At 35.7% G+C, this 70,006-nt stretch overlaps 8 protein-coding genes, 3 non-coding genes and 1 pseudogene across 18 annotated transcripts in view; 2 read left to right on the top strand and 10 right to left on the bottom strand.

Annotated features, from left to right (window-relative positions):
* Positions 1–3,600, bottom strand: part of LOC119984288 (alpha,alpha-trehalose-phosphate synthase [UDP-forming] 6-like) — a 5,164-nt gene extending 1,564 nt beyond the window's left edge. The window contains exons 1-3 of one of the 2 annotated variants that reach the window (XM_038828164.1): positions 2,800–3,600; positions 710–2,718; positions 345–618 (exon numbers count right to left, since the gene is read on the bottom strand). In XM_038828164.1, coding sequence (XP_038684092.1) covers positions 345–618; positions 710–2,718 — 2,283 coding nt within the window. In that variant the 5' untranslated portion in view covers positions 2,800–3,600. Of the gene's footprint in view, positions 1–344; positions 619–709 lie in introns of both variants that reach the window. The other variant, XM_038828156.1, reaches the window with a different exon arrangement.
* Positions 3,601–14,337: 10,737 nt separating this feature from the next.
* LOC119984842 (vacuolar iron transporter 1) lies at positions 14,338–15,940 on the bottom strand. Its single transcript, XM_038828975.1, has 4 exons — positions 15,580–15,940; positions 15,392–15,477; positions 15,198–15,312; positions 14,338–14,664 (listed from the first exon to the last, which is right to left on the bottom strand). Exons 1-4 carry the CDS (start codon positions 15,819–15,821, stop codon positions 14,367–14,369), a joined length of 741 nt encoding a protein of 246 aa, XP_038684903.1. The 5' UTR covers positions 15,822–15,940; the 3' UTR covers positions 14,338–14,366.
* Positions 15,941–21,334: 5,394 nt separating this feature from the next.
* LOC119984829 (glutathione S-transferase T3-like) lies at positions 21,335–24,440 on the bottom strand. 2 transcript variants are annotated; one of them, XM_038828956.1, is made up of 2 exons: positions 23,096–24,440; positions 21,335–22,077 (listed from the first exon to the last, which is right to left on the bottom strand). In XM_038828956.1, exons 1-2 carry the CDS (start codon positions 23,447–23,449, stop codon positions 21,463–21,465), a joined length of 969 nt encoding a protein of 322 aa, XP_038684884.1. In that variant the 5' UTR covers positions 23,450–24,440; the 3' UTR covers positions 21,335–21,462. The 2 variants fall into 2 exon arrangements, with proteins under 2 accessions (XP_038684884.1, XP_038684894.1); XM_038828966.1 differs by lacking the exon at positions 23,096–24,440 and adding an exon at positions 22,225–22,656.
* LOC119995748 lies at positions 23,977–24,055 on the bottom strand. Its single transcript, XR_005467707.1, has one exon. It is a non-coding gene; the product is annotated as a small nucleolar RNA Z159/U59 (small nucleolar RNA).
* On the bottom strand, positions 24,166–24,244 carry LOC119995747. The gene has a single exon (XR_005467706.1). It is a non-coding gene; the product is annotated as a small nucleolar RNA Z159/U59 (small nucleolar RNA).
* Positions 24,441–24,809: 369 nt separating the features above from the next.
* On the bottom strand, positions 24,810–24,896 carry LOC119995746. The gene has a single exon (XR_005467705.1). It is a non-coding gene; the product is annotated as a small nucleolar RNA Z159/U59 (small nucleolar RNA).
* Positions 24,897–26,163: 1,267 nt separating this feature from the next.
* On the bottom strand, positions 26,164–34,946 carry LOC119995371 (vacuolar fusion protein CCZ1 homolog B-like). 3 transcript variants are annotated; one of them, XM_038841848.1, is made up of 11 exons: positions 34,706–34,946; positions 34,276–34,472; positions 33,711–33,804; positions 33,073–33,256; positions 32,933–32,971; positions 32,712–32,821; positions 31,202–31,297; positions 30,565–31,023; positions 29,083–29,238; positions 26,840–27,075; positions 26,164–26,444 (listed from the first exon to the last, which is right to left on the bottom strand). In XM_038841848.1, exons 2-11 carry the CDS (start codon positions 34,455–34,457, stop codon positions 26,414–26,416), a joined length of 1,587 nt encoding a protein of 528 aa, XP_038697776.1. In that variant the 5' UTR covers positions 34,458–34,472; positions 34,706–34,946; the 3' UTR covers positions 26,164–26,413. The 3 variants fall into 3 exon arrangements, with proteins under 3 accessions (XP_038697776.1, XP_038697777.1, XP_038697778.1); XM_038841849.1 differs by lacking the exon at positions 32,933–32,971 and having other exon boundaries at positions 34,706–34,945; XM_038841850.1 differs by lacking the exon at positions 34,706–34,946 and having other exon boundaries at positions 33,711–33,790; positions 34,276–34,467.
* Positions 34,947–35,188: 242 nt separating this feature from the next.
* Positions 35,189–39,769, top strand: LOC119990192 (cyclin-SDS). 3 transcript variants are annotated; one of them, XM_038836064.1, is made up of 7 exons: positions 35,189–36,192; positions 36,339–36,506; positions 37,376–37,542; positions 38,419–38,571; positions 38,757–38,937; positions 39,267–39,311; positions 39,463–39,769. In XM_038836064.1, the coding sequence occupies exons 1-7, from the start codon at positions 35,278–35,280 to the stop codon at positions 39,493–39,495; spliced, it is 1,662 nt and encodes a 553-aa protein (XP_038691992.1). In that variant the 5' UTR covers positions 35,189–35,277; the 3' UTR covers positions 39,496–39,769. The 3 variants fall into 3 exon arrangements, with proteins under 3 accessions (XP_038691992.1, XP_038692008.1, XP_038691999.1); XM_038836071.1 differs by having other exon boundaries at positions 35,190–36,192; positions 38,443–38,571; XM_038836080.1 differs by lacking the exon at positions 39,267–39,311.
* Positions 39,770–45,062: 5,293 nt separating this feature from the next.
* Positions 45,063–50,401, bottom strand: LOC119995182 (binding partner of ACD11 1-like). 2 transcript variants are annotated; one of them, XM_038841599.1, is made up of 6 exons: positions 50,261–50,401; positions 48,423–48,506; positions 47,637–47,740; positions 47,479–47,554; positions 46,287–46,370; positions 45,063–45,842 (listed from the first exon to the last, which is right to left on the bottom strand). In XM_038841599.1, the coding sequence occupies exons 1-6, from the start codon at positions 50,264–50,266 to the stop codon at positions 45,234–45,236; spliced, it is 963 nt and encodes a 320-aa protein (XP_038697527.1). In that variant the 5' UTR covers positions 50,267–50,401; the 3' UTR covers positions 45,063–45,233. The 2 variants fall into 2 exon arrangements, with proteins under 2 accessions (XP_038697527.1, XP_038697528.1); XM_038841600.1 differs by having other exon boundaries at positions 45,063–45,836.
* A 3,232-nt stretch (positions 50,402–53,633) lies between these two features.
* On the bottom strand, positions 53,634–54,198 carry LOC119995569. Its single transcript, XM_038842083.1, has 2 exons — positions 54,140–54,198; positions 53,634–54,096 (listed from the first exon to the last, which is right to left on the bottom strand). The coding sequence occupies exons 1-2, from the start codon at positions 54,196–54,198 to the stop codon at positions 53,634–53,636; spliced, it is 522 nt and encodes a 173-aa protein (XP_038698011.1).
* Positions 54,199–55,369: 1,171 nt separating this feature from the next.
* Positions 55,370–58,400, top strand: LOC119987001 (annotated as a pseudogene).
* A 4,963-nt stretch (positions 58,401–63,363) lies between these two features.
* LOC119995254 lies at positions 63,364–65,474 on the bottom strand. The gene is made up of 5 exons (XM_038841707.1): positions 65,367–65,474; positions 65,141–65,253; positions 64,585–64,854; positions 63,928–64,086; positions 63,364–63,847 (listed from the first exon to the last, which is right to left on the bottom strand). The coding sequence occupies exons 2-5, from the start codon at positions 65,141–65,143 to the stop codon at positions 63,626–63,628; spliced, it is 654 nt and encodes a 217-aa protein (XP_038697635.1). The 5' UTR covers positions 65,144–65,253; positions 65,367–65,474; the 3' UTR covers positions 63,364–63,625.
* Between the last annotated feature and the right edge of the window lie 4,532 nt (positions 65,475–70,006).

Below are 70,006 nucleotides of genomic sequence, written 5' to 3'. Positions count from 1 at the left end.
GCCTAAAGGGCTCATTGCCAAAACGGAATAAATCAATGAACAAAAAAAACCCAATCATGAATCACGAATCAAGCTGTTGAAACTACAGATAGTCAGAGATTGGGCTATATAATACTACTTTAACAATATAAATATCTAGTGTATGGCTAGCAGTCTGAGTTCCTCTTAAATACAGCATTCCTGACTGGTGCTTCCATCAAACCCTCTTAGACAATATTTCATAGACTGAATCTTCATTGTCAATGTATAAAATTCCATTTCAGGGCCAAATACAAAATGGAAATTAGTTCCTAAACTACAACTAGAAACAAGAGCAAGTTTAGAATAAAATATAAGATACAAACCTGAGGTTTGACCTCCACAAGATTTGGCCCACTCTTCACAGTTACAGGTTCGTTGGAAAGCACACTTTCAAGATGATCAAGAAGTTCCTTAGCTTGACACGAACCGAAATCTGGATCCGCATCCTCGTAACACCACACAAGTGCAGTTTCCTTATCTTCAATGGTGGACCCATCAGTTGTTTCTGTGTAAAGCTGCATCACAGGCTCAGCAATCTGCTTCCAACTGCAGTCTGCCACTGGCACACACGTTTCCCATTCTGCGTCTCTCCTCAGCCTGAAACCATAAAATAAGCAAATTCATCTTAAAACCGTATTCACTAAGTAATCCAACAACTTGAAAATCCATTCAAATATTTAGGAATCACCTTAGAAAATAGCCATGCTCTGCAGCAATCCCCAACTTCTCACAAGGAGAAAACCATTCAGTAAGAGTATTTCGGCTTTTGGCACTGACCAAGAAGACCATATTGTTCTTATCCCTACACAAACTGTTAAGGATGTCAATTGATTTCGAGGATGGGCTCTTATCAATTGAAGCTTGAGGCATCAAAGTCCCATCATAGTCAAGCAGAATTGCCCTAGTTGTGGTCCTCTTGTATGCTGACACTATGTGCTCCATCGACAGCTTCCTGAAATTTGAATCAAGGGCAACAACTCTGAAGCTTAACCCAAACCCAATACCCCAGCATCTCCTCCGTGAATGATCACGACACGTCCTTTCCAAATCCTGAAGGAAACTACGAGCCCAGTACCCTACATCATGTGTACTAACATATCTGTAATGCTTCTCATGTCGGAGCACTTTTTCTGACGCAGCCATATCTAGTGCACAGTCCATTGCATCTGCCACAGCATCAATATTCCAGGGATTTACTCGAATTGCTCCACTCAAAGATGGGGAACAGCCAATGAACTCAGAGATAACCAACATGCTCTTCTTTGGTGTAGATGGTTCCAAACCCAAAACCTTATCCAATCTCTCATTTCCTTGGCGACTTATTACATATTCATAAGGAATGAGATTCATCCCATCCCTAACAGCTGTGACTAGGCAACACTCTGCGACAACATAATAGGCAATTCTCTCATAGAACTTGAGCGGTGCATCGATCAAGACAACAGGAGTGTATCCAGGTCTGCCAAATGTTTCGTTAATTCGCTTAACAGTAGTGTAAGTTTCAGTCTGGACTTCTTTAACATCCTTTCCCCTGCCCCTGGCTGGGTTTGCTATCTGCACCAGTACCACCTTCCCCTGCCACTCCGGATGCTGTACAAGTAGCTGTTCCATAGCTAGGAGCTTCAAACTAATACCCTTAAATATGTCCATATCATCTACACCAAGTAACATTATCCTACCCTGATCACAAAATTGTTTAATTAGCTCAGTGACCTTGTCTTCAGTTTCTTGCATGCTCAACACTGACTGAAGCTGAACCATATGAATACCGACCGGAAGAATTTTTATGCTGACAGTCCTGCCACAGTATTCAAGGCCAATGTAACCCCTCTTAGATTCATAGGTAAGCCCAAGCATTCGACTACAGCAGGACAAGAAATGCCTCGCATAGTCGAATGTATGGAAACCAATTAAGTCAGAATTCAACAGGGCTCTCAACAGCTCTTCTCTTATAGGTAATGTTTTGTATATCTCTGATGAAGGGAAAGGACTGTGGAGGAAAAAACCGAGTTTCACTCTATTGAACCTCTTCCTCAAGAAAGTAGGCAACACCATTAGATGATAATCATGTACCCATACAAAATCATCTTCTGGGTTGATCACCTCCATGATCCTATCAGCAAAAATCTTATTGACCGACACATAAGCTTGCCAAAGTGACCGATTGAACCTACCACCGAGATCTGGAGATAGTGGCAACATGTAATGAAACAACGGCCACAACTGCTGCTTACAAAACCCATGATAGTACCGGGTAAAAAGATCCGGCGGCAGAAAAGTTGGCACGCATTTGAATGTTTCTAAAAGTATTTGAGATACCTCATCTTGTTCATTTGGGTGTATCTCTTCTCTCAAACAACCCACATAAATAACCTCAATATCATCATCGCCCAACCCATCTTTCAGCTGGAGGAGGAGTGAATTCTCATCCCAACTGAAAGTCCAGCCTTTACCATTCTCCGGTTTCCGGTGAGCCTTTATAGGGAGCTGATTGGCTACGATTATAATTCGGTCTCTCATCGCCGAAGATGATGACGGGTCAGAACACACACTCTCCGATGCGTCATCATCGATGTCGGAAATTATGCCGGCCACTGTCATGACTCGGGGAATTCTGCGACTCATGCGACTGAAAGATGGAGAGGGAGCCTCGCCGGAGGCCAACTCCAACAGATTCGAATATGATTTCGACACCATCTGCTTTCAACAAATCCTATCTAATAAAAATCTGCCCTTACAGTAAGCATATAGAAAGAAAAGAAAAAAACCATCACTCACCAATCAAGTGGTAATCTTTCCAAATTTGAGGAGGTCCTTTTCAGATTTCACTGAAACAAAGCCGATTCTTTTACACCGGAAATTTGTGTGGTGAAGTACAGGTACAACTTGGGTTTTGGTTTCAGGGTCACACCCTTCTTGGGTTATAAGTGTGAAATGGGATGAGGAAAAGTGGATGGAATAGAAGATAAGCTGAGGAAAAGTGCACAAACAAGGAGTGGATAAAACCAAGGAAGCTTCTTCTTCTTTCTTTGCTATCCAGATAAAAAAGATAGAAGAGAGAGACCAATGGAATAGATTCAAGATTACACTCAACCAAGATAATATACTGCACCTAAATATCCCCACTATAGATTGTCATATACGCTTGATGCACCATTGAAACTACAGATATAGCAATTTTAAAATCTTAAGAAAACCAAAGACCAAACCCAGAAATAGTTCAAGGAATTACCGGCGGTGGTTGTTGAGAATGAATCCCCAATTCATTAAAAAAAGATATAACATAAGAGGATCGGCTAAAGATCTATAGACTGCGACTGAGATGGCAAAATCGAAGCTTCAATCTTCTCTCTTGTGAGCTTCTATCTCGCCCCTCCCCCTCTCTCTCAGCTTTAACTGATGTTAGAGACCATGAACAAATATCAAAAGATGAATTTGCAGGTTTGGAAATTTATTTAGTTTCGACCGGAGAAATTACTGTTCGTTAGATGAGTTTCTATATCAAAACAGGTAAGTAGATCTGGCGGCTGGGAAATAAAGACAGAAGAAGTGGAAAGAAGGCTTGCGCTCTCTCTCTCTCTCTCTCTCTCTCTTCTCTGGTTATTCTTATCCACTCACTGTCTCTTTGGTGAGTCCGCCACGAGGCTTCATGGGAGGTGGGTCCCACAAGTATAGTGGGCCTTTTGCCTAAAATTAGCTGTCTTCTTTTTGTACCTCCGGAGATCTACGTGGCACGATTCTATTAGCGTTTATGGGTTCAAGAAATTGGGCACGTGGTATGTGTCGCACACTTCAAATCACAGCACAGAAAATAAGTAATATCGTTGGGCTTTGTGTCTTTATAGCTTGGGTTTGACCCAATTTTATTTTTATCCCGCTGTTCTTTTTTTTTTTTTTTTTTTGAGGTTTATCCAGTTGTTAAAAACGAGGTAAAAAATTAATAATAAAATAAATATATATCTATGTCTGCATCATTTTATTGGGTGCAGGCAATATTATTATAGTACAGAAACAGAACGAGAAATGCAATGTCAACAAATCAATTATGAGAATGGATAGACCAGAACATTTCCTTTTCCAGATGCAATGAATCAATAGATATTTATAATTATTTCTAAATTAAGTAAATTGACAAATGAAAGTTTGAGCGTCTAATCTCTATTATGTGTGTTTAAATTGATGTTTTAGAAACTTAAGTTAAAAAAGTTAATAAGGTGAAAGAGACGAAAGTTTCCCTCGCTTAACTCTCCAACTCAATATTTTTGTTTGTAACCCTAAATTTGGAGATGAGATTTGTAACCCTAAATTTGGGTATGGGGGCTTCAATTTTCTCCCAAAACTCATGTGAAATCATGTTTTTTTTTAAAAAAAAATAACATATTAGAGTTTAGAAGTTAGAAATAAGTGTTTATGGTTTTACAATTTAAGATTTAGGGTTTACCTCTACATTCTATCTAAGTAAGGATAAGTAAAGTTAATCTCACTCACTTAACTCTACTTTAAATCTTCATTTTTCAATCAAGCAAAATCTTAATAACTTATTTAGCGCACTTATGAGTTTTATCATAGTCTCGAATCTCTTTTTTATGAAGATGGACTCTGTTCGAATTTTATTATGAAAGGCTAAAAAAAAAATAGTAGTATTCTTAAAACAAAAGCAAGTTCTTAAAATCATTTTCTCAAATACTTGGTTGAATTTCTACCCAACAAATTCGATAGTGAAATTTTGATTTTTATCGAATTTTTTGACCAAAAAGATTTGTGGAAATCCCATGTTGTTGACGTTATTATGCGTGGAGGTTTGAGGGACATGGAATATGCTTGAATTCATCCGACAAGAGATAAAAACCACTTAATAATACTCGTCTTGTTATTATCAATAATCAGAGGAACCAAGGAAGTAATGGAACGTTGGCTGGCGATAGCTGGACGTCACGGGGGCTTATCCGCCACGTCATATATGCGGGTCCCACGTTCCTCATGGGGATGGGATTGGGAGCTAATGCGGAACACGCAAGTGGGATCACTAACTAAACAACAATTGTTGCTGATTTAAAAAACTGAAACGCACCGGATTAGCTGCAGTGGTCCCCATTTAATCATCTGTGGACACGCCTTATTCCGACACGTGTTAACGAGGAAAAGAAAATAATTCATAAAACGACAAAGAACACTCCCAAGCTGACACGCCAAAGCCGGCCTTGGCACCATCGCATGTTCAACCAGCAGGGGGACAGGATAAGGTTTAAAATGGACTAGATAGCCTGCGATGGCAGTCTACTGTAAGCTACAAAAGGATCATCATGACCGTTCATAAACAAGGAATTCAACAAAAAACCTAACGGAGAGGGAAGCCCACTGCTGATTAACTAACTTTTCAATCTCGACAGTAAAAGGTTAGGACGGGGCTTATTGTAAATGAGTATTTTCCTCCATTTGTTTAAAAAAATTTCATGTCTGAATTTGTAAAACAATATCATTAGTGCTAGATAGCTCAATCTTGGTAGCTCAGGGCAGCAAAAATCTATGTGCCATGTTGACTCATTCGACGACTGACAAAATTGAAATATGATTTGTGGGACAAAAATATCCTCATTACTTTGAAACTACACGCTTCAAATCTCATAATGACATTATTGTTTTTTAACTTCAAATCTCAGGATGAATATATTCATGAACATCAATACAATGGCCTAGTTTGGTAAAGCTTTTTGAAAGTAGCAGATATACTAACAGAAATGGTGGTAGTAGAAATGCTGAACAATTTTAATAGCAGATATACTGCCTGAATGCTGGGTAGGTGTTTGGTTGAACTTTTACTGTTAACATTTGGGCTTTGTAGCATGTTGTGACAAATTACATGCAGGGGTATTTACATATTAGTTGTATATGATGTATCCAGACATACAAATTAATTTATAAAATTAATATAATGAATTTAATTAAATTCAAGATGATAATAGATTATAAATTAATTAATCAATTATCAATTTAAATAAATTGAATTTATTTATTTAATGAGAATGATTTTAATAACAATTTATTTATTTAGGGTATTCTTGGCATATCAATAATTGATTGGGGACAAAATAGGAAAAAGCTGGTTAAAATTTGTGAAATTGTAAAAAGTTGGAGCATTTTGTAACTAGTAGAAATGCTACGAAAAAGGCTCTTGGATTTGGTGTGATGAAATTGCTGTTTGGATGACTTGCAGCATTTATACTAGCAAGTAGTATAAATGCTGTCAAAAATTGTCATCCAAACTGGGCCAATGTGTTTGTTTGATGATATGTATACCCAACTTACAAATAACTTTTAACACTCGCTTGAACCATTTATTGATAGTATAGATGAAATGCTAAAAATGGTTAGCTATATAACCCTGTGTCGATCATTATGCACAGCTATTCTTAAGAACCTCACAACTCCTACTCCTCCACATTGACCTTTTTTCATCTCTTAAGTAACTCATATCTTTCAAGGTATCGCATAGATTTCTAAACACATGTTTCTCCATGTGAAGCATTTCATGGCACAGAGTAGGATGATCATCAAGAACTTCAAGTGTGTACATTTTACCTGTCAGTGTTGATGTTCTACATAGCATCCGTTCTACAAAATATTTGTCACATTCTACAAACAGCTCAATTGCAAGAAAATCTTGTATTGGTCTTCTTGATCATCATGATCATAAAATTCAACTACATCAAACAAAATACAAAAATAAAATAAACAAATATTCAAGCAGAAGTTCAAACATCAATCCATAAAGAAAAATTCACAAATTGTTCAATCACAAAGTTCAAATAACATTATAAAAATAAAAATAATAGTTGTTCAAGCATAAAGTTCAAAAGTCAATCACAAACCAGTTAGTTATGTGAACATCATATGCAAAGCATACAGTATTAATCAAAGACGTTCCAACCAAGGTGTCCTCCTGGTGTTATTTTTGTTCTCTATATTATCTTTGCTCTAAAATTCTTGAGAGTAAGTCAACAAAAGAAAGAATTCATCCGAGTATGCCTCAAAACATGATAATTCTAACTCAGCAAATGAGTCTTTTGGCTTCTGAAACCAATTATAATAATAGGAAATCATAAAAAGATGCTATGAAATATATTTTTTGGGTTGCTTGCATATCTTTACATCCTACTTTTCTTTTGCATTTCATCTTATATTCGAAGTTATAATTGATACGCTTTCTTATCAGTCAATCTCTTTAAGAATTGTATGTGTCTAAGCAAATGTTGGCAGTATATGCCCCATCTTCACATATTATAACACAAGAAATAAGTTCTCTTTCTTACTCCTTTACAACTTTTGTATGATAAGAAAGTGAAATCCTGTGAATATTTTTTTTTTTGTTGATACGTGGTGGCGGGTCCAGAAATTGGAATTATATATTGGGGGCACAAAAAATGACGCGGGGTTCGAGGATAGCTCTTCCGAAATTTTTTTTTGAGATTGTTTATGTCATACGTTCATGATTCACAAATATAGAGTGCAAAATATATTAATAATACTTTAATGGAAAAACATAAAAATAATTGGGATTCTTTATGTCAATCGTTCATGATAAACGAAAATAGACTGCAAACAAAAAAACACATAAGTAATATTTCAAAGCAATAACGTAAAAATACAAAAAAAATTTAGGGTTCTTTATATCATGGGTTTGTGATTCACAAATATAGACCACACACACAAAAATGCATTAATAATACTTCAAAGCAATAACAAAAAAAACTCTCTTCATAACCAGATTTGCAACTGTAGTGATAAGCACGAGTGGTTGATTCAAAACAATGGCTATTCCCTAGATAAAGGTATGTTCTCAAATTTCTATGAGCTGCTTGACAAATTTCATTACATATTGCCTGTCAAGAACCACCAGATCATTTCTGAACTTTTCAAGGAAATTGAGGTGTCCAAAAAGATCAGATGCCTCAAATGAGTAATTGGCTTGATCAACGATAAATGCATATGTACAAAGGTTGAATGTCCAACTTTTATTGTAGTTATTTTGATTCATTAACAAGGTTTAAAATACCTGAATGTATTTAAGAATTGGGGCCTGATAACAACAAAAGCTTGAGCAAGACCCACTAGCCACATTCTTTGTGTCATTGTATGCTAAGATGCACTCATAAGACTCAAATTCTCGCCAACTAACAAAGTCATGGAATTACATCCTAGAAGAATGAACTTATTTGCTGGGAAAGGGGTACCATATGGATTTATTGGCTCGGTTCTGCGTTTTCTAAATTTTCTGAACTATTATTGGATAGTTTCTATTACTGGTGTTAGGACACCAAGGCCAAGTGTCTGGACACCTACCTTATATTTGGAGACAGAATTGTCCAGTTTATTCTGGACATTGCAGCTATCTGGACATCTCCCTAGCTATCCGGACACCTAAAGACATATTTGTGCTTGGACTTCAGCAACTGTCCGAACAACTACCCGAGCTGTCTGAACACCTGACGAAGATTTGCAATATGGGCCAGCTAGTATAAATGAGACTTTGTAAGGGTTTTACCCTAATTCGAAAATACTTTGGAGAGCCGACTTTGAGAGAAAAGAAACACCCTTTGCGAGTGAGAGAGAGCTTGATCTTTTTGTTTGGTGTGGATTTCTCTATTGTAATTCTTCTCCAACATAGTGCAAACGACCTCTATTGCCTGTGGACTAGGCTTTCTGCCGAACCATGTAAATTTTGTGTCTTTTTACTTCTTGCTTGATTTACTTGCTTATTTGGTGATTGGGTGCTTGATTGATCAACCTATTTGGTGCTATTGTGTACTATTGTGTGGGTAATTATTTGATTATAGCACAACAATTGGATCGGAGCTTAGAGTTTGATTCTTGGAGATTTGGGGGTTTTCCAATTATGGTTTGCCTAATGTTTCATACCCTAGGTATTTGATTTCTGCTGTTGATGTTGTTTGAACCTTTTTTTTGGTAAAGATGAGTGAGGATAGTTCGGATAAGTCTAAGAAGGAGATAACGCCGTTATTGTTTTCATCCTTCAATTTGGGGTCTGTGTTTATTAGGCCAATTTCCAATGCTAGATATGATATAGATAAGTTGATGGAAAGAAGAATTTTAGTATGTGGCAATGTGAGGTCATGGATATGTTATACCATCAGAATTTGTACGCGATTGTTGGTGATAAACCGAATGATGTTCCTGAGGATATTTGGGAGAAGATAAATAGGCAAGCTTGTAGTTCAATTCGATATTGCCTTGAGAAGAAAATTAAGTACCCGGTGATGAAGGAGACTAAGGCAAGGGATTTGTGGTTGAAGCTTGAGAGCAACTACATTACTAAAAGCATTGAAAATCGTCTCTATTTGAAGAAGTTGTTTAGGTTTCAATACAAGTTGGGTAGCACTATCTCGGATCACTTGAGTGACTGAGAAAATCTTGACGGATTTGGAGAATTTAAAGGTCACGATTCAAGATGAAGATAAGGGCCTACTGTTTTTGAATTCTTTATCAGATGCTTATGATCACTTCATCACCACACTTCTCTATGGGAAGAATGAGATTAAGTATGAAGAAATTTACAATGCTTTAAATAACAACAAGGTGAAGAAGATGGATAAGTAGGTCCATAGTGGTACTGGCACCTCTTCTGATGCATTGACAGCTAGGGGGAGGCTAGAGGGCAGGAAGTCTGGGAAGCGTGGGAAGTCTAGGCAAAAGGGACATGGAAGAAGGATTGTCCTAAGATCAAAGCAAAGGACAAGACTAAACCCAAGGCTAATATAGCACAGAACAGTGATGATGATTCGGATGCTTTTATTGCTGCGACACTAGGACATAGATTAATGAGTGGATTCTTGATTCCAAATTCACCTACCATATGTATCCTCATAGGGATTGGTTCACTACACTTGAAGAAGTTGATGGTTGTACGGTCTATATGGGGAATGATGAGAAATGAAAAAGTTAGGGGATAGGGACCGTTGGTTTGAGACTTCATGATGGTGTTACAAGGATGTTGCACAGTGTGAGGTATATTCCTACTTTGAAGAAGAATTTGATTTCTTTAGGTACTTTCGAGGCCAAAGGGCGTACAATCACCTTGAAGGATGGTGTTTGTAAGGTGGTTTCGAATTCGCTGGTTTTGATGAAGGGCAGAAGAAGAAATAATTTGTATTACCTCTCAGGGAGCACAGTTGTAGCTGGAGCTGCTGCAACAGTTTCTACTGATTCAGATGAAGCCTCTCGTTTGTGGCATATGAGGTTGGGACATGCCGGTGAGAAGGCTTTCGAGGGAATCGTTAAGCAAGGCTTACTCAAGGGTGTTAAGAGTTGTAAATTAGATTTCTGTGAGCATTGTGTGTTGGGGAAGCAAACTAGGGTGATGTTTGGCACTGTAGTCCACCAATCCAAGGGCACTCTAGACATTCATTGAGGTTTGTGTTCATTGTGATGTTTGGGGACCTTTCATGGTTCCATCTATTGGTGGGAAGGGATACTCTATGACATTCATTGATGACTATTCATGGAAGGTATGGGTATATTTCATGAAGCAAAAGAGTGAGGTGTTAGAAATCTTCCTTAGCAAACAACACAATGGCCACTCTCAACATCCATCTCAAAATATATCCCAACATCCATCGTGCCTAAAATATACCACAAGATCCACTTAGCAGCCTACCAGTGCTGCTTCCTAAGATTATGCATGTACCGACTAACCATACCAACAACATGTGAGATGTTAGGCCTAGTGCACACCATACCATACATCAAACTCCCAACAAGACTAGCATAAGGAATCTCTTTCATATGGGCTTGCTCCTCCTCAGTTTGTGGAGACATCTTAGCGCTAAGTTTAAAGTGGGGGGTCAATAGGGTACTTACAGTTTTAGTGGTAGAATCTACTTCAAAAAGCTACAGCACCTTTTTTAAATATTTCTTTTGTGAAAGCTTTACAATGCCATTCTTCTGTTCCTGAGAGATTTCCATGCTAAGAATCTTCCTAGTTTCACCAAGGTCCTTCATCTCAAAATCTGAACTCAAAAGAGCCTTCAATTTATCAATCTCCACCTTGCTTTTGCATAATATCAACATGTCATCAACATACAAAAGCAAATGATCTCTACCACCCGTGGACTAAGCTTTCCGCTGAACCACGTAAATTTCGTGTCTCTTTACTTATTGCTTGATTTACTTGCTTATTTGGTGATTGGATGCTTGATTGATCAACCTATTTAATGCTATTGTGTGGGTAATTGTTTATTTTAGCACAACATACCATTCATGTTGATTGGGGTGTAAGGCAAAATCTCATAAGTATTTATAGGATGTGATTCATTATTGTAACAACCCGACCCGGAATGCGTTACTTTTGGTATCATCTTAATCAATCTTCTAATTAATTCAATCATTAAGTCATCGAAAATTTCGGCAGCACCTCCCCTATTACGGAGGATGCCAACCTGGAGTCAATGCGCAGCAAATATCACAATTACATTCCCAATCCTAGGCAGGACCTCAGGCCATCTAACAATTTATATCACAAATAAATTCTCAAATCTAAGCAGGGCCTCAGGCCACCTAACAAATCATATCATCAATAAATTCTCAAATCTAAACAGGGCCTCAAGCCACTTAACAATCACATATAAATTTCCACACACAATAACATGTATAATCAAACAACCAATGTAAAGAGCAATCCTGCATGCATAATCCATTATCAGGACACGAAGTCCAAAAACCTGGTTCGGAAGTCCCGATCACACGGAACACCCTCTCAACCGTCCATTCATGTAACGACCCATCCCGACAGGATCCGACAGTCGTTACAGGCACCATGGGCCACTACCCCCAACCCATCCCGTCCACGCATGGCACGGAGGTTGTTGGTGAATCAACATATGCGACAGAGTCATGATGAATTACAAATAATACTTTGTTTTAGCATGGATTGATAAATATTTGCATCTAGGCAACACAACGACAAACCGAGTTGAAGGGAGTCACTCAAAGTTAAAGAGACATCTTACTACTTCTGTGCATGGTTTTGTGACATCGTTGGATGCCATTCACTTGCTTTTAGAGGGTCAATTAATTGACATCAAGGCATCTTTTGAAGAAAGCTTGACAAGAGTGCTAGTTCGATTTAGGAACCTCTTGTACAAAAATCTGGTTGGGGTAGTATCAAATGCTGCATTAGTGAAGATAGAAGCTGAAGTAGTGGTTGCGAAGAAAATGGGGGTTGATCAATCTGCGTGCACTCACAAGGCTTTACACAGTCTTGGCTTGCCTTGTGCATATATGAGTGGGGCTTATCTACTACAGGGCATGAGCATACCAGTAACTGATGTGCACAACGTGTGGAAGAAACTAAATTTAAATTCCTACATGACAGATAAAAATCAAGAGGTAACGACCGTTACAGAGCTAGAAGAAATTTGCAAGACTTTCAAAAATTCAACTATTCCACAAAAGCTTGAAATGAAAAAACAATTGCAGATTCTTGCAAAACCAGGCATCTCAGATGCATTAGAGCCACCAACAAAAGTTAATGTGAGGGGAAGGAGAAAGACTGCTAAGAGACCACGGTTAGATGATGAAATTTCTACAAAGCGTGAACCTTTAGCCTTTGAACGTGCTTTAGAAAAACATGAATTCGAGGATCTTCCAGTAACACAACAGTCTCAAGTATCAGTTGGAAAAAGTATAAGGATGAAGGTCTATCGGACGAGAAAACCAACAACTGCTAATTGGATCACTCAGTTCCCTGAATTTTTGCAACCACACATTACAGGGATTGTTGATGTGCCAGGAGATGGACATTGTGGATACAGAGTGATTGCTAGCTATCTTGGTTTAGGTGATGATGGTTGGAAGAAGGTACGAAGTGATCTTTTAGAAGAGTTGAAGAATCATTGGGATGAATACAATAAGGTACTTTCTCCTTTGACATCCACTGAAGAGCTCATTGATAGTGTTGATGTTTTGAGAATTTTTCAGATTTAAGGCATTGGATGACCATGCCTAACATGGGCAATGTCATCTCATCTTGCTACAAGGTGGCAGTTGTTCACATTTCAAACATACAATGTTTGACATTTTTTCCATTAAGGGATTCACCACCATTTGAGGCAAACAAGGATGCCCTCATAGTCGGTTATATCAATGGGTCTCATTTTGTAAGGTTGGAGTTAGATGAGGATTCTCCCATACCACCAGTTTCGAAGATGTGGCTTGATCATCGTCACGTAAAGGCAAGACATTGGCTTACACAATATACTACAAGGATGGAGAAGTTGAAGAGCATAATGGCTACAAGAAAGGCTAACATGGCTATTGTGGAGATTCTTGATTGATTAAATTATTTTGGACTATATTATGAAGATTTTGGAGCTGCTTTTATGCAGATTTTGGAACTATTTTGCGCAGAATTATGAAGCTGATTTGGTGCAGATTTTGGAGCTGTTTTGGTGCAGATTTTAGAGCTGTTTTGTGTAGATTTTGGAGATGTTTTGTGCAGATTTTAGAACTGTTTTGGTGCAGTTTTTTGGAGTTGTTTGGTTCAGATTTTTCACTAATCTGTGCAGATTTTGGAACTATTTTGATGCAGTTTTTTGGAGTTGTTTTGTTCTTGCTTACTTACTTACCAAAAAAAATAGAGATCATTGTTTTTTTTTTTTGATAAGCAAAAAGAGATCATTGTTTGCTATGTTTTTTGTCATTGGGGTGTATTTAATAAATGTGTCAATTTTTGATTATTTGGATTCTATGGGGTGTAGATATACTGGAGTGTCATTAGTAAAAACTGGGGTGTAAATAAAGCTCACCTGTTAGCAGCCCATACTAGGGTTAAATAAAAAATTTGTTGGGGGCCCGGGTTCGCTTGTACTGATACGTGGTATAAAATATATCTGCATTGTCGTGAGTAGCTCGTTCACAATTTTTGAGCTTGAAGGAATGGCATGCATGGCAGTCTTATCATTTGGGTAAATATTATTGCTCCCTAGATAAAATGGTTTCATGTTTTCTAAACCTATTTGATGCGACTGCTTCATGAAATGTGTCTGCCTCCTCATATATGCTCTCTAGTGGCTCCACTTGTTTAGAAATCAAGATGGTAAGTGATGCAAGTGTGTGTGGGATGTGTTTGTGCCGAAATGGAGTTGACATGTAAAGATACAAGCCTGTCATAGTACCTTGGTTAACAATGCCCGTGCAATAAACAGATTGGTTTAGTAATTTGTCTTTGTACTAAGCAATTGTTACTGGTGGCCAATGTGCTTTCTTGAAGTTCCACATTATTATAACCGGGAAAGGAAGCATAGGGTCAATACATAGCAAAAGTAATATCATTAATGTTGGACAAGCTTAGCCATGCCAAATGCTGCAGCAGATGCAATGGCTCCGATGAGGGCAGTTTGCAGGGCACTGGTAAAAGGCTTATTGCCTGTGAAGTAACCCTTGCCATAGCCGAAGATGAGCAAAGCGATCAAGGTCACAATAACTGATGCAATCACGGCCTCCTCAGCTCTTGGAATGAACATGTAAGGAATGAGAGGAACCAGTCCACCCATGATGTAGGCAATGGCAATAGTTAGAGCACTGTATAGGGCTCTTCTTGGATCTGGCTTCTCCAGCCCCAATTCAAATCTGCATCACAAAAAAAATCACAATACTAATATATTTCTTTTCAGGCCCATTAATCGAGATATGGCCCCTTAAGAATCAGTCAACATTACGACATGTATAAAGTATCACATTACTATAGTTTGTTTAAATGTGCCCAATTGCATTGCACCTGACCCTATCACGGAGTGTCTGCACCGCCTGGGGCTTTGTCGCCATCTTTTAAGTGAACCCAGCAATTATCTCAAACATACCAGTTTATATATATATATATATATATATATATATATATCCACTAACAAATTCTCATATGCGAAATACACACTTATGTTTTCACCATTGATTTTAAACATGTGAGACTCAAACCACTTGATCCCACTTGTTATTTCACTCATCCACTCTCTTAAAAATAATGTGTATTTTAAGTGCGCATAAGAGAATTTATATATATATATATCCTTAATTACTTAACTTTGTGAGCCTAATCTTCCAAATTAATTATAATTGTTAAGCAATCAATAATCTAAATAGAAAAATTAAGGAGAGGAGTCAGTTACTTCATCATGAAATCAAGCCATGCTTGAGGCTTCTTCCTCAAAGCATTCACCACGGGCGCATACTCATGCGGTTCGATTCCATACTGTGCTAATATCTCTGCCACCTCAGCAGCCTCTGTGATTTTGAAGATCAACGGTCACCGCACAACATTTGAGATTCCAAAGACAATAATCGGACGGTTCAAAAAACATACCAGTGTCGGGAACTGCGATGATCTCTTCTTGCTCCCTCTTCAGTTCCGTAGCATAGTGATCAGCTTCACTTTTGGCTGCCAAGTACCTGCACATACACCCACCCTAATTCAATCAATTTTCCTACACTTTCGATCCAAACTAATATACGCAACAGGGGATTAATTAAGATATCGAAATTGTATTGTACCCGCCAAGTCCCATGGAGATGGCGCCGGCGGCGACCTCAGCGATTCCGGCTGTGAGGACAATGGACGAGGTAGCATTGGCTCCGGAGAGACCGGCAGCGAGGGCGAATGGAACAGTGAGGCCATCGGATACTCCAATTATGATGTCGCGCACAATCTCACCGGCGGTGAAGTGCTTCTCCTTGTGGTGGTCGAGAAGGCTCTGCTTCTCCGCCTCTAGGTTTGTTTGCGTGGTCGACGCCATAAACAGTAAGGGAAGGTTCCTCGGCGGCAACGAGTGGTGACGGGATGCGTTTCAATTAATTGATAGTGTGGTGTGTGTGTGTGTCGATATACTAGGATAATGAAGGATTTACAGTTTTATCGTGGAGGACGCACGATTCCATTACAGCCACGGTTACTTCTGGACCCGTACTTTTTTATTTATTTATTTTTTTTGAAGAGGCAGTTTTTGTCTTTAATTTACTGCCAAATATTTCTTCACAAAATATAATATTTGTTCCCTCAATTATATCCTTAGTTTCACTTTCGTCCTTAAATTTTTTTCTGCTCTTAACTTCGTCCTTCAATTATTGAGAGGTATCTATTTCGTCATTCAAGTGAGAGAGTAGTTGAAAAAATACAACGTAACATCTATTTGACATATCGAAGTAATAATAGTTGGTAAATTTTGACAAATGTGAACAATATTATCCTTAACCATTAATGTTTAACACTTTTAGTGTTTAAACTATACAACAAACATAATTTTTCTGATGTCGGAATCATTTGAGGAACGAACATGATGCATTTGAATAGTTGAGAGATGATTTTAAGAGGAAAAAAAAATTTAAGGACAGAAATGAAATCAATGGTATAATTAAGAGACTAAATGTATATTTTTTCCAATATTTCTTTCCTATATATATTTCTTTACTATTATATAGGTTTTTTAAGCTGCCAAATATGTCTTTCCTATATATATTTATCTCCTATGTATATGATTTTTTTTAAGGATATATACTATTTGCCTTTGATTTGCTGTCAAATATTTCTTTCCCATATATATATTTCTTTATTATGTATACAGTCCTTTTGAGGTGTATTATTTGCCTTTAATTTGCTGCCAAATATTTATTTTCTATATATATATATATATTATTTTAAAGATAAATATTGGTATCTCATTTATCCCAACAGTTCCAAGTAAACTCGTGGATTCCACATGTTTCACATGATGCACATGTACAACTTGTAGTTGGGCTAACTGAAATAGAAGATTTGTATCTTTATAGCGCTATGTATCCCTAACAAATTCAGTCATAATCAGTCATAACATGTAACAATGTAATAACGAAGTAAATGTAATTAAACAATGTAATAATAAAATTTAATGTAATTAGATATAAAGAGTTTTCCTTTGTATCTAATCACATAATTTACTGAAAATTAGTGTGGACTATTTAGATAACGAAATAATTGAAATTACAGAAATGGAGTGTATATAACGAGTTTTTTTTTTTTTTTTTTTTTCCCTAGGCTTAAGCTCTACACACTGCACAAACCAGAGAGTATTAATTTTCCTCCAACAAAATCAAATGAAAACGACAAGAGAATGAGGCTTTAGATCTGTTTGGCGTGTCGTTTTCTTTTCTTTTTGGTCTCGGCGTGCGCTCGACACACGTGAAAGTTGTTTAGAGCTGAACCTGTAGTGGATAAAATCATAAAAATAAAAATAAGAACAATAAAAAAATGTTATCACTGCAAAAACATTAAAAAAATCATAAATATGTGTATTCAGCCTCCTGAACCCAACCATGTATTAATGTATAATTAAAACATCCCATATTTCAATCTCATCAATTTAATTTTTGTTTCGAATAAAAAAAAAATTTAAATTCATTAAATCAAATGCTACAAACTTATGACTTAAAAAAAAAAAAAAAAAAAACTCATGGACCCAAAAGGGTTACAGATAGGGCTCGGCATCGGACCGAATCAGAAATTTGCGGTGCAGGCTCTATTTTGAGAATCGGGAGACGGGTGTCGGGTTGGCCTCGGGCCAGGGTTGACTCTCAAAATGAGGCCCATGCCCTTAAGGCTCAGGCCTTTGGGTAGGGCCTCGGGGCTTTGGATCAGGCCGGGCCCGAGTTTTTGACTATATAATATTTATATATGTATTTTTTTGAGTAAAATGTATTATATAAATACATATGTGTAATATATATGTATTATGTATATATATATGTACACATACATTGCAATAATATATATATATATATATGTATATTACATTTACATATACATATATATATATATGCAGAAAGTGCACACTGGGCTGTTTGTGTATATACATATATATATATGTATATATATATAATATATGTAAATATATACATATTATATATATAAATAAATAATTGTATTACCTAGTCGGGTTTGGATCGGGCTCGGGCCAGACCAAAATTGGCCAGAGATTTCGGGCCTGAACCGACCCCAAAAATGAAACCCAAGCCCGTCTAAGGTGTCGGATCGAACTACCCAGACCAGATCAAATTTCGGGCCGAGCTGAGTCTAGGCCATCGAGCCAAATGGTGATCCCTGGCTACAAAGGATCTACTACAACAACAGATCCTGGGCACCCCCGCGAAGGTTATCCAAACTGCACAAGACACATACATATATACAAAACTCTATCCCTTCTCTGTTATTTTTCTCTCTAGTTTTAAAACTAGAGAGGCTGAAGTGGGGGTCGTTATTCGGTTGTTGTTAACAGTCTGTTAAGTGGGAGAGTTTTCAGTTTCCTTGCAGGTCAAAATCAGTACCTAAACTCCTCCCACCAAAACCTCTTTTTAATTCAAAATACTGATTCGGTCTATTTGCGCGGCACAAGTGAACCAAAAACCCACATATAGAACGCAAACAATTTGTTTATACTACTACTTTATTTATTTTTTTTGTACCGGCCGGCCAAATTGTACCATGGGGGCCCCACCGATATGATTTTGATTCTGGTATTGTTATAAATCCACACCCCCATACACATCAACAATATTGGTTGTTTTGGATTATCCGGTTCTCATGGATACATCGAGCTTGCACGGCTTTGTTTCTCCTTAGACCCAAGCAAATGAGCTAGATATAACTCACTCAAGCCTAGGAAAAGACATTGTAAGTGGTTAAGGGTGTGCTTGACTTATAAACAAGACATTAGTGTCCACATCTTTCGATGTGAGACTTTAACACTCCCCCGCACTTGTGGGCTGGGTTATGCCAGACCCAACAAGTGAAGTAAAGGTCATGTCCAACTGGACTGAATTGTTTCGATACTATGTCGTAAATCCACATCCCCATACACACCAACAATATTGTAGGCTTTGGGTTGTCTAGTTCCCATGAATACATCAGACTCGCACGACTTTGTTTCTACTTAGGCCCAAGCAAATGAGTTAAGCCCAACTCACTCAAGCCTAGGAAAAGGCATTAGTGCCCACATATTTCGATATGGGACTTTAACACTCCCCCGCACTTGTGGGCTGGGTTATGCCAGACCCAACAAGTGAAGTAAAGGTCATGTCCAACTGTACTGAATTGTTTCGATACTATGTCGTAAATCCACATCCCCATACACACCAACAATATTGTAGGCTTTGGGTTGTCTGGTTCCCATGAATACATCAGACTCGCACGACTTTGTTTCTTCTTAGGCCCAAGCAAATGAGTTAAGCCCAACTCACTCAAGCCTAGGAAAAGGCATTAGTGCCCACATATTTCGATGTGGGACTTTAACACTCCCCCGCACTTGTGGACTGGGTTATGCCAGACCTGGACTGAATTGTTTCGATACTATGTCGTAAATCCACATCCCCATACACACCAACAATATTGTAGGCTTTGGGTTGTCTGGTTCCCATGAATACATCAGACCCGCACGACTTTGTTTCTCCTTAGGCCCAAGCAAATGAGTTAAGCCCAACTCACTCAAGCCTAGGAAAAGGCATTAGTGCCCACATATTTCGATGTGGGACTTTAACACTCCCCCGCACTTGTGGACTGGGTTATGCCAGACCCAACAAGTGGAGTAAACGTCATGTCCTTGTGGACTGGGTTATGCCAGACCCAACAAGTGGAGTAAACGTCATGTCCAACTGGACTGAATTGCTTAGATACTATGTCGTAAATCCACGACCCCATACACACCAACAATATTGTCCGTTTTGGATTGTCCAAATCTCATGGATACATTGGGCCAGCACGGCTTTATTTCTCCTTAGACCCAAGCAAATGAACTAGGCCCAACTCACTCAAGCCTAGGAAAAAGTCTTGTTAGAAGTTAAGGGTGAACTTGACCTTATAAATAAGACATTAATGCCCACATCTTTCGATGTGGGACTTTAACAGGTATTTGAATCGTACGGGTATTTAAAACACTGCTTAGCAAACTCTCACCAAGTACACAATTAACTTCAACCAAGTACAACAGTACGTACTTTTTTGCAACCTTGGATTTCAAATGTTGAGCAGACAGAGTAAAGTAGTCCTCCACCATAGTCTGCTAAGTGACAACAACCTAACGTCCACTGGCCATACAACATAATTAAGGTATTTCAAAAGAAGCATAAAAATAAGACTACTTTGTTCAAGTTAAGTGTTGCAAATTATTTAACCAGTAAATATTTCCAGGAAAAAAAACACTATTGAGTTTATTTGATAGACAATTTTGACAATATCATCTACGATAGCATGAAGAAAAATAGAGAAGATAATAGTTTTGTGGTTTTTGTGATGAGGTACATCATTCCCTATTATTTAAGGGTGTTTTGGACTTAACAATGAAAATAGAGACATTTTAGTAATGAAACGAGAAAATTGTTCAAAATAGAACAATTTGGAAAAGACAATAATATGATCTCAAAATTGTTTGGGAATATGCACCCTAAATAGCCGTTCGTTGCTCCAAGACAAATGTACAATAAATTGTTGTCCAAAATTGTTAACCAAACGGGCTCTATAATAGCTGAAAACAATATGTGATAAAATTCAACAAAACACCCTCTCAATATATATACATAAACATATACAAAAAGAGCAACAAACACTAACAATTACCATCTAGACATCTTTTTTTTAAAATGCAAAGGAGTAATCAACAGAGAACAACAAACTTAGGAAGGGTACATAGAACTGGGAAAAAAAAAAGGTTATACACCTAGACTAATTATGAATTTCATAATGATTGCTGCTATGTAATAACAACAAGAATATGGTTGTGGAGTACTAGCTCTCCATGAACTTGTATAGACACTCTTCAACTACTTTATGCAACAACTTCAATCAAATCATACAACCTCATAGGATCAAGTTCCAATCATTCACTTCATTACAACATTACCTTTTTTCCCCAACTAACTTACGGTATGGTAACAAAACCATCACTGCATATTTGAATTTAGAGACCATGACAAGTCTTACACCAAAACAAAGTCATACTAACTAAACTTTAATGGGATCCTTGTAGGGTGACATCAAAGAAGGTCAAAATATGTATATGTTTATATATCCATAAGAAGCCCCAAGGGAAAAAAAAACAACAGAAAACAATTAACTCCAAGCAAAAGTTTGAGAGCATCTCCAACCCACAATACTATTTTGGGGGACAACCTCTCCCCTATTTTAATCCAAAATCTATTTTAAGGGATCCCTATTTTAATATCACTCCAACCACATCCCCCATTTCAACATCACATCAAATATTTTATTATTTTTTAATATAACTACTTTTAACTACCTTCAAGTTTAACTTATTATTAATAAATACAAATAAATACCACCAAGTCATTGTATTAAAAGTTAATGTCAACAAAAGACATGAAAATAAGATGACTACAAACCACAAAATCATCATATCAACACTCACTCAAAGCTCGTTTAGCTAATATCTCTGCCTTGCGACTCTCATAGTATTTTGCTAAACTTGGAGGCATATCAGTAGTGTTAGTAGTCATGATTCTCTCCTCTTCCTTATTCTTCTCAATATCAATCATTTCTTGTTTTTGCATATACTTTTGCTTCTCAATATCAATCAAATCTCGTTGTTGCGTGTACTTCATCTTCTCAATATCAATCAACTCTTGTTGTTGCGTGTATGCTCTCTCAAAACGAGTTTCTCTTTTTGTGCTCTCTTCATCAAATTTTAGTAGCATGGTCACTGAAGCGAGTGGTGAATCCCCATTGTCACGATCACGAGCTTTGCCTTTCCGAATGCGTTCTTTCTCTGCTTTTCTACCGGGTGGTCGCTCTAATCCAACAAAAGTGCTTGGCACACTGTTCTCCTCATCTAGATTGACAATGTTAGGACTAAGTGTAGGAGAAGATTGTGGACTTGCGTTCTTCGTGTTCTTTGTCTTTTTTGTAGACTGATCCATTAACCATTTGGGGTGATGTCTTAATTCATGCCAACAATGTAAGAAGTGGAACGCATGACCTTCTATACTCTTGAACATTTGTTGAGCTGCCATAATCTATAAAATAAAATGACACAATCGGTGATATAAAATGCAAACAGGTTTGTCAACTAAAATGCAAGCAATCTGTTAAACAAAAAATGCAACCACTATATTAAATACAATGCAACCAATCTGCCAAATAAAATTAAAACAAGTTTGTACCTTGTCTTGATCAGTATATCCACTTTGTTGTCTTCCTTCAATTTTTGCATAATGTCCACAGAACTTATTAACCTCTCTTTGTATTTTATCCCACCGATGTTGCAGTGAACCTTTGGTTCGGAATATATTCTCACTTTCCTTGTTTTCATTGAAGTATTTTTCAATCCTTTCCCAATATGCTCCTAACTTTTGTTGGTTTCCAATCACCGGATCTAAGCAAATATTTAAGTACGCCGAAATGAGCATCATATCATCATCTATAGCAAAGTTGGATCCCCGTTGATTCTTCCTAGCAATGGAAGAGGTATTGGAAGGGGTATTGGTGACTTGAGACACATTGGGACTATACTCATTAACGTCACCATAATCTTGGGTAAACAAGGGATCATCGGTACTTGATCATCCACTTAATAGGCTGGTGAAGTATGAACTGTTTTGCGAATCCATCTACATGTGATAGAGACCAATGCAACCATCAAAATTCAATTACAAACAAAGATTACAGGTGTTCAAGAACTAGAACTATGAAAAATCGGCCAAGTGATCTAAACTGCTTTTTCAAGTGATCATTAAATGTAATCTGATACTAATAGGCATAATAAACTAATATGTAATCTGATATAGATCGAAAAAAAAGGCAAAAGCATGAGATGAGATGAGATCAACACATACCGATCGTATAAAATGCAGGGGAAGACACAAATCATCAGATACAGTCATAAAGATCACATGAATGGCATGGGAAGACTGAAGACTCAAAGGCATGAGATGAGAATATGAGATATAGTTGTGCTGGTGCTTCACCAATGCTCAATCGAATGCTAGTCAAATGTTTAGAGAAGGAGATGGAGAGAAGACCCAAAAATCATACCTGGTCAAATGTTTCAAGGTGATGGGAGAGAGGAGGAAAGCGCAGAGGCAGGCGATAGTTACGAAAGCTTTGATGGTGCCGATCTAAGTGGTGGTGCCGATCTAGGTCAGGAGAGGAGCAAGGTCGCGCGAAGATGGAGAGAAAATAGGAAGGAAAGAGAAAATAATAATTTTTAATGTTTTGAGGGAGAGTGGAGTCTCCCCAACTTTGATCAAGATGTGAGAGTTTCCTTATTTTGCGGGTGAATATGAGGGACTGGTTGGAGCAATCAAAATCAAAAATGGTCCCCCAAAATGGTATTTTCTCTAATTTGAGGGTACCGTTGGAGCTGCTCTGACTTGCATCTTTTTCCATAGGGCTGCTGTAAAACTAAAAATATCAAACATGCAGTCAGTACTCCACAAGTAAAAGTTGTACAATATGAAAACTTAATTCAATCGAATAACTAATATTCATACCTCATCATGGTGATTAGGCTTCCCAGATTTGATTCAACATATGATATCATACGTGAAGCAAGTGACTAGTGAGTAACAAGACATTAGGCTTTAGGGTATTAGGCAATTAATAAGGAAAATAAATCGTTGAAATCGTGTGTGAAATTCCGATTTCAACGATTTCACATGCGATTCAACACGATTTTGAGAGATTTCCAATTCCACCACTATTCTACTTGGTCTCTATAGTCTACCTTGGTAACAAGACAACAATTAGAATGCAAAAATAAATTCTCATCACACAATAGGAACTTAAAGAAAGAACCCTAATTTAATACCAGATACATGATGACGTCGGCAACTATTATATTAAATAAACCATATCATTAAAAATTATAAAAAAAAAATTGTTAAGGAAACAGAGAGATACGAAAGATCCTTAGAAACTCTTCAGCTCAGGTCTCCAAATTTTTTCAGCACTTTAAATCTCAGGAGAACAAAAGTTAATTTCATCATAAGAGATAAACAAGATCTTCAATTTCCATTGTCGTAAATATAGACAAACGAGAACTACACAAAAAAAATTATCTGAAAATAGAGCTCCAGAGAAGAAAGTTATCTTCTAATGGCTCAGCCTCCTCAGTTCAGGTCTCCAAAAAAAATTTCCTCAAAAACTACTTCAGAAGAACTAAAGTTTATCATCATTGGAGGCAGCCCTATAGGTCTAAAAGCCTCTAAAAACAAGTACCATAGACAAATTAAGACACCCCTTGATCCATCATTTGAGTTTAAACCAAGCAGGAGCACCCCTCTATTAAAGATAGAGCCTTGGCCCTAGTCTTCCAAGCAAAGCTATAACAGTTTTGCGACTCCAGCTAGCTAAAGAAAAGGCAATTCCACTCGGATATTCGATAAGCCGAGTACAGTAGAGAGAAAGACAGCCCTCGTGGTGGGGCTTTGGGTTTGTAGATCGTGCAATGAAATGGGGCAGACAGAAGTTATAAATAAGGAAGGTCAGGAATAACTTTTCTATAGCCGAGGTCGAGATGAAAGAAGAGGACTTTTCCAATGGAGACACCGGCAGAGAATCCATATGGTAAGACCGAATTGAATACAATCAAATCAACAGCAACCGAATAAAATCGACTGAAGTACGCTTTGTTCATAAGAACATAACTAAATATAAAAGAAAGAGGAAAACACGAGTATATCACAAATTTTGAAGGCTGCATAACAACAAGCATTCACAAAACGATATAAACTAATACGCAAACTATGTCTCTTCAGTTCAGGTCTCCAATAAATTTCCGCAAGGAGAATTTCTCAGAAGAACGAAAGTTTTAATGTAAATCATCATCAGAGACCAACATTATCAAACTAACGCATCGTTACATTGACAACATAAAAGAGAAATAAGCAGAGGAACTTCAGAAGTGGAGGATAACTGATCTCGTTTTCAAAAGGCACCCAAGCTGCAGCTTGGATATGGCGAGTTGGGGGACTGAGAAATAGCAAGCAAGCAAGCAAGCAGCTTTTATAGCGTTATTTTGGGGCTGTAAAACCCTAGACCCGCTCAGCCTCGTTATTACGGGTATTCTTCTCTGCCCTAATTTGAAAGAACAACATTATTTTCACCTTATTTTTTATTAAATATATTTATTTTAATGAATTTTTAAAGGATTAATGAGATGTATTTAATAAAAAATGAGATACAAATAATGTTCATCAAATTCAAAAGTTGAGGTTTATTGATTTAGTGATCAAAATTATGGGCTCCAATATAGAGTTCGGGCTCATCCTGAACATGTTATGATTTGGGCCCTTTTAATATCCAAAAATTTTGGCAGCCCCACCCATGAACAGTGACACATGTAGGCTAGTAACAAAGAAAAAAGCCAGCCATTGATGTAATACATTTATCAAAGATTTAGGAGTACTAGCAGACCAGTTGAAGTGGTTCTGGGAAGTGTTTCAAAATTGGGCGGGAGGTTTGATTTCTAATTTTTGTCGGGTTTGAGTTTGGGTTTAGGTCTAGAATTATAAATAAAGGAGCTGATTTTAGTAGGCATGTTATTGATGGAAAGGTACAATTAAAAATGTGATCTAACCAATATTCCTCCGCCCAACAGCTTCTTAAAATAAAGGTAATGCACATATAATACCGTGAAATGTTAGAAAAAGAAAATGAGAGAGTGACAAAATAATAGACATTCAAAGAAAAACTTATATTAATTAGCATATTAGTCAGTGTAAGTAATTGGTTCTCTGCATACTCACTGTAACATTGAGTCATTTGTTGTCTGCAAATTCACTTCAAAACTCATTATTAATAATAATGCAAACTGATACAAATACATTGTAGTTCTCCACCCCTCTATTTGTAGTTATCCGCCCATTGGGTAGGGCTTAGAGCACTCCAGCAGCTGCCCTAAACAAATGTAAATTATAGCAATAAATGTAAATTTTCAAAATGCATTATATTTTATTGTTACCAAACTCCAATTGACTCCGTGTGCGGGCTAAATCGGCTTCAGTTTGGTCCTATCACAAAGACCGTCCGATTCCTTTTAAGTTCCAATGGCTAAAAGTTGAAGTGTAAATCACCTACCAAGATCTAATGGACTAGCTGGATGCAGCAACTGAAACAGTTTACCAAATAAATAATCAAAGATCACGTTCATTGCGTTCCCTATACAAACATGCCCTCTTTGGTTCATACCACTCTTGCATTTACATGCAACTGAATCAGTGTAAAAGTTTACAAAGAACGCTTATATCCGCTGGAAAGCAACTATAACCAAATAGACCATTTTCTTGTTTTATGCATTCATAAATCCCATTTATTATGGGAGAAAGTACATGTGAGACCTCGGAAATCTACCTAGTCCAATGAAAATACTCCACCACAGTACCTGCATAATCCATAAGAAACTGATTATTTTGAATTCAAATCCAACTCAAGTTGAAATCATGAACAACAAAGGAAGACGATAATATATAGTAGTCAGCATGAGGTGCTCCTAAAATTCATGCGATACAGATAATAAAATTAGTGTATAACTAATTGCCAAACTCTTCACACGCAAGTCATAATCCCAAATTCCAAAGTCACTCCGTGAGCCTCATGCTTACACTCTTTCCTGTGTTGATTTTTTGGCCCCCAAATTAATTAAATTTGTCAAAACTCAAAACGTAAATGGAAACGGTGATTATGATGAAGACAACAGCTATAAATGAGATAATAATTAACAAGCTCGATGAAAGAATTACAAAAGGTAATCAAAGTGATCTTTATAAAATGTGCTACCTGTTGCTGAACTTTTCAACAGCATCAGAGGCATAAAGAAGTGTCTCATTTGCTTTTTCTAGAACCATATAGAGTTCCTCCCCCCTTGTAATTCGAGCAATAACCCAAGCATTGTTTTTAGTTCTAATGCACACTTCCATATCCATATCCTTCTCACCACCAGCATTATCCGTTTCTCTTCTTTCCTTTTCCAGATCTACTTTTTCTCTAAGCGTACTCATGGCAAGCAAAGATTCCTGCAGTGCAGCAACAAAGAAACAAAATGAATCGAAGGATATATCACATCTCTGAGAAACTAATCAAGCAGAGCAACTACGGGAATTCATTGAAGATCAGTATCCACAATTTTTGAGAGTTCTTAACTGCAGTAGGATCAACAACTTTAGCTCTAAATTTTATCAGTTGCAAAATTCTTGACCAATGACACAGTATTATATCTACATAGCATATGCCAAACCCAGATGGCAACAAAACATCACTTTGGCTGTAAGAGAAATTTGCTATCAGAGACACTAATAGAATACAAGGGCTAAAAGAGATGCAAAAAACCAAAAAAAATGGTCTGTTAAAAAAAGTGGTTTGAAAAATTAATCTAATAGTCTTGGAGAACTCTATGTGAACTCCTTAAACGTTTGCGAAATTAATCCATCAGTATAACCCAATACCATGTGAACTCCTCAAACAGTGCCAACCAGGAACAAGAATTGGTATAATGCAGATGTTTGATTGTTTTGTCTGGAGGTTCCTCTATTTATGTTGTTGAATGTCACCTACTAGACTATTTGTCAAGATTTCCAACAACAACTATTCAAAATCCAGTCGCCATCATATCACCAAGAAATCAAACTGCACATTGATAGAACAAACTAAAAACAAGTAATAAAATGGAAACCAATTTTACTTCTAAGAATCTGGAATCACAGCTTTGGAGTATTTATCAGTGCCAATGCAAGCCATTAGCAGAAGATTATGGCAACAAGCAACACCCAAACATATATCAGTTTTGTTATAGGCATCAGCATCTAGGAAAAATGTTAGGAATTCTACATTTTTCTCACTTTCACCTATCTAGGCAAAAAGTAAAACATTTAAATCTTTTCGATCAATTTTTGCCACTCCTTATTTCATGGTTCCTAGCTCATGTTGACCTATTAAGAAATTTGATAGAATAAGGGATCCTTTGCAGTAAATGTCAGAGTGAACACTAAGCATGCATTGTAAAATGAAAGTTGATCAAATTCATTTCCTTTTGAGATACATAGAATCTTAGGAACAAGGTAGTTAACAAACTCACAGAGCAGCAATGCCTATTTGATTATTTATTTATGTGCACAAAGATAATGGGTGCATATGATATGAAACTCTAATGAAATAACCAGAAGCATTAAAAAGGGGTAAGTTGATCAAGTAAGATAGCCTTTTATGACCAAATAATGTGAGTTTTAAAGGATCAGTAACTTCACCAGGAGAAATTTCATTTAAAATTGGACCAGGGTTGAGTTTAGGACCTTAGGTATATTCTGCAAACTGTAATACTTCAGATTTTGGAGTTAAATTTCGGCCCTGACATGTTATTCAGTTCAATTTATAAGTACATGCTAAGCATACTAGATGAACGCGGTTAGCCTAGTGAAGGAGGATTAAACATACATCGCACCACAGCCAACACAATGACCCAGAATTGTTCTAAGTACCCAAACCCTCAAATTGTGGTCCTCATTGCCAATTAGAAGTTTTTGTAAACAGTGTTTGACTTATCACTCATCTCAGTCTATAATCTAGTATCATAAGTATTACAGCATACTAGCATATTATTAGAAAATATGGACCATCAGTATCTACAGTATCTTGAGATAATTTTGTTCATAGTAATGTATGTATGACTTTTACGAATAAAGGTGATTTGCATACAATTAATAGATTTTGATATTCTAAAAGAAAATTAATGTAAAATGCATATACATCATAGTCAAATAAATCTCTATTTCTTCTATTTATTAGGAGAAAATCGTATTTAAGGGAACAACTTCAGTTTTCTAAATGCATAAGAAATTTATCAAGAGGAACACCAAGGTGGTGTAACCAAAAGAAACAAATTATAGGGCATTAAAGTTAATGTTCTCCAATAGATTGTTACGAGAATCTGATAACCAGAACACAAAAGTGCGAGAACAAGAACAAATATTATTTGGTTTATTTATAACTTTTTTTTGTGGACTAAATATAATTTAATGGTGCATTACCTTCGTTAAAGTTGTAACCTTCCCCAGTGGAGAAGCCCTTGATATATTTCTGTCACCATTCACCAACAGGTAACGATACCCCTTGACATGATAAGCATTCTCGCCACCCCACCCTTTTGAAAGGATTTCTTCAACTTTCAGCATCTTGGATGATGCCTGACAATTTCAGTAAGAAAGAACAGACCGTATTCAGGCAATCAAAATATAAGCTTCCAATACCTGAATTTCAAGCTAAATTACTTTCAATTTTCAAGGATATAGCTGGTACATTACAAACAAGTAAGGACAAAGCTAGCATACTGATAATATGTGGGAGCAAAAGGAAAATTTTCCAATCTAATTCAAAAGTAGCTCCAGAATGACTAATTAGGAAGCTAATACAGATAACGGCAACGTGTATATAAATATACCAAACAGAAGCCACATGACATACCCAGTGGAAGATATATAACACAAAGTGGAAGCACTAAAAGGGCTGAAGTGACTGACAGTCTCCAATATACAAAATTAAGTGCAACGATTATTAGTTGACTAGGGAAACATTGCCACTACTTAAACTCGAGAAGTACAATAACCTTTCTACTTGAGCTGTCGCACATCATAGGCATCAGCCTTCTAATTTGTTTCTAAGATATCTGTTCTCTATGAGTATTGTGATTATTCTAAATATATGGACATACTGAAAAACTATTGTGATCCTAAAGAGCCACAACCTTAGATCTTCCTTTCCACGTTATAAAACCATTCCCTATCCATTAATTGAAATTTAAAACAGCTCTCATTTTCCCTTTTTCCTGTCATATTAGGCTCCTGAGGATTCAGATATATCCCATACTACTAACTCCCAGACAGTGGTGCAAAATCAAAAGCGCATACAACATGAAAAGCTATGACAACAGGAACTCCCATACTTAAACACACATAAAACTCAGAACTAAGATCATTTGACACAAGAGGGGCAATGGAGGGACGGTGGGTGGAGGGGAGAGGGAGGTGGGGCTATGCATTCTGGATTTACTTTTCTTGCCATGTCTCAAATGGTGCATCAACATGCTTCAGATGTCTTTTTCCTTATTTTTTTAATGCAAAACAGTGTTTCAGATGATATCATAATTACCAAATCTACCATGTCAAAAGATGTTTGCCAGCTGCAGTAAATAGACCACAAGAGATCAGAAATAAACTTCACAATAACAATTTGGCCTCATCAAGATGAAAAAAATAAAGCCCCACATAAAAGATAATAAATGAGTAATGGTGAATTGAAGTGGAGTCAAATATCGTGGGACAGAGGGAAGGTTCAAATGAAAGGATAGACTAGCCATGACTTTGCAATGATGTGGGGATTTAGAAAATAGTCAAATGGAACTCATCAAAGTTAAGGATAGTTAGGAAATGACATACAAATTAAAAGAGTGAACCTACACGGGCGAGGTTCAATACCAGTCAATTTATAATGATCGTAATAGATCAGGAACTTACATTTTCAAGAGCTTGTTGCTTCAGCACAGAAAGACCTTGATCCCCATTAAAGAGAGAGGAAACAGGAATGAGAATCAGTATGGTAAGGCTTCTGTATTGATAAACACAGAGATACATTCTTTCCTCGGTCTGCTGGAGCCAAACTGTCGGGGTCATAGAAATAAAGCTACCAACTTCGACACTCCACACATCAGTGACTAGAAAACCATCCTTTCCTCTGAACCACTTGTCATGCTGTAAAGGCCTTGTTACATTGTAAGCATTATCTCCACCATGGGAGGTATCTCGTGAGCCATAAAGTGGGTCTGAAACACTACCAGACTGTATCATTGTAGACCTGACAGATGCATGAGATGCAGGATTCCCTTTTCGTAAATAGGACCAATAACTTTTTCCGGAGGATTGTGCACGAGGGGTCAATCTAAGAACGGCATATGTAAATAAACTTACAGTGTCACCCTGTCAAAGAACAGAACTAAGGTTAGCGTCTCAGACCACAAATGTCCTGACTATTATATCCAAATAAATGCATCAAGTTCTTGAGAATCCTCCCAATATACATAGCTGACAAACACTAAACCATACAATGACTAAGAAAACCATTGGTATAAAATGAGCTTGGAATATCAGAGCATACTGGAGGGAGAGTTGTGGACACGAGCAGGTCCTGAAATAGAATGAGCGAGTAGCACGACATGTTACCAGCACAAGACTCCAGTGTCCTGACGAGGGACTGCAAATCAAATGCATATAATGAGTAAGAGCAAATTAAAATCACAAGCTAAAAGATCAATCCTTTAATAGCATACTGTACTTACTACTTATAATTGACTTTCAATCAAGGATAAAAAAGAAAACTGAGAAACAATTGAACTATCAATTTCCTTTTATAGTCAGTATATGTTTATGTACGGGGAAAATTCATTTTTTAGGCATTGCTTATAGCAACGAATTGTACTGTTGAATTGACATGGAATTCATTGATTAATAATAAAACAGCTAACTTAAGGATGGACGATGATCATTCACCCATTTTAAGAGAACTAAATTTTTTTCTTGTTCTGAAAACTTAATTGTCATTGAAATATATATGCATTCTTCTTTTTTATCAGATAATAAAAGAGAGGCTGAAAACAATTTTTTTACCCCTTGATTATCAGAAGGATGAGTCATGAAGAATTATCATGAGCTTAAACCTGACAACTTTAAAATCTAGTAACTACATGCCAAACACATGAACCACATGAAGCAGAACCAACCATGACATGCCAACAAATGGAGTTAATTTGAAAAGGAAAAAAAAAGAGCGAAATAAAGAACAAAAGAATTCTAGTCTATGTTGATAAGATGTATTACGATAATGACTGGGTAAAATATTGAGAAGAACCACGGGTTCAAGTGGTTCCCCAAAAAAAGTACAAAAGAAAAACAATAAAAAAAAACATTGGGTAAACGATTCTGGTCGGGTTTAGGGATGCAGAGAATCAAGCCATTACGAAGCACTTTGAGCTGTCGCAATTAGGCATAGCTCCAATTCAATACCAGTCAAGTCCGATTTGAGTTCAAACATAGGGATGAACTCGATCAATTATAAGAGCTAGCATTTGAATATTGTAATATACAGCTCTCAGCCAAACTCGAAAATCAATTTACATATTAAGCGTTGTATACAGGCAAACATGCAGCCCAGTGGCAGAGTTGCACGGGTGCAACCTCTGGTTATAGGTTCAATTATTCGATACAATCTCTCCACATATTATGTAGGAGTAAGGTTTGCATACATACTACCTGTCCTCGACCCCACCCACTACGGGAGTCCTGTTCACAAGAGTTGTTTACCTTTTTATTAAGCATTAATAATTTAATATATTATTATATTTGATTTACATTGTCTTAAATTGGAATTTGAGCTTATTGCTTTTTTAAGAGAAGCTTGAGCTAAAAATGGAGCTCAAATGAACTAATGTAGCTTAAGTTGTGCCGAGATGAGTTGTGCAACTGGTGGTGATGGAGATGATACCTAAGAGTATGGTAGGAAAGCCTCATAGTAAATTATAAGTTACAAATATAGTATAAATCATCATTGGATCTTGATGTGTAAGTGATCAGCAAATACATTTGCAGCATACTTCTCTTAAAAGACAAACCTGAACTTCAATTGCAGCCTCCCGACCCACAGTCAGCATCTGTACAGTTCCACGTTCCTTCAAACAGTCACGGAATGAGGGCAACTGGAGTTTCTTCCCAACAAAAAAATCTGCCTCAAAGAGAAAAGCAACACATAAGGGATAAAAATACAGCAACTTGAGCAATACTTGCGCATCTCAATTCCAACAGATTCCATTCGATACAGCAACTTCAGCATTACCCCAGCAGCACTTATCCAACGGAGAATGCTTTTGCAGTGCTGACAATTAGGAACTTACAATGAAACAATTTGAACAAAAGACAATGACAGAATGAATTTAATTCCAATTTTAGTAGGCATGATCTGGCATGATAATTTACCACTCAGATAATCCATGATGAAAGGGTACAAATGCGATCGAACCAGTCCTCCACCAGGTTCTTTCTCAAGTAAAGCTCTGATATAACCATAAAACATCACAAAGAGCTTGTGAACTTCCTTAAGAACATTACGTAGATCATCGCTCCTCCATATGGCTTCTCCCTCAAGACTTTTCTCCACCACCTACACATGGTAAAGTACTAATTAGAGCTACTTGTTAAAAATACAATAAACAAGCATCTAAATCGAACCATTAAGGAATTATTTTTTACATATAAGTCACAAAAGAACATATATATTATCACTCTTTTGAAGTTATTTATAGACATATTTACATTAGAATGATTTTTCCATCAAAAAAAAGACATAGAAAGAAATATCAAAGATGATTTCAATGAGTTAAAATCTTAACTACCACATTTCACAAACCAACAACAAAAGATCCAGAAAAAATTCATTCTATTCTAATAAAGTATTTTTGCAAGTTAAAAGGATTCATTCAAATTTCATGCGATATAATGAGTCAATGTCTTCAAATGCATGGACGGGACCCATTAAAATATTAAAATATAATATTTAATCGAGAAAGTATAGAACAATATTAGCAGGATGTTCTAGAAAGAAACACGTTTCTTACCATCACCATCCAAATATCTGACTCTGCTTCATGGAAAACATGTTGATGCCTTTCTGCTTCTATTACCTCACAAGCAGCCTCTGGAGAAAAAATTCTGTACATGATAGCTGTCATGCATTTCATAAAGCATACAGGATTCTACAATTTTACTGTCTTCAACTGATTGAAAGCAAATGGACACCAAAGAAAATGGTGCCTATCCAGGAAACACTCAACATATCCATCTAATGCTGGAAGCAATGAAGAATTTGAGTATTGTTTTTCCATATTGCAACTTTAAAGTTGTTCCTTCAAATTCTTTTGCCCTTCATATGCAGACTTTTTTTGTCCAACTCCAAATAATCAATAATTAGCATCATGGACAATTTTAAGCAAAGAACACATTTGAACACCAAACTATCCCAGATGTCATTGAAATCGTGCACCATGCAACCATATTCATGCTCAGAAACATATTGATCTATACATGAATATATACACACATATATATAGATAAGCATCTATAAACATGCACATACATCCACAAAAGCAGAATTTCTACTCAAGCAACAAAGCGGCTACTAACCTTGTAAATGTAATAAGACCCTCACTGATCCCTATTGTGGAAAGCTGTGATGACAAGGGAAAATCGGCAGGATAAAAGAATAAAATCTTGTCCAGCTCCTGCCCTTCATGCTGTCCTCTTCTCAAGTCAAATATGCAAAGTTGGACTCCTTCACCGGCAGTACTAACAGAAGCAAGTCCCATAATTTGTTCTGATTCCTAAACATTCACATAAAGAACATCATGAGCTAAAGAGACCACAGGAACTGCATTAATTTAGGTTTAAAGAGACATTAAAAAGGCACAGTAAACAATCAATTCATATTGGTCCATACTGGCATATTGAAAATTCTTCATTTCGTGCATATAGTACAGGTATATCGCGGATGATGTAAACCTCATATCGCAGAAGTTACAAACAAATCCGTCAAAAATTGAAGACGATAACATACCTGTGAGTGGACTGCAACTGTTCTTTCGAAGATGAAAACCTCCAGGAAGTAAGTGGATTAGGGTTAGAGTTCCACGGTAAGTCGCGAAAGCGGGAGATTAGGGAAGACCTGTAAAATGCGATATCCACGAACGAAAAACCCACCGAAAACGTCACATTAATCCATTTGGAGTAGATGAGCCAAAAAAAAGGGGAAAAAAATATGGCAGGTAAAGAATTGAATGACAGCTTGAAAGTCCACAACGGAATCGCAGATCGGTCTTTCACATACATTTAGGCCCATCTGCCGGTCATGATGAAAATAGACATTCCTCTTCCACCGTCAGATCAAAATAATACGGAGTGGACTGTTTCCCCATTACAGACGTGGCGCGTGCGCAGTATACTGTAATAAGCTGCGACCGCACACACCACATAACAACCCACGTCACAACTCGCACTCCGGATTTTCAACCCCAACGTCCATAACGGTTCGCGTGAACACTCTCCGTTCTGTAGTCTAAGAAACACTCCCCATCTCTCTTTCCTCGAAACAGGATCCAAACTTCAAGACTCTGCTACTTTAGTTTAAACATGGAGACAACGAAGGCTAGATCCAGTAGGACGAAACGCAAAATAGAACCTGTACCGTACGTCAAGAGGAAGCAACGATCCAAGCTTCCTCGCAGAGTTCGCTCTCGTTTCTCTCCGGTTCTGCGCTCTTCCTTGAATGCCATTGATTCTAGCAAGATAAAATGCTTCTCCGTCATTTCGGTGGATTCCACTTCCTGCTCGTACTTTGGCGGCGAAGTTTCGTGCGATTCGAACTCGGTTTCAGGCCAAAAGTTAAAAGAAATCAGAGGAAATGAGAAGGTTGAATATGCACCGTTCCGGAGAATCACGAGATCGTATCTGAAGAATAAGGAGATTGAGAGGAGAGGAGCTGAAGTGGAATTGAGTGAATCGTCTGTTGTGGAGTCCAATTGTGAAGTTAACTGTGCAGTTTTTGGAGAGCATAGTTCGAAGTTTGAGGCCAGAAATGGAAATTTGAAGAGCACTGAAGTAAGCGAACGTTCAAATGCTGTTACGCAATCAGAGATTTCCTGTGTCTTGCAAGTTTCTGGCGCCTTTAGAGATACATTGTCGGAGATTAAGAAAGACAATGATTCCTCGAGCCACAAAACGGTGGAGCGGAGGCCACAGAGCTACGGATCGGAATATGACCTTGCCTGTGCGGAGCTTTTATCGCAAGAATACAGCTCCAAAAGTACTTCGAGCTACGTATCGGTGTTTTCCGAGCTTCAATCAGATGTTTTCCCGGAAAATTCAGATTTCGATTTCTCCGATTACAGTCCCTCAATTTTCCTCGACTCCGGTAGCGAATTTTCTGTCAGCGATTCAGCTCCTTCGATTACTTACAATCTCTTCATTGAGTACAGTAAACAATTCACGCGATCAATCACTCCTCTGGACACCAAAAAATCAACCGCTCCTCTTGATCAATCCACGGTAAGTTTTTTTATATTTTCTATTCAAACTTCTTTGTCATTTTCTTGCTGTTTCTAGGCAACCAAACAGACCTGTATGCATAATCCATTAACGATTTTATATGTTACTGATTCAGTTATTTTGACTTGTTTAATGTGTTCTGGTAGTACGGAAAGTTCGAAGACGAGGGAGACGAAGAGAGCTACAAATTTTTATGGGGAAGAGAGAGAAGGCAGGTGTTTTTACACGACTACACTGACGAGTACCGCTCCTCGACGGAATACGGGGATCTCATCCTACAGCAACGGGCACAGATGATCCATTGGATCGTTGAGGTTAGCCTTGCCTGCCACGTTTCTTTTCAAGTTGCTATGTGACAAATGATGCACACGTTTTGAGTTGAGAAGAAGAGGATGACGAATGTACGCATGGTGGTTCATTTTTCAAAACTAAATAGTTACTGTGGTCAAACTTCCTCTTCATTGACGTGTTCGGACCAGCATTCTGCTGACCAATCATTGCTTCACACGTCAGGACGGTTGTGACACGTAAACTGTTAGATCAGATGTAATTCATGTTCATCTGGTGCCATGGTCCAACCAGGCATAGCTGTTCTCGAATGTGGATGTGTTCCTCTCCTTTAGTGGAACTCGCTTTGCTTCGCCTCAATTGGCCAACAATTTCTTTATTTTTAGGGTTTTGTTTCTACTCTAATTTTCCCCAACTCAACTATTCGACGAATTTGGTAGTCGCGTGAGGTTTTTCATAGCGAATAGCGAGTTAGAGCCGAGCATTTCCTTCCTAACAGAAACAAAAAAATCGGAGAGCATAGCACCATATCCCCAATGGCATCTAGAATTGGTTATGCTTGAATCTTGATCTGCAAGTCAACTAGCTCACGAGTTTACTGTAATGAGGGGAAAACCCGGAAAAGTTGGTTTGCACCAATAAGAAGGCGAGTATTTGATAACTGGGTTAAAGGGTAAACTCTATAGTCACGGTGATTAGTAATTTGACCTGGCATTTATTACGGTTTTGGTGCCGATGCAACAACCCGGTTCTACATGGCATATGATGCAACTCTTTCGGACCTTCCAAGCGTGCATACCATTTGGGCTCTTAACATCTTACAACATTGTGCATTTGCTTGTGTGATATTTAATATTATCCTTGGCTAATTTGCATATGTTTTTGGATTAAGCAGCAATCTACAGCGAAGGAGTATCAGCCGGAGACGATGTTCCTTGGAGTTAGCCTACTTGACCGGTTCCTAAGTAAAGGGTTTTTCAGAAACAAGAGGAGCCTTCAGGTAGTTGGAATAGCTTGTCTAACACTGGCCGCCAGAATTGAGGAGAATCAACCCCACAACAGGTACTAATCGATCTTCTTATTATCATCCGTACTAGTGTTATTAAACTCATATGACAGATTCCAATGACTGATTACAACAGTGAGAATTATGAGCAATGGAAAGTTATTCTCAACTAATATGGTTTGCATTCTCCTAGTTTTTGGCTTTGTAAATCCCATTTTTTATTGCCTGGGCATTTAATTTTGATGTACTCACTTAGTTTCTTCTCCGTTCTTGATTCTGTTTATATTATTGATCTGTATCTTAGTCTCTACCTTCTTCTGGACCACTTTTAATGAACATTCCTTTATTATATACCACAGTGCACGTTCCTTATTAATGCCTGTCAGTTGTCATTATATAGCAAAGTCTACAGTTCATTGCTCAGATCAATCTGGCAAATTGAAATCCCAAAGGGGTTTATTTGAACAAAAAGTCAATTAATTGAACTCCTAAGTCCTAACCGATTATTTTACACCAACTTAATCAATAATATGGCAATACAAAAGAATGGTATCTGTTTTTCATTTGCAGTTCTAAAATATCAGAGTGATTGAGGTGCTTTTGCCTTCGTGATTTATCAAGACACTTGCGATCCTGTTACATGGCTGGGCGGGGTCAAGCTTGAAAGAAATGGACGTACGTAGGCTGCCACAAAGAATAGAATTTAGAATGTATGCACCCCTACAATTCTACCACTGAGTCATTATTCGCCTGTAAAATGCCGCTGTCTCCTTTCCAAAATTTTTTATCTTGTGGCAACAATTCCCTCTCTCCTTACTCTCTAGTTAGTGAGCGCAGGCTTAACCAAATAAGCTGTTTGAATCTTAATAAGCTATTTGTAACTCAATTGCTTTCAAAAATAATATATTTATCTAGATGGATTGAAATTACAGTGACGGAAATCCTGCCATGTGCAGTGTTCGGCAAAAGAATTTCTATATAGAAAGGACTGTATACAGTAGATCTGAAGTTGTTGCAATGGAGTGGCTTGTGCAGGAGGTCCTCAGCTTCCAGTGTTTCTTGCCTACCATTTATAACTTCCTCTGGTAAAACATGCTCCTCTTCTTATATTTTCAGTACATGTTAGATGCAAGACTCAAATTGGACATAACCGACTTTTTATTCAGTCCTCTTCTAATCCAAAAGGCTGTTATACTTGAAGTAATTTCGTACAATCTTCAATTCAATTATTAATTCCTGCACCCAATCGGGTGATGAAAACATATCTTAGGTTCTATCTGAAAGCTGCTAGAGCTGATGCAGAGGTGGAGAAGAGGGCAAAGTATCTGGCAGTTCTTGCACTTCCAGACCATGAGCAGCTAAACTACTGGCCTTCCACAATTGCAGCTGCGCTTACCATTCTTGCTTCCTTAGAAAGCAACCATGATGCATCCAGCGAAAGAGTCATTGAGGTACACAATATTTATCCACCCCTATTTAACTTGTTCTTTGTTGCTTCAAGCTACTTGGAATAGAGCCTTTTTGGTAGTTATTGATCAGCTGAGAAGTCCTTGCTGATGGATTGTGTTTGAGAAAGCATTTCAATTTTTCAATACCCAGTCAAGTTTCTCCGGTTGAAAATTTATCCTTGAAAAGTGAAGTTATCATCTTTAGTGATCATTATTTTTAACCTGATCCTCTTTGAGTAAAAAATCCCTGTAATGCCTTCATATTTAATACTATTTATGGATGCAACCATATGCGGTTTTAATTCTGATGAGATAATCTAATTAATTTGCAGATTCATCTTAGAACAAAAGATAACGATTTACCTGACTGCATGAAGGTATAGAACACAAACCACATTATAAAATCAATTTTCAAATGTTCAAGCAGCTGCTTCCCAACGGAAGGGAAAGGCACCTTTAAAACCTTTGATCTGCTTCATGATTAGCATTGTTTATGTATTTTTGAAGTTCACCTTCTACCTTTAACAGAGCCTGGAGTGGCTGGTTCAATATGTATGCTAGCATACTAGCAGCAAAGGAGCACCAAATCAGATATTTTCGTGTCACTCATCACAACACAGTTGAAGCATAGAAGGAGATCCTAGTAAAATTAAACTTGTACCAGGTAACACAGACATGATTCTTTTCCCAACTTGATGACATAGCAATCTTTTCAACTTGAAGACATAATACTACTGTCACTAAGGAAATCTTTTGAATACTTTTCCAGTATCTAGAATATTGGATCGATGTAATCAGATTGATTTTTGCTACTATACAATCAATTACAGGACCATTCAAGCAGTTAGAAGTTTCTTTCAAATATTTTCTTTCAGATGCCTAGTTATATCGTAAAATGGCGTGTCTTGCTTTAGATTCAGACCTGCATTGACAAGGTTTGCATTTCAATAAATGGAATTGATTGTCGAATATTCGAAGTGATCCATGAATGTCAATGTCAATATGGTCTTTAAACGAGTGTATATATATGAACAATTAAACTTAGAGCATGTCCAACCGTGTAGCCCATAATTTCCACTAATTTAACCAAAAACCTATTTTAATGGGTACATTACTCTAATCATATACCAAAAGCCTATTTTAATGGGTACATACTCTAATCACAGCCACCTTTGGAAAATAGCTAGATCCGACCAATACGGCCAACTCCGATGACCATCAACACAACCAATCAACTCCACGGACTTAGGCGCATCACCTTTGAGGTTTTATTGCTTTTTCGAACTATTTTTTTTCATCTGAAATCATATTTGAATCTACAGATATTATATCTGTTTCGTATATGATATTATATCTATTTTGTATCTGTTAATATTATATATGTTTTTTATCTGTAAATATTCTTCTAAAATAAAATCTAAATATGTAAATATTATATCTGTTTTAGATCTGTTCTGATATGTTATCAATTTTGGTTGTTTTGGAACTTCAAACAAATAACATTTCATTAAGGATAAATAATATTTTAACAAGACAAATAACATTTAGTAAGACATATAACATTATGACGGATATCAAATTAATCAAAACAGATAACATATCACCTACAGTCTGCATATCTCACATCAGAACCAAAAAATCACGAAAGTCATCACAGAAAATGTCGAAAATAATGATGTGATGACATATTGCAGATTGAAGGAGAACAACAAGATTTACAAGCCTCATGGTGAGTATGAGTAGATCTAGTTCGAATACAAAAAAAATGGGGATGAAAAATCATTGAAAATGCCATAGAATTGTCGAATAAGCTATGGGGGCGAGGGCGAAGATTCCGATGGAGGTCAAAGATGAATCATGGCTTGTGCCATGTTTAAGGATTAAGATGAGGGTATTTTAGATAATAAAATAATATATTTTAACTTATTGTTCTTTATGGAATAGTATTTTAAACTTTATGAAATAAAACTTTTAAGAGTGTACTTGTTGGAATAACACTTTTAAGAGATGGACTTGTCACCAATTTTCCCTTTTAATAAACAATCTTGATTTCTGTTCCGACATTTACATTTACTTTAATAATTCATTTACGTTTAAAGTATGGTAAGTATCAGGGAAGCCCTTGAACTTACGAAAAAGGGTCTATTGAGCCTTTCAGTTTTTTTTGGAGCCAAATCAACCCCTAAACTTCCAACAATAGGTCATGTTTACCTTTCCAGCAATATTCTGTTAAAACTGTCATGACTTGGTTGTTAAGTAATGATGTGTATTCTTAAAAATTTCAATGATATTCCACGTGGCATACACGTGGAATGTGCCAATCATATGATGACACGTGTGATCCGACACTTTAGGCATTTACAAAGGGGCTCAACGTATAAATCATAAACAGAAACCCTAAATCGAATACCTAACGTGTAAACCCAATTCGTTGTAAACCTAAATCGATACAGAAACCCTAGATTGAATTCGTACCCAAAATCGGAAACCCAAATCGAAACAGAAACCCATATCAAAACCTCAAAATGAACCCCCAAAAACAACATCCAAATCAAACCCCAAAATCAATGTGATTACACTAAACCCTAAAGGAATCATACCTTACTCAGTGTTGAATCTAGGCCTTTACACTGATTCGCGTGTTTATGACCTAATACTTTCTCACGATGTTGAAAAAAGGGTTGCAAGACTGCGTTGAACTCTAACTTATATGAATTTTATCATTGTTTTTAATTTTGTTTTATTACTTTCCATGTCAATAATTACACATATTTTTCATTTTTAACAAATGAAATACATGTCAGATAAAAGATTCCACATAAGATAGTTTTAACGGAATATTGCTAGAAGGGTAAACGTGACCCATTGTTGGAAGTTGAGGGGCTGATTTTTGGCTGGGAAAAAAGCTGAGGGGCTCAATTGACCACCTTTTTCATAAGTTCAAGGGAAAAAAGCTGTGTGTGTTTTTTGCATGATGTGTGTTGACACTGTGTCTACCACAGAATGTCCCACATCGGTGGTGTATGTCCCATATATGTAGTTGATAAGCTCAGTTACTAACACAGGTTTTTGCCCTTCGGGGTGCTGTGTTGGTGTCTGTGTCTTATTGCTATGTGTGTGGTTTTCAAAAAAAAACATACCTATCTATGATTTGCACGTGGTGTCTAAGTGTATATATGTTGAAATGAATTATTAGTAAACATAAATATACTTTTGATAATTAAAATTCAAAATTACATTAATTGCAAGTGCAGTGAATTATGTAATAAAAAATTCATCATAAGAAATTATGATGATAACTAAATGTCCAATATGTCGCACAATCATATCTATACCTATGTCATTGTATCATAATGGGTGACATTGGATGATTTGGAACCATGGACACTTAGTTCCACATAATGCATGTTTGAATGACAACAACAATTATTGCTGAAAACATTAATTTTTCCATGGAGAATTTTTCACTTTTTTGGTGAATAATTGACACAAAATTTCAAATGATGTTATGTTAAATGTGTATACAATTGATTTAAATTATTGAATAGACAATGCCTAAATACATAAAGATGTACGCCTAAATGCGTAAAAAGTAATAATTAATTAGGAAAATAGAGACAAAGTAGCAAATGTGAGGAGCCGACAAAAGACAGGCATGATTGGCCTGTCGTCCAACTATCCAGTAATTGAAACGAAAATCGTGATTAGAGAATTTGCATCTAAAGTACTTCTCACCATCCACTTTACAATTAACAACATGTTGTTGCCTAGTAATTATCGTTTGTATTAGGATTTTTATTCCGAAATAGATTGAAAAAAATGAATGAGAATGCAATATTATGAGATATTTTGGTTATTACATTATTCATATGTAGTGTAATACACAAATGATGTTTCCAGTGTTGTTATATTGTGAAAGTTCTTTGATATTTAATTTTTACAATGCTCTATTTGAAGATGAACAATTATAAAATTTTGTCATTGTGAAGTCCATTTGCTTATTACATTGTCCATGACTAATAGTGTAATTAGTTTATGTTTTGTCAAACATAGCGTTTCTGAAAAATTGTAAAAGAAAAAAGAATTAGATTAGGAGAGAAAAACGGGAAACCCATTTCCAGTTTTTTTTTTTTTTTTATCTTCTCTTAGAATAAAAGTACTTATTATTCTTCCAAATAAGACCATGTAAGACCATGGTTGCACTTCACGTGCCGTACTGTACTTATTATTATTCTAAATAAAACCTAAAAGGTTGTGTATTATCGTTCATAGTGAAAAACAAAAAAGATAGCAGTAGTGACAGTGTCTATGAGCAGGCTAGATAGCTAGATAGCTAGTCCAACTTGGGTGATTTAACATTAAAAGATGGCAACCATATGGCATTTGAATAGTATACCATAAACAAATGACAACTAGCTAGTAGTGCCTTAATAGGTCAGTTCACAACAATAAAAGCTACTTTGAAGAAAAACAAAAATATTATCCAATATCGATTCAAAACAGGCCAATTTTGAGAATTACGGGTTTTGTCTCAGTGGATGCGTTGAATCTGATTTGGTTGGAATTTGAATGGTCTAAAGTTGTTGGAGAAGACATCTACTCTTGCAGATGTAAACTTCGTACGAGTAATGAACTGCCATGTGCACACAAGCTTGCAATATATACCAATGAAGATCGTCTTTTACCACTTGCTTGCATTGATAAGTTAGAAGCTGATGGAAATTGTGGCTTTCATGCTATTATTGGGTTACTTGGTTTTGGCGAGGATGCATGGATCAACATCCGACAAAACTTAATTGAGGAGTTGAGGAAATTTTGGGTAGAGTATGTTGATCTAATTGGTGGTTATGATCAAACATGTTCCATTTACAACTCACTGAATTTCTGGGAATCCGATAGACCATCACCACTTCAGAACTAGATGACAATACCAAACATGGGTTACTTGATTGCTTTAAGGTACAATGTCATATTACATCTCCTTAGTTCTGAACAGTGCTTGACATTTTTGCCACTGCGATCAATGCCTCCACCGCCGCATGAACATGTTGCTATCACTATTGGGTTCGTTAATAATAATCACTTTGTCCAGATTGCCTTGACAGAGGGTTACCCGATGTCTCACATTATGATTTAATGGTTTAGATACAGGTATGATTGCGCAGTTGTATGGGTTACACCGTATACGGAACAACTTGCAGCATACATTCAATGTAGATGTTCTATATTCCCTTCTGAAACCATTGTATTATAATTTACATAATTGTAAGAGTGATGGGAAATTACATTGAATATCTAAGCCATCACATGAATCATATATTTTTTAGAAATTAAGACAAAAACGTCCCTCCATCTCTTATTTTGTAACATCAATAACCATTTTATTATTGAAATTAAAAAGATAAAAAAAATTCATTTTTTTTTAATTTCAAACAAAAAAGGACAAAAAGAAATGATCCCTAAAACGTACCCCTCTCTCTTATTTTGTCACATCAATAAGAGAGGGGGGACGTTTTAGGGACTATCATTTTTTTTGTTTGAAATTCAAAAAAAAATTAGGACATTTTTGCATAAACTCACGTCATAAGAGATAAAAATCTTAAACTTCATATGATAATGCATGCTTTAAAAAATGTTTGAATAAATCATAACCAATCTTGAAAAGCACATCAAACAGTCAGGCAGTGTCAAAATATTCAATGCTCATCTAAATGCCAAAAAATCGAGAAAAGACATGTCTAGTACTGGATTCTTTTTGAATTTCACACAAAAAGGACAAACAAAGATAGTCATTTCATAGAGTAGGAGAGTAGGGGGTCAAATAAATAAAATTGTGGGTGAGAATATTCCCGCCGCTTGAATAATTTATGGGACATGTCACCTCAGTTATGTATGATTATGGATAAAATATCTATGAACATATAGCATTTTCATAAAACTATAGCTCATTGGGTTGCTAGTTATGAAAAATGGCAGCTATGCATGTATCCACCAAAGAAATAATATTCATTTCCATGGAACTATTGCTTTGGCAATAGACCAATAATATGACCCCCACTTCAGCCACCACATGAAGAAGACAAATTTTTAGAAGAGTTGGAGCTAAAGTACCAACTATTGATGATATTTAGAGCAAAATAAACAATTCCCATATCAAATAAAATGCCCAAGAAAAACATATTCATCATAGTTTATTTGAGATCAATTTTCGTCACTGCTCCCAATACCAACTCCAAGTTTGAATGAAAAAATGGACAACTTAAATAAAAACAATCCAAAGTGATATTATCCCATAACTATCATATATTTCCAAGCTTACTTTCAGATGAATCAACAGTAACCATTGGAGGCTGCTCCGCTGGACGCTCATCTAAATGGATACCAGCAAAGTCATTAACAACCTGTTTCCTTTCTATGTAAAGAATCTCCTTTTTATCTTCCTCTGCCTTTCCAACTTTCTCTCGTGTCATTGCACTCACTTCCTCAGCTGCCTTTGCGACTCTACTAAATGCAGCTGTGTTTGTGACGGCTTTAAATACACTTGAAACCCTTGAAGCTCCTGTTAATACATAACGATTGTTCATAATAGCAGATCCTGTACTGCTTGCCTTTTGCTCAGCAACCGCAAGGGCTGATTTGGTCTTTTCAGACACTTGGAATCGCTCATCCACCTCTCTTACCTTTTCATTGAAAATGGCTGTCCCAATGCTTAGCTTTTCGCTCAGACCCATCTTACGGTCAATGGAAGCAACCGTGGCAAAGGCATTATATGTCAAGTGATGATGTTCATCAAAGTTTTTTGCATTGTTGATGGCATCTTTACCCAAAACGAAGCCCTTGGCAATCATGGTACTAACCACATCTTCAGCTTTCCTAATGGCAGAACCAGTTTCAGGTTGCTTCTGGTCCTTCAAGGAGGAAATGAAACGAAGAAAACAAAAACATTAAGAAACATTTTCCCATTATATTTTCGATGCTAGAATTGTAAAGAGCACCTAAAGAAAGAGTATCCGACCATCCAACCCTATCCAGTGGTCCACTTTCTTCACTTGAAACTTAAAGAAAAAGGCTTTTTCAAAAATGTAAACCCTGTGAAAAGTTCAACTTCAAACTTTTTAATGAATGATGAGAACATCTAATCTAGTTTTTGATGGAAGTTAAAACATCTAGTTTCATATCATCTTTGGTTTAGAATGCCGCATATCGGCTTACATCCTCTAAATCTGAAATTATTTGTGGCAAATTGACACACATACTATCTGCAATGCACCTTGACATGAGCATGTCTAACATTGCAATAAGTATATGTTACCATTGGACAGAGGATGCAGTGTCATAAAGCTCAAAATTACCAAATTTGAAGTAATTGCTTCGGGAGGCAGCTGGTAATCCCCAGCAAGTGTAATAGTAAGCAAATGATCACCTACGGTGGCTCCCTGAATAAACAAATAAATAAGTTAATCAATATTCTCAATGCCCTTCATGATCACTAAGACATGAACACCGAATAGATGGAATGTCCACAAACACATGGAGTAAACAAGGAAATAGAATATGATAAATATAAAATACAAGCAATGCATGCATAAATTTATCCAAATAAAAAGGAATGCATACATATATTTGCAATAAGCAAGGGCAAATCTTGGATTTTCGCACCCATCAACCCTCATAGACCATCCTTTGAGGCCTTTCAAACCTTTTTTAACTCTTTCCAGTATATGCCTAATTGCCTATACGGTAAGTTTCTTTGTCAAAAAATTTTCAGAATTTAAAACTCTACGAGATATATGGTAAGTTTATTTGTGATAAAAGGGAATATAGTATGAGTAATTGAAAAAATAGGATGAAACATAATGCTATCGTTTTATTTCAATACATCTAATGATTACTCATCTAGCAAGGATAAATCTAACGATACCATTACCAATTCCTATTTAGAGCTGCCTTGACATTACTGTATGCCAAAAAAGTGCTTCTTACGTCCATGAGAATCAGACAAAGACATTATTCAGACAAAGAAATCAGGGGCATGAATGCTTCTAAACCTGACCTATTGAACCAATTCCTGTTCAGATGAGGCTTTGAGGAGCCCTTAATGCAAAAGCAAAGCTACTCTTATATGTACCAGACTACCTAAGGCCCATTTCCCAAAGCAAAAGGTTTACTACTACTTGTACTGCACCCTACTACTGCCATAGGAAATATCTTACAGGCAGCATAAGGATTGCTGCGCTTTCCCTATGTCTGTGTAGCAAAAGGCAAATGACTGAAGCATTACTCAATTCGTATGCACATGCTTGATACCATAACCCCTTGACATTTGCATATTTTACTATGTAAGCAGTTTTCTTCATCATATTCGTCATGATGAAGTATTTAAATTAATATAGATGAATTCACTGTGTTCTCAAAGATTTTATCCATGAAGCTTCAGCAGCGCCTGATATTTGAGCATAAATAACTTCGAAATTGAAAAACTACCAACTCTAAACTTTTTGACAGGAAATGAAACAGATCAACCATTATATAACATGAACATACTGAAAGAAGAATTGCTGTATCTGCCCCTCGTGAATCCCTGAAGGTAACGTAGGCAAGCTGACTGGTTTCACTTTCCCTGAAAAAGTACTACTAAGACTTCTGACTTCTGGGAACTTCTTCCTAATTAAATTAAAAAGCAAATAAACCAGAGCTCTTACTTTCTCATTTCAATATAGTGAATATCACCAGATATCGAAAGTAAATCTCTGATATCCATCTCAGAAGCAGCTAATGAAAGATTGCTAACCTTTACTGTTATTATCTGCAATGAGTGAATGAACATATTAGAGCATATATTGTCACCAAGGAAAATTGCATTAGGAGCATACTCTTAAAATATACTTTACATTACGTAAAATTCGTAACATTCAGAATAACAGTGAAAAACTCTAAATGGGCAATTGAAAAGGCTGTAAGACATGAATTTCTACCTGTGCTCTTACATATTTTTTTTTTCTTTTCTTAATATCTTTTCCTGAGGTGATCATCTTCTTCAACAAGTTTATATTAAGATAAAATAAATCACTGCTTTAATGCTGTGATTTCAAAATGTTATAGGAGTATATGATTGATTGTTTTGTTAGTCCGAAGGAAAAAATATTGATGGTACAAAAGAAGCTATTTCGGTCTTCTCCACACCCTCCAAGAGAAGGCAAAAAAAAAAAGAAAGAGGACATTTAATTTATCCGCATTACTGCACTGAAGTAAAAAAATTTCTTTCATTACACTCATCATCTTGTTTTAGTGAAACTTGTATTGTTGCCTAAGTGAACTCTGTACTTGCCTTTTCTCATCTTCAATAATTTCTTTAGTCATCAGAAAAAAAAAAAAGGAAAAATGAAAAAAGGTGCAATGGCAGAAGGTTGCCTTTAGGAGACGACAGAAAAGCATTTTTATTGTCAGTAAAACCAACAAAACTATTTTTAACAAGTTTGTTTTCTCACATCTGAAACATGGATTGTCCAGTTCGGTGTAGCAGTTGACTGGGGAAGAGCTTCATTACTCTGATCAATGTGGTTCACTGGATCCTGCAAACATAAACAAATGGCCCTCAAGTCAACCTAAATGTTAACATATCAACTAACTCTCACACAAAAAATAACTGGATATATTTGCAAATAAATATGCTGTAATAGCACTGACAGGATAGAGAAAACATTAAATCAAGTATTCGTGGGAAGAAAAAAGGAGAATCAGCAATCTTTGCTTAAGACGATATGATGGAGAAGCATCTTAATTCAAGCAACTAAAATGATGCTAAACAGTATATGCTCAAATACGTCAATCAAAAATGTAATACCAGACGGAAGTTCTGTTCAACAACCAATTTGGAAATAGTCTATAATTCATATTTTATTTCCATACATGAGCAGGCAGTGAAGACAGAACATTTTTGGAAATTTTCACACATCCCTAACTTCTTAAAGGGATGTTCATAAATCATAAACAAAAAGACTAGTGTCTTCCAGCCTAAAACTTTTCCTGGTCTCCACCTGCACTAATTGTCGCGTGAAGCTCCAAGCAGTTCAAGGCTTCGAGCAATAGGTTCCCATGGTAGCAGAATAGAGACGAATAGCAGGTTAATGCCTAGGCCACTGTCAACTAATACCACATGGCTGATAAGATACCTGATCATTTTCTGAATGCAGCTCTACAAACAATGCACAATGAAACTACACTAATGGCAATTGACAACGTTAAAATCATGAATTCATGACATTCCACCTTCTACATATCAGTTTTTTGCTTTCAGTATTTTCTACTTGACACCAATTAATAGAAATTTCCTGTCATAAGAGACTTGAAGACCCTTCATATATATATATGGCTAGGCCACAAATTGAAAAGGCCGCCTTCTGAAGTCTGAACAAGGAAGAGAAAAAAGTAGGAATTAGGTACCAGAGTTCCAGTTTAAATTCAAGGCTCCAAATGCGATGAAGTAGTTAATTACCCGAGAGTCCTAAGCCCAACTGTGTGAAACACCCACTCATCCTAAAAGCTTACGCTGTTAGGAAGGGTTAATCTTTGTTAAGCGTAATAGTTTACATGATAAAGATTTTCCTTTCCTAATAGCTTATACCTCTTAAACTAAAAGCTTAAACTATTAGGACGGGTGAATCTTTGTTAAGCATAATAGTTTACATGATAAAGATTCACCTTTCCTAATCGATTATAGAACTCATCCCAGAAGCTTGAATTCTTGTTAGAATAATGGTTTAAATAATACAGAATTGCAATTAGGCAGACTGGGTGAAACACTACTCATCCTAAAAGCTTAAACTACTAGGGAGGGTGAGTCTTTACTATTTAACTCAACATGTGGCCTCTACAAGTCAAAAGTTCAATTTCTGAAAACAGTCTTTCCATATATTATGTGGGGTAAGGATTGCGTACATCTTGCATGTTTCAATCCCGTCCAATGTGAGAGTCTTGTACATGGAAGTTGTTTACTTTTTTACCATTGATCCGATAGACTGAACTTGGTAACCACAAATTACTTACTAATTTAATCAACCTTGACATTCATATCCCTCACTCCACATATATTCCAAGAAGAAGTTGTCACAGAAATTGGAAGGAAATCAATCAAACGTGAGATCATCTGCATCTACACTGTTTGCATCAAACATGCTCTCAAATCAATGAAGCGAAATCAATGAAATGCATTTATAATTTTTTTTTTTCAAGAACCTAAATCATTTGCCATATAATAATTAACCTAAACTCATCACCACAACCTAACTGCTAAATGCTAATTCAACAAAATTACGTAAATACTAACCGACATTACTTCAAGATCGCGTAAAAATTCCAAATTTGATGAACGAGCGGCAAGCCAAAATGCCAAAAGATTCAGATTTAGAAAGAGAGAGAAACAACAGTACTGGAAGGTGAAATGGGTTGCGTTGGAAGTTCGCGCGCTAATAGTGGCACTATATTGATTTCCATAATTCCATCCGAGACTCACGTGGCGTGCCCCATCAAGGTTTTCTTGACCCGCGACCCGACCCAGACCCAAGACCATACGCTAATTATTATTATTTTCGCCTGACAGCCATTAAGGTGCTAACTGCTAACGACTTTTTTTCTTGTAATTTTCATTTAGGTATATTATATAGGATCAAAAATAATGATTTAAGAACTCACCAGTGGATAGATGGCCCCTTGGGTTGGTCTGATTGATTGGCTAATTGCATGGTAGTCATGCATTTTCATAAACACGGAATTGATTCATTGGTTAATTGCATGGTAATCGTCATTATCTTTGACATCTAAGGCCACCTCCAGCAGTTATTGTAAATTGATATATACTACGAATTTAGATGACCATTTACAGTTTTTGACAAGAAACCATGCTCCAACAGATACTGAATGAAATACTGTAAAACTACATATACGAATAGTGAAACGGTTGATCACTGTTCAATACTGGATCTTATATTTTAATTAAAATATCTTCTTTTTTTTCTTTTCGTTTTCTATCATTTTCTGAACTTGCGAACTGGTACTATGTGCATGTGTATAACGTGGTCTTGGGTTGGGTTTTATCAATTATGGATTCCAAATTTGTCAATATAAATCCGAGAGAGATGATAGTGGGTTGTGTTTGATCAATTACGATATGAAACAATTTGTAAATTTGATTATGCAAATTCGGTTTATAATGGGCCGGGCATAAATAACATTAACAAACTTAAATATTAGACAACCATATATTAAATATTGAATAAGTTAATTGATAATTCATATTTAATTTTTGGAACATATAAATTTCAATTGATTTATGATTTATTAATATGTCAATTGATTTAAATGTAAAAGGAATTGAGGTTAAATAATAAAAATTGATGGTATAAATGAATATTTAAATGATTTAGAGTATCTGCTCTGAGTGGTGATAATGTTAAAGAAACTCTAAATCTGGGAAAAATGTCTGTAAATTTAGAGTTTTGTTTAGAATATCTATTGTGAATGGTCTAATAGTTCTTAGGTGTCATTTGATTCATAGAATCTAGCTTTCCAAGAATAAGAGTTTTTCTTTTGCTAATGATTCATATGTTTCGTTGGTGGAATCCTTAGAATCTAGGGTGTTGTTTGGTTCATGCAATCCAACCTTTCAAGAATAAGAATTTTTCTTTTGCCAATAATTCTTCGAATCCTTAAAATCAAGAATTTCAAGAAAAATTGGATTCCTCCCAAATGAGAGATTCTCTTTTCCTTCCAAAAAGAGAGGAATCCTTGGAATAATCACTCATTTTTAATTAAATACCTATAATGTCATTTTTAAAAACACATAATTTTGACAATATCCACAATTATATATTTTAAGTATGTCATTTCTATATTATTTCATTTCTCATTGATTAAATATTATCACATAAAAATAAAAATAAAAACAAATATTTTTATTTTTTTGTACAGTTTTTATTTTGAATATTCAAATTAAACAGTTATTTTTTAATTTAAATATCATACAATGTGAAATAATTATAATTTTTACTCTAACCAAATATGGTCAAGGAAATCAATGATATCAGGAAAATAGTATAATAGTATGATTCAAACATTGCCTAGGAATGAAGATTCTAGAAAATAACTTTCATGACATCCTATTTCTATTTCCATATCCAAATCCATGAACTAAATGAGTCATAGAATTTCAAGAAAAGCTAAATTCTCCAAAGGAGAAATTCTCCTTCCCTCCCAAAAAGAGAGGAATCTTCTTTAAGGATTGAGAAATGAGAATATTCACTTTTTTTAATAAGCATCCTCACTTATTGTTAATTAAATATTTATAATATCTTTTTCAAAAACACATAATTGATAATAATTTCACAATTGTATATTTTAAATTATTTTATTTCTCATTGATTAAATCCGACCACATGAGAATATAAATTTTTTTTTATAATTTTTTTTTATTTTACAGTAGAATCAAGCCAAAGTCAAAGCTATATTTTTTTGTTTTACGTCTCGTAACTCTTCCTTAGTCAGACTTTGACAGAATAGCAGAGAAAGTACAACTAGTAATAGCATAGAAAAGACGCCCTCCTATATGTTTGCCCGTGGTAATTGTGGACTCCCGAGAGAATCAATGACTACATCTTTAAGAATTAAAATCAACAAAAATTAGGAAACTAAATCACAATAATATATTTTAACGATGGATTTGTTTGACAGCTCTTTTCAAATAAATTTTTTTATACAATTTCACATTTTGAACATACTTTTATAAAAATTTGTATTTTCCAAAAATTGGGGGAAAAAAAGAGAAGAATTTGTGCTATTATAATTTCTTCTTGTTTGTAGATTATACCTTTTTTTTCTTAGAAGTGATAGGCCAAAGAAGGACAATGTTAAGAAGTAATTATAAAAGTTTGTATTTTCCGAAAATTGGGGGAAAAAAAAGAGAAGAATTTGTGGTATTGTAATTTCTTCTTGTTTGTACATTATAGCTTTTTTTTCTTAGAAGTGATAGGCCAAAGAAGGACAATGTTAAGAAGTAATTAATGTCTGAAATATTTTGAAAAGTTTAATATGTTAAGAAGCAAGTCTTGTGCAAATGGCGTCTCACTTCCAATTTATTTTCGCCTTTGTTATGAATTAATCGAGTCGATCGAACTTTCGACGGCGTCAAAATGCAAAAACTTGATTTAGATGTTATTATAAGATTGGTAATGAGCAAGATGTTGATGTTGTAATCTTATGCCATCTCGTGGTGCTGTTAGCTAGAGTTGTTCTAGTTTATGCTTGGTAGTGTTATTGTTATGTTTTAGAATCGTCCATGTATTTATTTCTAGTTTGTATTTGACTAGCTCTCCATAACATTTACAATAGGTCCCTCAATTTAATTTAAACTTTCTTTACAATAGGTCCATCCATTTCTTTTACCATAAGGTCCATTAGATTTTAAATTATATTTCAATAAGTATAAAAAGCTTTAGACATTATTTTATTGACTAAATTACCCCTCAATTATTTTATTGATTAAACATTCTTTACAAGACCATCAATTTCTCAGACAAATATACAGCTCGGGTAAAGGGCGGAACCTCTCCCAGAAGAATACACTCAATTGCACAGTTAACACCAATAGAGGACAAAGCATCGGTCATTTTGCTGTCATTTTTAAGAGTAAATTGAGTTTGACAGTTCTAGTTGGCCATTTGAGCCCAAATATCATCTAAAATAAAATCATAGGATGAAAGGGAGACTCTGATCCTGATATTGTCTTGGACTATCGCAAGGGCATCTCCTTCCAAAATAAATCTATAGAGACCAGCTCCATGTGCGATCCTAATGCCAAAGCTGAAACCAACAAGTTCCACTAGAGAAAGACCTCCTACAGAGGAAACCCGCATCATGCCAGCCACTTTAACTTGGCCACTATGGTCTCTAATGATTGCATCAACTTCACCAAACTCCTCCCCTAGCCTCCATGATCCATCTACGTTAACTTTTAGTCGCCCACAAGCGGGAGGCTGCCATTTAGCAGTTGCGATGAACCGGGTCATGTCAATAGTATTCAAAACCCTTGCAACTTTGTAATCAGAAGTCATCTTTGCAGAAGCCATCACAATGAAGTCTGAGGGGATGCGGGTGTCATCAGAAAGAAGCCTATTCCTTGTTAGCCAAATGTGATATAAAATCCCAAACAAACTTTCCATGGCCTCCATAGACAAAATCCTCATCATATGGAACAACCAAGACCGAATGCATCTATGAGGGTGTGAGTTTAGTTTCCTGGAAAGAGACCATTGCTTCTAGATGATAGTTAGACTTGGACAATTTTTGAAGTGATGAGTACATATTCGGCTCCATCCTACATAATAAACAAGAGGGATCAATGGTAATTCCCCTATGTAGGAGGTTGTCTTTTGAAAGAAGGTTATCGTGGCATAGACGCCAAGCAAAAAATTTGATTTTAAGGGCACCATCATTTTCCACAACTTTTTCCAAAGGCCAATAAAGAGATGAGACGAGGAATATGAGGTCCTTGTTTGGAGGACACCTTCATTGTCAGGAAAGAAGTGAGATCGTGCTAGCCTGTAGAAAGATCAAACACTAAATATCTTGTGCTTATTAGCGGCCCACATGGGAGAATCAGGATACCTGAGTCTATATAAGGGCATCTGAAGGATAACTTCCCTGTCAATGGGGGTTAAAAACAAGGTTATAAGGTCATTGTTCCACCATTTCAGCTATTAATCAATGAAGAAGTTAACCCTTAGTTCTGGATTCCTTTCCCCTGTTGGAGTCGTGATAGATCCATCGTTAGTAGTAGTTAGCCATTGGTCCTGCCACACCCAAATAGTTTCACCATTATCTACCCTCCATCGAAGGCTCTTCAATAACAACTCCTTAGTCGATATAATACTAGACCAGTGGCATGTAAATGATATGGATATATCATGTTTTTACTTGGTTTGACCTCCTGATTGATAATCATCTTTGTAGGTCTATTATTTCATATTAGAGGGCACCCAAGATGGGTCTAAACCCCTCCAATGAGGTTACAATTGCATATGATAGTTCTAAGGAACTTCCAAGGGGAGTTACAACCAAGGTTGTCAAAATCCCGATTTTGATCATAAGATCGTACGATCTTAGGTCAAGAATTCTATTCAAACCATAACAAACTCGCGAATATGACATAATCGTTCGATTTCACTTAACTATTTTATCGATGTTACCGATATTGGCTAAGTGGGCTTATTATTCCTTTATGAGCTATAAACAATGAGCTAATGGGCAAATGGGCTTATATTATGGATTTATGGATTATGGCCTTCTTATGAGCAAATGGGTCCAAATCCAATTAGGTAATTACAAATTTACAATATACAAAAGTCTAAATTTAGTAACTTGTAAGTCTGTAACCCAGGTCAATTGCAATTTACACATCGATTTGTCGATCTCTTGTTCTCCCTCGAGTCTTGCTGGCTGCTGCCGCTCCACATCCATATGGACCACACCTTCGGTCCCTCACCATCCATCCCAAATTTTATAACTTAGGTCAATTCTCAAGTGAATCGCGACCAGCAACCTGAAGTCTCTAACAATTTCTTTCATGATCCTGTACTGGAGCCCTGCTGAGTTACTTCCATCCCAACGAGTAAGAGCAACGCTTGATTTCAGCAAAATTATGTGAGTGTTTCTCTTTAATTGTTGATTTGTGTTGATGGTTTATGGTTTATAGTTCGTAGTTCCACAACCTTGTTCATGGTTTTGAAATTATGAATTTTTTATTTCTATTTCGTGGGCAACAACGCATGAATGGAATTTTAAATCTAGAGTGTAGTTGTGCAGGTGCTGGACCTGCTGGTGTTTGTGGGTTTGTCACAATCGCACACAAAACACAAAAATTTCTTATTTTCTTTTAACTATATTAACTTATCCGATTTAAGTAAATTAAAGGTTTGTTTAAATTTGCTAGTGTTTGTGGACATCAATGAAAGAAAAGAAAAGTTTGTTTCCATTAAAGGTTTTATACTTTTATTGTCCAGTTTATTGACAATGAGTAAGATTTTATAGATGGTTCAGTGGTGGTATAGTGGTACTAGTTTGTCAACTTGTTATTTTATCCCTGAAAAATAGAATCAGATGTTTATATTACATTATTACTAATATCCTTAAAATGCTTATCAGTTATCACGTTTAAGAGGGAATTTTGGTGTAGGGTAAATACTTTGTGTCTATGTCTCTTCTTACTTTTTTTTTACAGAATAATAAGTTTATAACTATGAGCAGCACTGCCAGTGTTCCTTTTGGTTCCAGAAATAGTGGAAGAAAATGCTTCAGGGAAAATAACATATGTAGGATGGGAGCATGGTATAGATGTAGAGAATAATGCAAAAGTAGTAAAGTGCAAGTATTGTGGAAATGTCTATATTGGTGGTGTGTTTAGATTCAAGAATCATTTGGTAGGGAATCATTCCAATGTGGAGGCATGTCTTCAAGTACCAGATGAAGTTAAACATAAATTTATCAATCTTGTGACAACTAGTGCTGAAGTATCACGAAGAAGGAAGAGGACATTTCATGATATAACAGATGATTTGGGTGATGAAAAGGAAGGTACAAGGTCAAAGAAACAAAAAGGAAAAGGCACTGTCAAGGGGTATTTTGAGAAATCTGCAAAACAAAGTACCATTAATCAAGCATTCAAAAAAGATCTGAGGAAAGAATGTTGCCAACAAATTGCTCGATTCTTCTATAATAGTGCTATTCCTTTTCATTGTGTGAAGAATCCAGAGTGTGCAAAAATGCTTAAGATGCTAGGGAGACATGGAATTGGATTGAAACCACCTTGTTATCATGAAATTCGGGAAAAGTGTCTAAAAGTAGAGGTTATAAGAACTATGAAAATTCTTGAGGAGTACAAAAGGGAGTGGAAAAACACTGGTTGCACAGTAATGTCAGATGGATGGACCGATAGAAAGAGGAGGTTAATATGCAACTTCTTGGTGAATAGTCCTGAAAGACTGTGTTCTTATCATCTGTAAATACTTAGATATTTCAAAGACCGCTGAAAAAGTATTTGAGATGCTAGATGAGGTTATTGAAAAAGTAGGGGAAGAAAATATTGTCTAAGTAGGAATTGACAATGCCACTAACTATAAGGCGACGGGTGAGAAATTGACGGAGAAAAGGAAGAGGCTTTATTGGACACCGTGTGCTGCTCATTGCATTGATTTAATGTTGGAGGATTTGGAGAAGAAAATTGAGGTGCATCGGGTGACCATTGCTAAAAGCCGAAAGATCACGATATTTATTTATGGAAGAACAATGGTTATAAGTTGGTTGAAAGAGTTCACTAAAGGGAGAGATTTGATTAGGCCTACAGCTACAAGATTTATAATTGCATACTTGACATTAGGATGCCTTAATGAGCATACAGGTGCCTTGACGAGCATGTCTTCTTCTAAAAAATGAAGATCTAGTAGGTTTGCTGGAACAAAACAGAGGAAAGCAATGGAAGCAATAATCTTGGAAAATCAATTTTGGAAAAATATCATTACTTGTCTCAAGGTTGCATATCCACTTGTAAAAGTGCTTCGAATGGTAGATTCAGATCAACCAACAATGGGATTTATTTATGGATAAATGGAGCAAGCAAAAGAAAAGATATGATCTAATTTCAACGATGTTCGAAAGAGGTAACTACTTTACTATAATCTATACATTTGTACTTTATAAAGAATGTATTTTATTTGTAATTATGCATTTTGCTTCATTTATATAGTTATGAACCTGTTTGGAGCGTTATTGACTTAAGGTGGGGAATCCAACTCCACAACCATTACATGATGCTACATATTACTTGAATCCTCAATTTCAATATTATCTCACTTTTAAAGCTGACGCAAACATTAAAATTGGACTATATAATTGCCTTCAAAGATTGGTACCTAATGCTACAGAGAGGGTGAAAATAGATTTGCAAATGGATACATTTAAGCATGCAAAGGGACTATTTGGTATTGAATCCGCCATATTATCAAGGGATAAAAAAGATCTTGGTAAGTATTTATATTTTCTTTATTTATACCATAATCTATAAGAAAAGAAACTTATTGTTTATATTTTACTTGCAATGCAGTTGATTGGTGGGATTCTTATGGTGATGAATGTCCTGAATTGAAAAGATTTGCTGTTAGAATCCTAAGCTTGACATGTAGCTTTTCAGGGTGTGAGCGTAATTGGAGTGCATATGAAATGGTAGTGTAGATTTTATTGTTATAAACATTTTGTTGCATTTCATTGTTTTCAAAGTTGTTAACTTTACAAAGTTTCTAGACTTATGCAGGTACACTCAAAACGAAGGAATCGTTTACACCAAAAGAAGATGAATGACTTGGTTTTTGTAATGTATAATTTGAAATTGAAAGAAAGGGAAGCAAAGAGCAATAAGGATAAAACTAAAATTTCTTACTTTGAAGATATTCCCTCAAATGATGAATGGATAACAGAGTAAGTGATTCTAATTCAACAAGATCCATTCCAAGAGGATCAAGTGCTTCCACAAAATAGAAGGTTGTTAGAAAATCTTGATAATAGAGCAATTGATGGAGATTCATGGACAGGTGATGAGAGTGAAGAGAAAATGATTGGTATGCATGCCAGATCATCCACATGTAAGTTTAACTACATTATTAGTTTTATAATGCAAACTTTATGGGTTTGAGAATAATGAACTAAAAAATGTGTTTGTTTCTTCTTTTTTAAATACTTCTCAATTTAGGTGGTGGTAATTTTGAGAATTCTGGAAGAGAAGACAATGAGATTGCATAAGCTAGTGTTCATGATCGTGGTGGTGGGAATGGGGAGCATGAGCATCCAGGTTGTACATATATCTCAGTCCATATATATGTTATAAATTGCATACAATGTGTTAGAATGAAATAAAATAAGGTATGTAAGTTTTTAATGAAATATGAAATTTAACAAACATTTTAAACCCGAAACTTTGAGGGTAGATATCATTTTGATGAAAATAAATCATTAGAATGATATGGATATATCATGTTTTTTATTAGGTTTAATCTCTTGATTGATAATCATCTTTGTAGATCTATTACTTTATATTAGAGGGCACCCAAGATAACTCTAAACCCCTCCAATGAAATTACAACTGCATATGACAATTATAGGGAAGTACTTTGTGTGCATACAAAGGTTAAAAACGAAAAAAAATAGACATTGAATCTCTTGCAAAAAGTTCTCATACAAAGATTGTACTTAATCTGTGAACACCAAGATACACTACATTTATGTGATGTATCTTTGATTAGCATGCATTTGATCTTGGAAAGCTGTCAAGTTTGGATTTTGTTCATATTTGATGCTGAGATCATCTTAGATTGAAACAAGCGTCATCATCTCATCCAAGTAGAGGCAATATGAGAAGTGAGAATATCGTTTTTGATGAGTCTTAATTGCAACCACTCGATGAGTTAATGAGAGAGAATATTGATTCTAGTGGGAGTAATGAAAATAATAATGAGTTATTGTTTGAACTATTACAAAAAAGAATGAAAAGTCATAAAACAATTGAGGATGAGCCAAGGAATGTAAAAGAAACTTGTTCATGCCCTACTAAGGATAAATGGATTCAAGGAATTGAGGAAGAGATAGAGTCTATGAAATATAACCAAGTTTGGGAATTGGTTTATTTATCAATAGGGCTCAAAGCTATTGAGACCAAGTGGGTTTTCAAAATCAAGCGAAAGGTCGATGACTCAATCGAAAGATATAAAGCTACCTTGTGGCAAAAAGGTATACTCAATAGGAAGGAATTGATTATGAGGAAACTTTTTCTCCTGTAATGAGAGTTACCACAATTTGCCAAATTCTAGCTATAGTGACAAGTTTGGATCTTGAATTACATCAAAGGAATGTAAAGACTACCTTCCTCAATGGAAAATTGGAAGAGGAAATCTATATGGAACAACCTATTGGTTTCATAATAGAAGACCAAGAAAACAAAGTGTATCGATTATTGAAATCGATAAATGGTCTTAAGCAGTTTTCTAGACAATAGTATATACATTTTCACAATGTAATAATATTATATGATTTCATCATGATTGACGAAGACCATTGTGTATATGTCAAGAGGTCCAAAGATAAGTTTGTCATCTTATTATTGTATGTCGATGATATATTAATAGGTAAGAATGATAAAGAGTTTGTCAATGTCATTAAAAGTTTATTGGCCTCCAATTTTGAAATGAAAGATATGGGTGAAGCTGCATATATTCTTGGAGTAAAGATTTCGAAAGATCGGTCAAATAAAATTTTGACTTTGTCACAAGAATTTTATATCAAAAAGTTCTTGAATGATTCAATATGCAAGAGAATCTTGAGGTATCTAAAAGGTACTGTGGATTATGCATTATGCTATCAAGGAAGTGATATGTATCTAGAAGGTTATACGAATGTTGACTGGGGAGGAGATTTGGATGAAAGAAAAACCACCTTTGGTTTTGTCTTCTTACTCAACAACGGTTCCGTTTCATGGAGGAGCAGGAAGAAAACGTGTATAGCCTTGTTCACAATGGAAGCTGAATTTGTAGCATCTTCAATTGCAACACAAGAAGTCATCTGGCTTAAAAGGTTTTTTGGATCATTTGAGAGTAAATGGTAATGTTGCAAACCTTGTGTTGGTTTACTGTGATAACCAAGCAACAATTGCATATACAAGAGATCCCAAATATCATAGTAAACAGATGAGTAAAGTGGGTGGCCTGAGGCCACAATTGAGTTTGTCTTTGCAGGAGAATTGTCCCAAATATAAAAGGGATTATGTCAAATTTTTACAAACTTACTACACTTATATATGAGTTAGTAATTGAGTATAAGAGGTAGGTGTTACAATATTACTTCATATTAGAGGGCACCTAAGATGGATCAACCCCTCCAATGAAGTTACAATTGCACATGGCAGTTGTAGGGAACTCCCAAGGGGAGTTACAACCCTATATGGATGCACTTTGTGTGCAAACAAAGGCTAAGAACGAAAAAAAGACATTGAATCTCTTGCAAAAAGGCTCTCTCACACAAGAATGATTGCAACTTAATCTGTGAGAACCAAGATACACTCCATTTATGTGATGTATCTTTGATTAGCATGCATTTGATCTTGGAAAGTTGTCAAGTTTGAATTTTGTTCATATTGGACGCTTAGATCATCTTACAATCTTTATCTCAAATATAACTTTTATCATTTAGGTATTTGATGATTGCTGAAAGAGATTAATCAAATCTGTTTTGATAAGATCAATTTATTGCTCAACATACAATTATCTCAATTATCTTATCTCTTGTAAAACATGTCCTGTATAAAGGACATGTCTCTTACGAAGAAGGTATCAAAACAATTGGCAATAAAATATGTAATATTTCTGTCAAAAACTTCGTATGTCTGTCTTATTATTTCTTATACCAAATTGATGAGTGGTTAAATATATTAGAATCAAGAGAGCGGTAGATTGAAAGATACTGTGAGAAACAATTATTGTGAGAGTTACTGATAGATACTATGGAGAGCTAGTTCATGTTTGTGGATTCCAAGAGAAGGTCTACACAACACAAGTCTTTGGTGGACTCCAAAGTAGTTGCAGCTTAGGTGAATTCTTACTGTCTCGAAGCATAAGTTGGATCTAGGATGTACAAAGGAGGTGTTAAGTGAGGTTGAATAAATCCTTTATAATCTTCATTCATTATAGTGGATTGTTTCGAAGGTTGATCGCTATATAGACTCGAGTTTTTCTGTTTTGTTTTTCTCGTAAAAAATGTAGTGCTTGGTCTTTGTTAGTTATTCTGAATTTTTTTTCTTAACTGTTGACTAACTAATGTGTGAGCACACACGCTTTCAAGAAGTCACAATGATATAATCCGATATTAGACGACCTATGATGAAGGAACTCTGGTTTTTAGATATGATCTAGGGGAGGATAAGCTTTAGCCGGTTACGTAGACACTTTGAGATAATCTTGTATTTATACATTGCACAAGCTAATGGGGCAGAAATTAAAGGCTTTGACCTAGTTCTAGATTATTGAAATCAAGACAATTAGACTATGGTTGATGCCTTTAAGAGAATTGTCATCGTTGCGAAAAGTAAAAACAGAGGTAGTAACTGTCGAGCCAATAGTGTCCAAATATTTTTGGAAAAATAAAGCAGGCATACCATCCGGTCTAGGAAATTTGGTGAGGAACATCTGGAATAGAGTTGTTTGGATATCCCTAGTAGTAAAGAGAGCAAGCAACATCCAGTTCATATCCTTAGAGACATGACCTGAAAACTCTTTATATAGCGAATCATGGGGAATCATAAGGGAAGCAGTAAAAATTCGATTAAAATAATCAACCACTATGCGCTCAAGCTGTACTTGACCCTCATGTGGTGGAAGAATGTTGAAATTGCGGGCCTTTGAACCATGTTCTCTAAAACGGTCATACCTTTGGTATCGGTTTTGTTTTGGTCACATAATATATCAAATCAAAACTAGTTTTGAGTCCAACAACACAATGTTACTACTATGCCGTTAAACATTTTTCCAGCCTCAAAAGTGAATGTTTTGATGAATGTTCTATCACTTTTAGTATTTTTGTCGGCTTTTACGTTTTTAGAATTCTCCATTTTGATATTTATTTCCTTTTTAGTAGAATTTTTTTCTTTTCTTATTTCGTTTAATTTTTGGTGGATTGAGTCGATATAAGTTGTTTTGTTTTTGTTCCTTTTTTACAATCGACCAACGGTTCGGGCATATCTTTTTCACGATAAATTTGTGCAACCCTAAATGTACTACTCAACATAAATTCATTTAAGGCACGTGTCAATAGTGAAAAGCAGAAAATTGAGGAGAAAAGTAGTGAGTATAGCAATATATAGAGTCCAATCTATTAGCTAAGATTTGTGTTTTGGATGAAATTGTCAAGTGATGAAGAATGTCAAGAAACAAAGTAAAAGTAGAGTCACATGGAGTGAGCAGTTTTTGCTGAATTGTTGCTCATAAATCTTAAAAATCTTTTTTTGGTCTTTTTGTCTGCCACAAACATAAAGATTTTGTAAATAAAACAGTTTTCTCCATCATACAAGGAGTGAAAAAGGAGCTCAATTACACCCACACCGTATGGGACACGCCAATCTAATCACCCCCGTCGGACAAAGATTACGACAACACAGCCCGACAATTATTAATAAAACAAAAAGAAAACAGTCCCATGACAAGAATCAAGACATTCGACGTGGAAGGAAAGAAAATGAGAATATTTGTTGATGATCTTATTTTGTAATTTATACAAATTCCACCCAAACAAAGAGACAAAACCACATGGAAAAATTAAACCTTTAATAATTAATTAAATGCTTCTATATATTAATTAAATGCTCTACATACTCCACTAGAATTTGCTCTACTCATAAAAAAAAACACACTGTGGGCTCCAACCTTTGCTCAACAAACCCGACTTTTAATTTTTCTTCTCTTATATTATTATTATTGACAAACCATTTTTGTTTAATTCAATGAATACCCAATATGACTCACTAATAACAATAATAATATCGAATATTTTAATTTAAAAAATAAATAAATAATAATAATAAATTAAAAAGGGTGTGGTATATTGTTTGGAGTTAAGAGAGAGGAGCTCTTCGAGGGACACCTTTCCTCTTGTGCAACTTGTTCTTGTTTGGCTTACTACTACTTTCCTCGGAAAATTCTTCACAAGATTGGGAAAACTCATCCACACTTGCTCTTTCAGATTGGTAATTTTGATTCCATGAGAAATCAGACAATGAGAAGTTGATCATACTGTTTTGGCTTCCATCGTTTGAATTAGCTGAAGCAACAGAGACCTGCAATTTAACCCAATTTAACTATAACATATGCTTTGATATGAGATTAATTGGTTAAGTAATTAAGGTACGTAGCTTACCTTGCATGCAATTGAGCAGAAGCGATTAGGGATATCTTGTATGTATCTACCACAAGCTTCACAGGACGCACTAGTCTTCGCTTTTGTTGACGCTTTAGCATCTTTTAGTCGCGGACGAGGATTCAAGTGGACAGCTTTTTCACCGTTTATTTTGTATGTCTGCAATTATTTTTATTTTTTTTAATTTTTTGTGCAATAATAATAAGATCAAATCAGTAATATAGAAATTGATTGAGAGAAAAGAAATTACTTCATAAAAAATATAAGAAACTATAATGCTGTGAATTAATAGAATGAAAAAAGACGATAAGATTGGAAAATCTTCAAGATTATCAATTAAAAATTCAGATAATTGATCTAATTTCATCAATTTTATCTGAAAAAAAATGTATTCTAACAAATTGGCAGAAATAATACTAAAACTGAATTAAAATGAATGAAAGTGGACGATATATGAAACAAATTGATTGGAAAATCTTCATACTTATCAATTAAAAATTCAGATAATCGATCTAATTCCATGAATATCTCTGAAAAGAAGAAGTATTCTAAAAGAAAAACAAATTTGCAGAAAGAAAACTAAACTAAACTGAATTAAAATGAATGAAAGTGGGGTGATAGAACAAAATGTTAATTAATAGAGTGATCAAGAGAAACCTGAATTTTGGAACAATCGAGATGTTTCTGCATGTCGTGAAGGCGAACCACATCATGATAAACATACTTGCAGATCTGAAGGCGGCGGTGGCGACAATGAGCCGTCATACAATGCTTACAAAATCCGATATTACAGTCGATACAGAATACATTTTTCTCGTTTTTGCGATGATCTTGGTGATCAACACATGAATCAAAGAAACTGCTATCCAATAGCGTACTAAGCCAATCAGTCTTTCTCTTCTTTATCAATATGTTCTGGCATCCTACCTACAACCAGTCAAAACAATTCATACGCTAATCTTACCAATTCATCAATCCAATTTGCAAATTCAATATGCAGTAAGCACATATATATATATACCAATTTTTTCCGAGTAGAACAACACTTGAATTCAACTACTAAATGGTTTCAAATTGAGTTCTATATTCAAGAAAACCAAAAAAGAATGATTAACAAACCATAATCAACAACTTCTCAATCACATCAACAAGAAAAACCCAATTCGAACAAAAAAAATATTGAATTTTGTTGATTTATGGAAAGAATTCTTACCATGTCTCTCTGTCTCGGAATTGATTGTGTGTTTTTTGAAGATCAGTGAAGTTGCAGACAAAGGTTTTGGACGAGTACAGAGAAAAGAAGAGAGAACAGAGGAAGGAGAGATCCTGATGATGAAAAGAATGAGATTGAGAATTATGTACAATTATTAAAAAAACAAAATTAATTAAAAAAAAAAAAAGGAAAGTGAAATCTTTGTGAAAGCAGCGTATAGTCTTACATCCTTAGCAACACAAGACACCCAATTTCCTGTGCTGATTGAAGATTGTTGTGCTGTCTACTTTAATTTTAATTTTTCTCTATTTTTATTTGACCAAAAATTTTCATTATTTCACACACCAAAAAAAAAAAAGAAAAAAGAGAAAATCTCTATTTGGGGATTTGACAAATAGGGATTGTTGCCTTTTCTTTTGCACCACCCTTCATGTCTTTATTCTTTGAAGTCAGCTCTTTTGAAATGGAAAGTCAAAATTTACTCATTTTGCCTTATGTAGCAGACCTCAAATCAAGGGCCCTGGCAAGTTAAAGGTCTATAATGTCCTCCTCCTCACATGTAGAGGTCACTAGATTGGAGGGGCAAAATAGAGATTTGGCAAATGCCTTTCATATTTAAAGTGCACAATTAGGAGCAAAAGGTGGCCGTTAAAAGCACTTTCTAATAAGCTTCTATATTCACTCCTTGATTTTGTTTTTAACTTTTTGAAGAGAATCCAGTGTTCCCATTATGTCAAGACCAAGTTCCATGTCTCACCAAAACTCTTGCGATTATTTTTTAAAATCTTTTTATTTGTGTATTTATCTATTTAGGTTTATCCTCTCCTTTAAACAAATGGGGTTGATGGATAGTTATCCTCAACTCTATTAAATAACGCTCACAAAAAAAAAAAAACTCTATAAAATAGTTATAAATTTTAAATTTAAAGTTTTTCCATAAAAACTTATTCTTTGTTGAGAATTGAGATTGTATATTGATAATGTAATGTCCCGTTCCAAGAGGGGTATGCAAAATTACTAAACTATTGTCAATTGTGGGACCACTAATTTAATGGAGTATTTTCAATAGATAATTTAAAGAAAATACCTAAATAATAGCGAAAATTTTAAATAATTATGTAATAATACATAAATGCATAAATAAACAACCATAACGCACACCTCGAATCCAAGTATCATGGTCACCTCATGGCTACACTCCAGGCTGTTGGTCTATCTCCATCGTACTCACTTGAAAGAATATCAAAAATAAGGAGTGACCATAAAAGCCCACTAGGAGTAAGTACCTATCAAGAACTCAGTTATCTATGTCGTAGGTAACCGAACGGAGCAAGCTCAATAATATCTCTGGAAAGTCAGAGCTCAGTTACTTATGAAACAAGTAACCAAATGGAATAAGCTGAACACCATAGAAAATCCACTAAGATATATATAGAATATATCAATAAAAAAATGCCGTAAAGTGTGTGTATATATATATAGGAATTCTCACATAAGCATGGTTGTCAAAATCCCAATTTTGATCGTAAGATCGTATGATCTTAGGTAACCAAAACGATTTGAATCAATGTAAAATCCCAAAATTGATAAGATCTATCGATCTTACCTTACGATCTTACCGATTTTATCGATCTTAACCTTAATAGACCTATGGAGTCATGGGCTTATGGGTTGTGGTCTACTAATCATGTGCTTAAGTTTCTAATCCTAGTTTTTGTTGAAAAATTGGTTCTAATATACTAACATGATATAATCTTGCACAATTATTGTGCTTGCTTTTCATAGTTTTCTGGAGGTCTTAAAAAATTACAATTTTGTGAAATATTAACATGTCTATAAATAAATAATAATCACATTTTTTAATTTTTTATTACCTATAAACTATGGTATATTATATAATGTTAATTATTTATTTATAAATAAGTAATTATATTACTTTACATTTATTTTTTAAATTTGATAAAATCTTACGATTTCACGATTCGATTTTGCATGCCTTCCATCGATCTTATGTAGAATCCTGATTTTGACAACCTTACACATAAGGGTTTAATGTAAGAGTGTAAAACAAGGGTTTATGTTTACACCATTGATTTAAACACCCTTACATTAGACCCTTATGTGAGAATTCCTCTATATATATATATATAGTCACACACAACAATACTTTGTGTCCATAATAGTTCAGAACTACCGTCGGAGGCTACTACACCTCAAACCATCCACAACTATCAAAAGGTAACACACAGTAGTCCATAACCACCATCAGAGGCCGTGGCACTCAAACTATCCACAACTATCAAAAGGCAGCACACGATAGTCTGGAACCACCATCAAAGGCCGTGATGCTCAAATACTTCGTATCATGACGCAGGTAATAGAAAGGGGATATAATTTCCGACATTGATCACGTCTCATGGTGGTGTGTACCTAGTATGACCATCGTAAAAGCCATAAAACAACAACAAGGCTATCACAACTACTCATACAACTTCTCAATCACAATTCAATCCATCCAAGCACGTAGTCAACCATATATCATGATGCATATATTTCAACAAATTTTTCATGCATATATCCCAAGTCCAAAACTCGTTTGAAAAATAGTCCCCTACCGAAAATAATATGCAATTTTTTATAAAATAATAAATTTTTTAAAACAATCTCAATCCCATTTAAAACACATGTCTATGCAAGAATAAAGCGGTAAATGATGTATATCACGCCAATAGAAATGCTGGAAATAAATGTGGATAGTGGATGCTGATAAGATCAATAACAATACAAATATCAAGAACAAATAGATTCCCAATGTGTATAACATTTAGGAATTCAACAAATAACAAATTTACAAAATCAGATATACTAAAAGATAAATGTGGGAACTAGAGGTTAAGAATCTAGGAACATCTACCTCGATATCAACAAATAAACAATATGCCTATAAAGCATCTACAAAGTCTATTCGATCTCCCATAAAATTATAAGTGTATCATATTAATGGTCAGATTTACTAGATGATCTAAAAAATAATTTCTTTGGTCTTTCAATTATTTCAATTATTTATTCGACCTGCACTAGCCACTAGGCCTAGCCAAATGGGTGTTAAGCCCATTAACACTAATGGTTAAATAGTTTGGTCAACGGATCAAATAATCAAACAAACAAGGTAAAACCCCAGCTACAAGGTCAAGTAAGACGGTCGAGTCAATATTTAGATGTTTCCTCATATAAATCGATATGAGTGCACTATAGTCCAAATACCCCTCCCACTCGACCCCCACCACTATACGTGGGTCTACAAATATCCAAAACACTATATGAAATCAATTATACTAAGAATTCGTATTTATACTTGACACATACAAGGTTGAGTATATGATATCGCCTCCCAATGTGTATTCAATTGAGTTGTTCGTCATAAGTCGAGAATGTCGAATTTGGGTTCGAAATTACTTGTGGTATTGAAATTTTTGGTCAATAGGGGGCAAAATTGACCCGTTTGGGCCTACATGGGTCAACAATTCGGTCTTCATCTTCGGTGGCCATTATGGCTGATCAAAGGGTGAAACGTGTAGCCCTTGCCTAGGTGATTTCAATAGTATCGTCAGCGGGCCACAACATCTCAGAAGGCGGTTGGATAAGTGGTTAAGAGGTACGGTACTCCTGCAGGTTTGCGAGGTTTTTCTGGCAACTCTGATGGTCTATGATGGTCCAGCTTTCCTGATATAAGATACTGGTTACCGTTTGGTCATTTTGGGCTAACACTGGTACCAAACATGATTGGACGAAGGAGTTGTGGTTGGGCCGTGGTGGGGGTGCAAGGAGAGAGAAAAGATAGAGGAGACAGAAAAATGTTTCTCTTTTTAAAAAATAATTTATTTTACAGTAATCCCTAGAGAGTGTGAGAGTGTGTGTATTTTATTAGGTTTACTTTAAGTTTATGTTAATCCATATTTTACCTCTCAAGTTTTGATCTTTCTTAATGTTTACCCCATACTTTATATTCTTTTCAGTTAGACTCCTTTTCAGTTTCAACTATAACCAAAATTTGAAAACTAATTCAATTGAACCCCTAAAAATCTAGGATATTATAGATAATGTGTGCATAAACTCAATAAATTATTCGATAGACCAAGATGATATATAATTATTACTGTAGCAAACAAATAATTAGAATACTTTAGTTTATATGATTCAATTCAAATAAAGTATACTGATGTAGTGTGAAAATATGATCGGTTAGATTAATTCACGACTAAGTCAAGAATAACTTGAAATTCAACACAACAAGTTTAGAATCCACTAAACAAATTAAAAGAAAACTCAAGAATAGTTTTATTTCATCAAAGATTGATTTGCCGAAGATGGCTATGACTCTATAAATACTAAAACTGTAAGACCTAGTAAACTTGAAATTATAATAATAAAAGTACTGATGAGGTTCAAAAATGTATTCGGTCTTGATGAGTATCAATTGGTAGGATTGACATCAAATGTTATCCTCGGTCCTAATGAGGATGACCTACACATGAGAACACATAAGCTAAGGGGGTCTTGACAGTGTGCTCGGGGGAGCTCTTCGATGCTCTAGTCAGTAAGCTATCAACTTGAATTGCTCGATGCTCAAGTCTCTCTCTAGTACCAAATAAAGTGCAAGAGCTCACAATTAGGATCTTTACCTATAGCGGGGGTTCCCTTTTATATGTGTTGGATGAGTTCTATTTTTTTATAGTATTAGATCTCCTCTCTTAATCTTAGATGAATTTTCAAGAAGATGAATTCTATCCTGATTCCTTTTCTAAGTGAAGTTGGTCTCATTTTGGAGTATTGACTTTTCTATGGTGTTTAGTTACCATGACTTAT

Source organism: Tripterygium wilfordii, chromosome 3 (assembly GCF_013401445.1).
Source record: "Tripterygium wilfordii isolate XIE 37 chromosome 3, ASM1340144v1, whole genome shotgun sequence".
In the NCBI taxonomy this organism is placed as follows: Eukaryota; Viridiplantae; Streptophyta; class Magnoliopsida; order Celastrales; family Celastraceae; genus Tripterygium; species Tripterygium wilfordii.
This window is presented reverse-complemented; position numbering and strand designations above follow the sequence as displayed.

Bases quoted from the DNA above. Each gene is read 5' to 3' on its own strand.
- LOC119984842 (XM_038828975.1), bottom strand. From the start codon at position 15,821: ATGGCGTCGACCACGCAAACAAACCTAGAGGCGGAGAAGCAGAGCCTT. The intron at 15,478-15,579 runs GTACAATACAAT...GTGTATGTGCAG, and splicing joins ATCTCCATGGGACTTGGCGG to GTACTTGGCAGCCAAAAGTG. The intron at 14,665-15,197 runs GTAACTGACTCC...TTTGTGATGCAG, and splicing joins TGGCTTGATTTCATGATGAA to ATTTGAATTGGGGCTGGAGA.
- LOC119984829 (XM_038828956.1), bottom strand. From the start codon at position 23,449: ATGGAAAAAGATGCAAGTCAGAGCAGCTCCAACGGTACCCTCAAATTA. The intron at 22,078-23,095 runs GTATGATTTTTG...TTTATTTTATAG, and splicing joins ACCTTGAAACATTTGACCAG to ATTATGGCAGCTCAACAAAT.
- LOC119995371 (XM_038841848.1), bottom strand. From the start codon at position 34,457: ATGGGACTTGCTTCTGTTAGTACTGCCGGTGAAGGAGTCCAACTTTGC. The intron at 33,257-33,710 runs GTAAGAAACGTG...TACCATGTGTAG, and splicing joins CAGATATTTGGATGGTGATG to GTGGTGGAGAAAAGTCTTGA. The intron at 27,076-29,082 runs GTAATGCACCAT...GCTGCACTGCAG, and splicing joins AGGTTACAACTTTAACGAAG to GAATCTTTGCTTGCCATGAG.
- LOC119990192 (XM_038836064.1), top strand. From the start codon at position 35,278: ATGGAGACAACGAAGGCTAGATCCAGTAGGACGAAACGCAAAATAGAA. The intron at 36,507-37,375 runs GTTAGCCTTGCC...TGGATTAAGCAG, and splicing joins TGATCCATTGGATCGTTGAG to CAATCTACAGCGAAGGAGTA. The intron at 39,312-39,462 runs GTATAGAACACA...TACCTTTAACAG, and splicing joins ATTTACCTGACTGCATGAAG to AGCCTGGAGTGGCTGGTTCA.
- LOC119995182 (XM_038841599.1), bottom strand. The intron at 47,741-48,422 runs GTGAGAAAACAA...CACTCATTGCAG, and splicing joins GGACAATCCATGTTTCAGAT to ATAATAACAGTAAAGGTTAG. The intron at 45,843-46,286 runs GTAATTTTGAGC...TCCTCCTTGAAG, and splicing joins AAGCAATTACTTCAAATTTG to GACCAGAAGCAACCTGAAAC.
- LOC119995569 (XM_038842083.1), bottom strand. From the start codon at position 54,198: ATGCATTCGGTCTTGGTTGTTCCATATGATGAGGATTTTGTCTATGGA. The intron at 54,097-54,139 runs GTTTGTTTGGGA...AACAAGGAATAG, and splicing joins GTCTATGGAGGCCATGGAAA to GCTTCTTTCTGATGACACCC.
- LOC119995254 (XM_038841707.1), bottom strand. The intron at 64,087-64,584 runs GTTTCTCTTGAT...AAATAATTGCAG, and splicing joins TCGATTGTTCCAAAATTCAG to ACATACAAAATAAACGGTGA. The intron at 63,848-63,927 runs GTAAGCTACGTA...GTTAAATTGCAG, and splicing joins TCTGCTCAATTGCATGCAAG to GTCTCTGTTGCTTCAGCTAA.